The sequence below is a fragment of the Coptis chinensis genome, chromosome 7 (assembly GCF_015680905.1).
Source record: "Coptis chinensis isolate HL-2020 chromosome 7, ASM1568090v1, whole genome shotgun sequence".
Lineage (NCBI taxonomy): Eukaryota > Viridiplantae > Streptophyta > Magnoliopsida > Ranunculales > Ranunculaceae > Coptis > Coptis chinensis.
Genome location: NC_141462.1, coordinates 80,793,677 through 80,865,765, shown reverse-complemented (window position 1 = coordinate 80,865,765; position 72,089 = coordinate 80,793,677). Strand labels below are relative to the sequence as shown.

Below are 72,089 nucleotides of genomic sequence, written 5' to 3'. Positions count from 1 at the left end.
GCTCTTTGCATCTATCCCATCTTAGTTTAAAGTTGAGTCCAATGAGCCACTGATTATATGATTATATGATTCAAATACAACTTGTAATACAATATTCATTTTACTTCAGAAAATTAGCGAGCAGAATTCAAGTAATCGGCAAAAGCTCTCAACAAACCATTGTGCTGGTTCAAAGTCATTTCTACATTTCTTTGAGGAATCGGTACTATTTTTTATTTACATAATTTATGTTGCTTTGGAGTTATGTACTATTATTTAAAATAAATTATCGTTTTCAAATATTTTTCGGTCGACTCTCAAAACCCAACAAAAACGTGGGAAAGATTGAATTCTACCGTCGAACCCAATTTTAGTAGTAAGGGATGGACTAGTCCTGTAGCTCAAGAAAATTATGTAAGTTAAATGACTCTTACTTGCTTTTACCATTGCACTTTAATTTCATATATTTATCCCTAGTTTAAACTTACGAACCGGATGCAACAACTTAAAGTTGAGTCCGGGCGGAAGGTGGTGAGCCAAAGGCGAGGATGAAATTTTTAATACAAGATATTGGGTGTAAGATCTGGATATTATAAAGGCCTTGGGCATGGTGTCATGCCACCATCAGCTAGAAGGATGAGATCCATTCACTTAGAGGAGGAAGTGCAAAGGAGCAAAGGTCTTTGAAGATGAAGTACAAAGGACTCGGGCCGAGGAAGTTGAAAACGAATGACGAGCTCACTGCTGAAATGGTATCCCAAAGAACTAAATTGGAAGAGGTTTTGGCCGTTCAAGCTAGGATGGAGGCTTGGATGCTATAGTTCAGTGGAGGTTCTCAATGGTACGTAGTTTGAAAACTTTAAGCAAGTAAGAAATATTGGTATCTTATCTTCTGTTAATGATGTATTGGGGTTTTTTTTTTCTTTTTTCACACAATTAGGGATATATGATTGACAATTAGGTGTACACATCGAGGCATTGATAATTCCTTGAAAGCTTGGTTTGTCTGAACCTTTAAGGCGACCGGATAACCAAAGACTAATTCCTACACTTGATCGGTCTCATATGTTACCTTAAAAGAGCTGGTTCAACATGCATGGCTTAAACGCTATTCTAGAGCCCAGCCCTTCCCTCGAGCATTTTTGTTGATGGCTGAGCTTCCAACCTTCCCCGATCCTAGCCTATCCATCTCACCCTTGTTTCTTTCGCGGTAGTGCTTGTTTTTTGAGCTTAGGTTCTTTCCCCGAGCCCCCCTATTAAATAGTAGCAAAGGATAGAAGGAATAGCCGAAGGATAAAGGTTAGGACAAAGGATAAAGGTTAGGCGTATTTCTGTTTTTTAGTGTTAGCATTGCTGCTTCAAAGAAAAGCTTGTCTTTGCCTCTGCATCGTGACCCCCCCTCTCCTTCCTTTGCAGCCTTTTCAGCTTCAGCCATAATCCCACTCTCCACTGACCACAACAATAATAATTTATTTAGAATAAGGATAAAAACATTACAAGTTCAAGGGGATAAGAGCAGAATCTATGACCCATACATTTATTGGCCTAAACCATACTAGAAAAAGAAAAAGCAATCTTGTTATAAGTCCTAAAAACTTCTCTTTCACAGTCTGTAGTAATTATTACTGCATGACCAGAACATAGATTTGATACAGAGGTTGTTTTCTTGGGTTTGAGTTACTAAGAGAAAAAAAAATGTCAAGTGGACTTGTTCATGGTGGTGGTGGTAATAGCAGTTGTAGTAGTATAGTATGGTTTAGAAGAGATCTTAGAATTGAAGATAACCCTGCACTTGTTGTTGGTGTAAGAGCAGTCTTTGCGGGTTGCTGCTATTTTATTTGGGCATCCAAGAGGAAGGTTATTATTATCCAGGGAGAGTTTCTAGGTGGTGGTTGGTGATAATCATCCAATTAGGTAACTAGTGTTGTGGATCTGCTAGATTTTTCGATTTTAAAGGCACCCATAGTTGATCAATAAGATGTAGACTTCTACTATTGATCACAAGCTAAAAAAGATTTGCAAGATGTTTTGCAGTTCTAGTCCACCAATAGTGCATCTAGGGATGTTCAGTGGCTGATCATAACTATTAAGGACTGCTATCTTTGCATTTTCAAAGATACACACTTTCAATTTTAAAATTTGTTTGAACAGATAGCTCCTTTTCATGTTATCGATCCAATCTGCCACCTTATGATGAGAACAATAAGTATATTTTTGGTGGAGATACTGCGAGAGGATTTGGCCGATATGAGGGATTGACTTAGGCGTAATAGCCTGTTTGAATAGAATCGTAAACTAAACCCGCTCTATCGCTACACTGCGTTTGCCCGCTACACCTGATCTGTTTACTTACTCTTACGCCGCTAACTCGCCCCTTTGTCAAACAGGAAACTTTTTATCTACTTCTGGCGGGTTGGTTGCTCACTTCCAAAGCCCTAAGCAACAGGTCCCATACTGTCCTGAACTAGAAAAGCTAACTCGGACTCAGGGGACACTTCTAACTTGTTAGCTGCAGGTACGAACATAGAGAGTTTGTTAGGTCCCATCTGGCCTACAAAAATAGAACTAGAACGCGAACTACTGGCTTTAGCTACAGGGACAGTTTCACCGACCTAACAGCTAATAAACTACGGCTGGAATCATCCTATTTATTTCCACTTCCTTATAGGCACCTCTAGAAAGCTTTGGTACGGACTCCAAGGATGACTCCCATAGCCCCAAAAAGGCGAAGGGAGTAATCCATTGAGAGTCATTGAATGAGTAAAAGAATGTATGTAGCTCCGGATTGTTCTTGTTCTCTCCGGACTGTCTGTCCTGTCGGACAAATAGGTTTACTTTGAGTACAGGTTCCACACAAGCCTAGGTTAGGGCAAGAAAAGGATAAGTCAACCCCTAAGGGATATTCTATCTTAACTTGCCAGTCTAGGGGTATGGGTTTAACTTCACAGTACACAGCAGTGATATCTTGGCTTCGATGCTCGTCGAGGAGTGCCACCGTATCCGCAGGCTATAGCCAAGAGTTAAAGGGAATATGTAGTACATGTGTTGGAACTGCTTTTTGTAGTTGAGCTTGTTTGCTTGATTTACTTGATGTTTAGCCTTACTTATTTTATTGTTTCAGATCTGCTTCCTTTGCAGCCTCTATACAGGTAGTTAGCCCATTCTCGATTAGCATGTGAAAACGGCCAGATTCTCCCCAGAGCCGAATTACTTCGATCTGACGTAGGAGAAAGTAGACACGCCTTATCCCACACGGGATAACCAGTCCCAAAGCGCTAGTTATAAAACCGAAAAGGAGAACAACCATATTCTGTTATCCGTATAAAACGGGTTGCGACTAGTTCTCACCGAGGAAGTGGTCCACACTGGAGACCAGCGAAAGCCGAAACGCATCGACATCTAAAATCCATCTATTCTATTATCTTATGCAGGACATACCGTTCAACAAGCTCAACACACTTCGACCGAAGCCTAGCCTATAGTATAGAAGTAAGAGGGTGTATATATGGGCATAAACGACCGGCGAGGTGGAGCATCCTTTTCCTGGTTCGCCTCTAGAGTTGGGTCATACTCAACTCGATCCTGGTCTGGTCGACCTAACCTTGATGAAGGAGTGGATAACACGACCCCAGAGAGTTTGAAGTGAGGAGCCAAAGGAGTGAATGTCTAATTTCTATTAGAGTTTAGATAGATAAAATAGGGGAGATGGGAGTCAAATCCATAGGTAGCAAAGAATAAGCAAACGGGAGTAGATCGATCGGCTTCTAATTAGACATATTTATTGCGGTCGTTTTCTCAAATTTATCACCGGTTACTATGCCAGCCGGTGATATTTGTTCGGTTTCCCGTTTAAAGGCGAGGAAGGTGGTTAAGTCACCAATCAAGTAAAAGTACATCATTTGGTGATCAATTGCCCCGGCTTAAAAGGCTCAAGGACTTGTTTTCCGAAGTTCGGAGAGTGGCACGCGTGTCCTCCGATTTGCATTTATCATCTCCTTTGGCTTCTACCCCGTGGCCCTCAAAGAACCTTACTTTGGCCAAGGTTATGCTAGTTTAGTTTGACCACAGCCGGGTTATGGATATGAGCAATTTGATTTTGGAAATCGTCCGGCTATGGCTCACGATTATCTGTGCATGACCACCTCGAGCCAAGGCAGACTGAATCGCCAATAGGTGTAAGACTAAGTGGAACTCCACAACAACAACTGCATCAGGCACGTCCTACTCAAGTCCAAGCATTAGGAATGGCACATGCGTCCTCCGGTTTGCATTTATCATATCCTTTGGCTCCTACACTTGGCCCTCACCACCTTTACTTTCGCCAAGGCTATTCGGGATTTAGTTCCACTAGAGCTGCAGGTTGTGGCTATGAGCAACAATTCGTGTTTGGAAATTTTCCAGCTATGGCTTTAAAGTATATGATGCCAGACCACCTCTGGAGTGAAGGGCAGCCTGGACTTTTAGTAGGTGTAAATCGCAGTGGAATTCCACAACCGCGAATCGCCGGATGTGAGAGTCGATATATCCTCTCGGCTTTGTAGTGACTTGAACATGATTTTCTTTGGTGCAATGGCGAGAAGAAGCGCGTAGATGGACCGGTCACCGGATGTAATGAAGAAGTACGTAGGTGAAGCCATGATTGGCCAGTTGGCTTTTAATGGGAGAAATTTTTTGCTAAGAAAGTTGATTTATGTGTTTATAGCTTCTATTATAGAATAGAATACTAATGGAGAACAATATCATTAGTTTAATCAAGGCCATGGTGTTTGGCAAGATCTGAGCTACGTATGGATCTCGGTCATATCACTATTAGTTGTATAATGAGTGTGCGTTTTCTGGAAAAAAAAAATTGCCCTATCTTAAGCTTATGAATAGTATGATTTTGTTTACACTGTTTACGCAGCTCTCGCATCGAAAGAAGAGGAAGACTACGAACATCATAACAGTGATTTCTTTTAATACGCTTCGACATGAGATCGACCATCAAGGGCTTTTGTGCCTCGGGTGGAGTTGGGAATAATTCAATTGGAACACCATAGAGGGCACGCATGACCAAGAAGGTTTTGAAGTGAAAATATACCACACCTCCCTCTTATTTTGTGCCTGGAGTTGGAAATGAGCTACTATGCCCACAGCTCTTATTCGAGTCCTTTTATTTTGAGTATACATGAAGCATCCCACGCCCGATACCTTTACATCTGACTCTGCCATCTGTTGGAACTGCTTTTTGTAGTTGAGCTTGTTTGCTTGATTTACTTGATGTTTAGCCTTGCTTATTTTATTGTTTCATTGGTGTTAACTTTATGACACGAGGTTTTTTAATGGTTTGGCATTTACACGTACAATTTAGTTCAAAATCTATTAGCTTTTGGCTATTTTTGTCTTCTTATTTGATCTATACCTTCATGAATGTGATCGAGTTATAACTTTGATAAGTTCTTTCTAAGCTTTTGGCCATGGGCATCAATTTACGCATATAGGAGGTGCATAGTTTCACATGCATTGCCAACTTGTGTATATTAGGTTTATTAATGTTTCTAATAAATTTACTAAAGTGATTTTTTTTTTTTTTTAATTTGTTGTGCAAGATTGGTCGCCAGAAGTAGTAGAATAAAAAAGAAGCTCCGAGTGGATGCTGCTCAAATTAGCATGCTATAGACATTATTTGTGGAATTTTAGTTTTGAATAATTCGTCTAAATTTAGTTGAACGTGGTTAAGATTATGTGAGACGATGTTTTTTCGCAAAAAATAGTTATGTGAATTCTTTAAAATCTTTTGTATTGAATGATTTAGTAATGAAATTCATTTTGTTATGATTTGTGGTGAATTGTTGTTATAGGGTTACTGTGTTCTATAAAAATTGTTTTGGGCAGGATTATGTAAATGAAAATGTACATGTATATGTATGAATTGCACCATTTGTAATGCTAAATACGTCCCAAATAAAGCGTGTGCTTTTCTGAAATTTATATCATTCGCAACAATTTTGGTGTAGCTAAAAGCTTTGATTCTACCGTAACGTAGACACCTTTTGCCACACTTGGTGTGTCGCTAAATTTATGGACATCTTTTGCCACGCCAAATGTACAGCTAAAAATTCAAACTTTCCGAACTATGTAGCCAAATATTTAAACTTTCCGCAACGGAAATAGTGTAGCAAAAGGTTGCCTTTTGCGACGCCTAGTTGTGTAGCTAAAGGTATCACTTTTGCAACGCCATCCTAGTTGTTACAAGCTCTCTTTTGCGACGCCAAGCGTTGCAAATAGTTTGAAATAAATTTGCAATTAATTTAATTTTCATAAATAAAGTAGCAACGGAATTAGTGTTTTAGCAACACCCATAGGTGTCGCAACAAACTAGGAACATTTGCCACGCCACTTTTGGTGTTGCATTTGAGTATTTGAGATGCACTTTTTAGCCACGCCTTTGCAACGCCATCTGGTGTGTTGCGACAGATCTTTTGCCATGCTCAAAAGCACTTTTAGCGATGGGGTATGGCGCTGCTAAAAACATGTTAGTGTGAGATGACCTCGTGATCGTGGCATTCGGTGTCTTCACTAGATTCATGAGTTTGGACCCTGCATCAGCCCATCCTTCAAAACCCTTTCTAGCAGGGAAACACATTGTTCTGGGTCTGTTATCGCTGGATCTAGAGATGAAAAGCATGTTGATATACTCACCTCTACTATTCTTGCGAATCGTACCGATGAGCTTTATGTTGCCATCCTAGAAACTGAACGGTGATCCATGGTTACTTAAGCTTAAAGAACACTTACATAGAAAGCTTCCAAGACATTTTTCACCTTTTACTGAGGTTGCGCATTGAAAGACTCCTTTGCTTCCTCTCTCAATTAGACTTACCTCGTCTCCACTAGAGGCATTTCTCCACCATTCAAACTCAAATGATTTACCCTCAACTATTGTGAAGCTTCTCGTTCGACCACTGTGAGCTCTCGACATTCTTCAAATAGCAGTATTAACTCTAGTACGACAATCCCAGTCCAGCTCTTACCCACTATAAAAGAAAGGATCTAACTAATGACCTCAACTTCGCTAGAAGAAGAGAATCATAGCAGAAAATCAAACTTTCACAGAGAGGGAGGTGGCGTATTCTCACTAGAAACCGAAATTTTTAAACTTGACTCACAATAATCAAGTAAAACCAACAATTTTTTGGGAGAAGACGTTCATACCAAAGTTACCATTGGGTCTGTATGGCTTCTTGATTATTTTGGAAATGTTTCCCTTATGCTCCTCTCGAATACACGTCGAAAATGTTGAGTTCATATATTACTTCTTCTTAGTCGTCTATTTCCATACCAAAGTTCATCTCAGTTCTAGAAGCTTGCCCTTTTTGGAGCATGCCGCCGACTTATGACACTAGTATGCATGTTGAAGATCTTCATTTCATTTTTTTTTCTGCAAAACAAAAACAATGATGACTTAAAGCATTCGGTTTCTAGGGTTTAGGGTTTAGTGGTTTGAATAAGAACTTTATGTTGATAGCATTACTCTTATTTACTGGAAATGTTCAAAGACAAAGTGATAATGAGATTGTGGGACCGTAATATTATTGGTTTTGTTTTGAATAGTTTTTACTATCTGGTGGAGTTACTACCCGTGGTCGAGAATGTCATTGCAGTAAGTGGCGGAGTCAGAATTTTCCTCCACGAGGGCCTACCGCAAAGTGACCAGTGACGACAACAAATTAATAAAAAAAACAACCATAACAAAATATATAATCAACATATTAGTATATGTCGTAGCATTCTGGTATATGTTGTTGTTTACATTAGTAGGATTTATTTTGGTTTTAAAAATGTAATTTTGAGTAGATAAATAGAATGGCCAATGGAGATGCTCGTGATCTTGCTCAATTCAAGGAGTTAGATGTGGTTATGATGTCTCCTGGTCACAAAGTGTGGTATGTGGGCTAAACTATTCTATGTTAGTTCTTGTTGGCATGGCTAGTGAGGTTGTGCTTTTTGCTAGTGTTATAGATTTGATTCTCTAACTTGACAAAGTGCGAAAACAAATAATTTTCCTTACTCACGATATTCGTGTGTATAGCTTTGAGTAGGGATTTCGAACCATCCTAAGTCTAAGACAAGTTACAACTTGTTTTTGCTCTTTTAGGAAACTAGTGAGTAAGTTTAAACTATGGATGAATTAATACTAACTACTTGGTCTCTTTTAATGCAAAAACTGAAAACTTTAAGTTACGTAAACATGAAACTTCTAAAAAGATAAAAATTTACTTCTAGATAGGTGTGGAGAGTTAGTTCTCCTCATGTGAAGATAACCTCTATTGTATGATTTTAGGTTATTGCATCTTAACCTTCCTAGAACTCATAGACTAGTCCTAATAAAGATTAACTTGATCCCTAACACTATAACTCATCTCTAAGATCATATTGCTAGCATGTAAAACCAAAGCAATGACTTAATTATCTCTAAGATCATCACATTGATTCCTAACTAGACTCTACACCAACTACCATTTTGGGATATGATGTAGGTCTAGTTGTTTTCCCTAAACAACTTACTAAAATCACATCACAAAGGTCATCCCTCACATGAGCATCATTAACCCCCTCACAAAGGGAAGGTTTTAGCTCATGATCCTAGAGATATAATGAAAGAAGCAAATAGATATGTAAAATGAGAAAGAAGAAGAAGAAGAGGAATAATAAAAGAACTCACTTGCATTAAGAAGTTTAGATTACATTTAGAACAAGAACACAAAAAGTTCTACCATTAAAACTATTACAAGCTTTTTTTCATAAAAAACTCAAAACTAAAACTAAAACTAAAAACGAACTTCTTCTCCTACTAAGGAGCTAAAACAAAATAATATATGATAAAAGAAAATAAGTCAAGGGAGTAAATGAAGTGCATCCCCCCTTGTTTTATTTTTTTCTTCCTTTCTAGAATTCTCCCCCTCATCCCACGTGAAAAACACACACACACATTTAATTCACTTTTATCCACCACATTAAAACAAAGTGACACCTTGCTTTTTTTTTCACTATTAACACCTAATTTTATTAATTACATGTAAGGTGTCAACTTTGCACCAATAATTTAGCACTTTTGTCTTGACATGCTCCATGATTGATGACTCATCTCTTCTTGTAGGCCCGAAAAGTAGGTCCATGCACTATGTTCATTGGTGGGTCCGGACGTCGATTTCTACAATTTTTGCCTAAGGTAGAGCTAGTCATGCTGATCATCTGGGCAGCTTACTTGCCGAAATTGGAGTCCAAGTTAACGAGAGATGAGCTCCGAAAGTTTACGCTTTCCTTTACATAGTCCCATTCTGACTCGATTCTATCATGTTTGAGTCCTTGGCTTTGATCCGTCTTTGTTTAGTTTCACATGGCTAATTTGGAAGAATTCATATATACATCATATCATTCCCCGTGCTTTAACGCAGGTTTAACCAATATTTTTATGTTTATTGAGAAGACCTACAAAAGAACGAAAATATATTTATTTCATGATTATTAAACACATAATTAACCAAATTCATATGTCTCAATGGGGTTTAATATTACAGTTTTGGGTGCTTATCACACTATCCCCAAACAACACTTTGTTTGTCCTCAAGCAAAGAAGAGACATTAAAATAGATAAGTGGCAAAAAATGTGTAGTCCTAACTAATTCTCTTTTCGCAGAGTGCGGTTGCATTGACCATATGCAACAAGGCCTTAAACCACTAGGAATTCCCTAGTGGACGAGTTATAGCCTCGTGAGAGTTTTCCAGAGAAGGTACTCACATACTTCACTTATACTACAATGACTCAGTGACAAAAACTCGTTTCCTAAATTAATCTCAGATATCCATACATCTCCTTAGCAGGGAACAAGGATTGATTTTTTTGAAACTCAAGTTAATATGCATTCAATAATTAAAACATCTACATATGATCATGCATATAGTGAACTCTTCATTGAAATATACAAGTAGGGCCATTTTTGGATCCTTTGGAGAACGTACCTAAATGGGTTCTCACAGGTATGTGTCAAAATACAAATTCACTCATAATTTTTCCATTTAGCTTTTGCTAACTCCAGTGTGCATTGGGCACACATTTTCTCACATACTCAATGACAGTCTGAGGAGCCGAAGTCGATCAATCACGTCTACTACTTATTCTCACACCTTCCTACTCCTAATTGAGTTAGAGGTCTTTATTAGGTATTATGGGGCTTAGGTGATGGTTTAGAAGAAAATAGAAATGGATAATCAAAATTTACGAGTATGAGATAATAGGGTCTTCAAGATATTTATACTAGAGAAATCATTGTTTTCTTTTCTGCTTCTAACTGAGTTTCCCAACCTTGCTCTTAAGCATTGTACTTATTTCACACTTTTTTTTTTTTTTTGGAAACAAGAAGCTTAAGAAACATAATTCTATTTTCCTTGGCTGAAGCAAGTAACTAACTTTTATTTAGGTCAAGTATTTCTTTTTACCTTTCTACATTTCATCTTATTTCTCAAACTCATCACTTAGGTAGGTTCTTCTATTTAGGGTTAATAGATGGGTAAGGAATTTTTGGTGAAAGTGAAAGATTTAACGAAAGGTTCAGTGGAGTGACTAGCGGTAAAATTTGTAACAGGTAAGAATTTTTAGCTATGTCGATCCAAAAAGGCCTAAATTCTCGCTTAGGGTTCGGGTGGTGATCAAGTAAGTAGACGCGTGATTTTCTCTATTCGGAAAAACTACTTTTCTATGTCATTACTCACATATCACACATATCGAGGTTTTTTTTGTTAGATTCTCACAGGATTGATCATTTAAGTAACTAACCGTGGGTTCCAGAAACTTACTGCTATGTACAATCGATGATACTCAGTGCATGAATGTTCATAAAAAGATGTATAAACTATTGCATATGTATTATCTTAAGTTTCTTAAAAACAAATCCTAATTTGGGTACTAATGTGAGATTTCTAGACAATTTTCATCATTGAAAAGGAAACAAGACTTTGTCACTAAGTACAATTATTAACAAGAAAATAAAAACTATATACATGCTACAATTTGCCTAATTTTTGCTACAAGTTTAAAGTACCCCCAAACTAAATGATGCTTAGTCCTCGAAGTATCAATAGATAAAGAAAGAAAGTACCTGAGAACCTTGAGCAAAATTAGGGCTGGATTGCTGGAACAGAAAGGTTGGAGAACATAATATATTATTCAGAAAGAAACAACGAAAAAGAATAGCACACGAAATATTATTATTTATAGCTAGATATATGTACAATGTCCTACAAAGTCACCATCCAGTAGGACTTGCTGGTCTGGAGTCTTCTTTAATGAAATGAATTTCTTTAGCATCACGCCAAAAGATAATTTGCTGCCAAATTTTTGCCCATCGTTGTTCTCCGGAGTTGTTCAAATGTGCCAACAATTTTTCGTCGTTCATGTAACAACGAACATGCCTCAGGTATCTAGCAGGACGTCTCCATTGCTGAAACCTCAATGAACGGATTATTTTGTTTGTCGGGCACATAGAATCAACCTTAACCCAATCATGAAATGTAGCTGAAAACTGCAGGAAATGTGTCAGCATAATTCGACAAACAGTTACTGGCAAAAGTATATACTGATCCTGAACCGTGCGTGCGTTCTTCAGATTGGAGATGACACGACCTGAAATATCAAATAGTGAATGACGCTGAGCAAGTGCATTGAATATTACGCAGGCAGCCTCATTGGCCGTAGAAAAATGTCAATCTCCCATGATGTTCAGGAGTATAAACAACATCACAGTCCCCATGTTCATGGTCATGCTTGCTAAGGGAATGGTGATGGCTCGCCATTGTATCGGTCCAGTTCCTACTTGTTTAATTTCAAGACCATCACCGTATGCTGCGCGAAAAGCTGGCCAATGAAAAGACATGTGAGAATTATGGAAGTTGTAATACCATGCTTCTGCTAGTTCGTGATAGGGAAGATCCAAAGTTAGGGCAAGCTGTTGTTTAGAAAAAAATATGACGCGCGCCACCAACTATGATTGTAAACCCATCTAAAAAAACGCCATGCACATGGTTGAAAACTGGTGTGTCTTCCATATTAGCATAAAAGTATGCAGTCAAACTTGGTGAATAAGTTTGGTCAGGTTGAAGAACTAAGGAAGACCACCCAATGTTAGTGATGTAGTCTCGAAAAAGATGGCCATAAAAATTGGAATCCATCATAGACTAATAGGATTGCTCAAGAATGAGTTTCGGAGGTGTAATGTTTGATGAAGATGCAATGTTTGATAAAAATGTCATGTTGGATGAAGTAAAGAAATGGGTAAGGATAATGGCAAACTGGATGGATAAATGAGTATGGAAGAAAATAGACCCTCCTGTAATGACATTGAAAATCACATGTTAAAATTGTTCTTGTCATAACGTGAATTATGACAATTCTAGTAGGCATTTCTTACAAAAGAAGACACAAAGATAACAACAAAATTCATAATACGACGAAAAACGTAATGATATATTCGATTATATATTTATTGACTTAGTATTATTATTTTATTTTTATTCAATAAGAAAATCATGGATTATTATGATGATTCTGGAGACGCAAATCGTGCACCACACTGTTTAGTTCTTCCATTTGTTGGCTTAGCTGCAGTTGAATGTTCCCTTGGCTGGCAGAGAGTGTAGTTTGATTCTCCATTAGGAAAGCGTGATATTGCAAGGACTGAGAATGATTTTCCAAGATTTCCTCCTGTTCAACATCATGCATTGCTTGGCGTTCTTGGAAATCCTTAAGAGTTTTAATGATTATTTCCTGACGAGCGTGTAGTTCCCACATGACTTGATGAATAAATTGAATGCCTTCCATGGGATTAAAAATGTTTAGTATAACATGTTCATCAAAGAAATGTTCAGAGTTTAAGCTTGGGTCGTTCTATTCATCTGTCAGACTATCAGGAGTCCAATAACCAACGGAGTAGTCTATGTGGAATGCACTAATATTTACTCTTTGAAGGGGTGTCTCTGGAGAAATTACTGGATAAATGCATCATAATTTTCATGACTAAAGTAGGTAGAGGTGCTAACCTTCTCGTTTTCCTGGTGATCGCGTTCCAGAGATGTTGGATTAGACAAAAATCATCCATTTGAGTCTGCAAAATCCAAAGTAGGTGAAGTTGAGGCTTTGTGACTTCTGATTGGTGTGATATACCTATCACATTATGTCCTAACCAGTGGAGTATAGCTCGTTGATTTTGTTTCAAAGAGTGTTGAAAAACAACGTGATGTCTATTTCCAACTTCACCACGAGATACGGTAGCTCATAGTAAAGTTTTGACGGAATCAAATGTTGACTCTGGAAAAAGGAACTCATGTGTATTCATTGGAATTTGAAGTATGTCGGAGATAATTTCCCTAGTCAATTCAAATAGTTGTCTATAGGCATTGAAGTAGAATTTTCCATCTTCAAGACCGCTAAATTGGTAGAACATCAAAACCAATTCTCGAATAATAAAATTTCTTTGAATGATATAGAAGAAGCATCCATCCTCGACGTACAATTTCTGTGTCAAAATAAGGAGAAAACCGGCCATCATCAAACATTTTCTAGTAATCTTTCTCAGGTATTATTTTTCTTGGGTGATCCATTTGGAAATATTGCGGAGGGAAGGATAGTGAAGAATGCTTGAAATGAGAATGGCTGAAAAGAAGAGATTTATAGCCAATCTATGAGTCTGTACCAATCCGGATTCCAAGTGTAGTTAAATCCGGAATTACTATGTAAAAACACAAGTGACTCATGTGTTGTTTTGACACATACATTTATGAACAGCAAATATGGGTATCCATAGTAAGTCTTTTCATGCTAGGTTTCCAAAAACAATTAATGAAATGTTTCATTGTTAGAAAATACGGATGAAGGTTTAACAGTGCTGTTAGACCTACATGTAATTTCTGAATTGTTGATCATACCTCAGTAATGGAAGATGAAAAGAATAATCGAGCAGCGTGCTCGATGGTTTTTAGGTGAATCGTGTAGCGTGTGCGATCTTCTATGAACACCATGAGTTGAGATTGAATTATTTTGGTGAGTTATTAATATATTTTTTTTAAATACAACTAATACACATAAATATAAAATAGGGAACTTCTCCATTTAATACGTAAACCGTACAAATGTGTGAGAATAATTTAACACACATACTAATATACAAAACGACATGGGGAAAGAGAGATGTCGGTTACATAGATCTAGATATTCTGGAGCATGTTATGCATGAGCGACAGTAGAACAATGATAAACACTGTTATTACGAATAATGTGATAGCCCATTCGTGTTGCTCCATTTCCAATCGCTCGATTGAATTCATTATGTTGAAGAAAATGAGAATTTGTGAAGATGAATTTGATGAGAGTGAGAGAAGGGGATGAGTGAAGGTTGAAGTGGACAGTTGGATTTATAATGGAAAATCTTACTGTTGGGTATCTAACCGTTTGGATTAGTCCGTTGGGTATTGACCATTGGACTTAGAGAGTAGGCCCAATGCATCAAGGAACAAGCTACCATTTTAGGAAAGACAATAATCGCATAACATAAATAATTTCTCATTCAAATCGGATGGAGATACAAAATTATGAGAAATCAAACGATATATAATTTTTCATCACTAGGAAAATAAAAATGCAGTGCATAAAGAAAATAAATGACAGAGTCATTTTTAGACTAAGAGGAACAAGCTGCTACTGTGAATCCTCAGGGTTAGCTAATGATGAACCAGGGTTCCAACGACGACGAGTACTACGAACTCCTGGTTGAGATAAATGTTCATGTATAGTTGCAAAAGACCTAACCACCTGTTCTTGAAACTGTTGTTGATTAGCCATCATCATGCGCTGGAAATGGCCATGACGATCACGTAATTTCTGTTGAAACTTATCCTGGCAGACAAACATGCTACACATTCCCGAGTTTATGTGTCTCAAAGCTTCCATGGGAGTACTGATTTGGCGCATGGTATCCTCATTAAAACAGTTGGGTGGTGAAGGAGGAGGAGGTGGTACCGTTATCACGCTCAATATCATCTCTCGCTATAGGTTCCCAGTGGTCCATGACACAAGTCTCGAAAATCGCAAAATTTTCGAAAGACCTTGTTTGAATGAATTAATGGACTAGCGGACTGGAACCCTAAATTTATCATAATCTGTGTAACAAGTACAACAAGAGGAGCTGACCTGTCAGAAGCAGTCGTAATAAGTACATGGCCAAGGAAATGGACCATGCAGAAAGTTTCCTTCTTCTCCTGAAGTATCCAGAGCAGATGCAAGAACGTCTTGTTGACGTCAAACATCTTCGATGTACCGATGACGTTGTAGGCCAGCCATTTCGTGACTGCCAGTTGGTTCCGTCGGAGGGAATGTTGGTACACGCATCTCGAGCCATCATTGTATTTGCCCTAGAGAAGTGTGTCAAATATCAACTCCATTGTATTCGGATACTCCGATATCAGCAATGTCAAACTATCGGAGTTGATTGGAATATTCGTCATAGTCGATATCAACTCCCAACGTGAGTTCACGTTCCAACCCATCCGCAGTAATCCAAAATTCATCACCCCGGAAACCACCATTGTTGTAAAACTTTAAAACTAAATCTTCCGAGTAATTAGCTGGCACTTTATGCAACAGATACTCCCACTCCTTATTCGCAATTTCTTCGTCAAAAAAGGGATGAAACATGCCCAAATCGAATAGATTTTTAAAATTCCTCTCGACTGTGATTCGTCAACGTGCTGCCATAGAGAGGCTGAGATGCTATTATGAGGGTTTAAATTGCTTGTAGTGATGGAGTAGATGGTGCTGGAGCAAAGGGCTTTGAATTGGTGGTGATTAGCCCACGTGCGCGGGTCCAAATTAGGCTTGCTAAGCTGCGTTTGCAAGTCTAGTGTGAGGGGAACCAAGATCCGTAATTTAAGGGGGAAGAAATAAGGGAGGTTGATCGTGGTATGCCTCGCGTGATGTTTTTTTGTGACCAGATGCGTGATTTGGGTCAAGTCAAATTTTTGGCCCAAGCCCATATGAAATCCGGAAATTACCCTTATGTCCCGAAATTTCAAACGTAGAATTTCAATTCGTTTTAACTCCAAATTGAATGAACGATATGTCAAAACGATCGGCATTAAAAATGTCATCCAATTGAATATGGCTAAGGCACATCCAATCCTTTTTTATATTTATTTTTAATTGTTGGGGGGTTGAATTTGTAAAAGCGTAACGCCCTTTTTTTTTTTTTTTTTTTAAGAAGTTTATTTATTTACAAATTTTATATACAAATGTACAAGGGGAGATGAACGTGTCAACAACACCGGACTTCAAGAAGAAAATCATTACTGTAAAATCAGGCAACTGTCATGTTGGCTCTGGGGCGAACCTAATCCAGCCAGACTGTGGCTTAACCTTTATGTTTTGGGGGCCTAGGGTTCAGGACAGTACCATCCCTGACCAATGTGCAATGGTCTAATAATAATATGACCATCAGTACATATGGTATAGCTTCAAACCACCCCGAACTGTCATCAAATAGAAAACTATTCGGGGTTGGCCTGGTGAAATCCATTGCCCATGCGAACGAGAGATCATCCGATGTTGCACATCACGACTCTCTTTGTGCACAACGCTTAGTGCAAAGGTGAAAATAAAAGACACGAGTATATACATTTTGAATCTTTTAACGTCAAATCTTCAAGACGAATGTGAGTCTTTTAACGTCAGATCCTCAAGACGAATCCCAACCTGTGGGAGCAACGGGACGACGACGAAGTTTGTCCTGCTGAGCTGGTGTCGGACAATAATATACCTTATACCGGCTCCGGCTCATATCGGATAGTAATTCAAGACCTGGACAGAAAGGTGTTTGACAATTCATACACTACCCCATCATTCGTGCACGTCGCTTTCGAGCAAAAGTACTACGACCATTACCTATTCGAGATGGGTGAGACTTACACCAAATGATTAGCTGAAGTTCGCGAGGAAGAGAATAGAAAAGGGAAGAGAAGGAAGGAGTGAAAATTTTGGGTACCCATTGTTTACCATAAGGCACGTTTGCTCGATTAACAGAAGACATTTATACTCAGTTCTTATTAGAGTTTTTGTGGACTAAGGTTCCGGCGCTTCCAACCACACTCTAGGGATTTTTAGAAAAGAAAATAGAAGAGGGATGTTGTGCTTTTTGCTAGTGTTAGAGATTTGATTCTCTAACTTGACAAAGTGCGAAAACAAATAATTTTCCTTACTCACGATATTCGTGTGTATAGCTTTGAGTCGGGATTTCGAACCATCCTAAGTCTAAGACAACTTACAACTTGTTTTTGCTCTTTTAGGAAACTAGTGAGTAAGTTTAAACTATGGATGAATTAATACTAACTACTTGGTTTCTTTTAATGCAAAAACTGAAAAATTTAAGTTACGTAAACATGAAGCTTCTAAAAAGATAAAAATTTACTTCTAGATAGGTGTGGAGAGTTAGTTTTCCTCATGTGAAGATAACCTCTATTATATGATTTTAGGTTCTTACATCTTAACCTTCCTAGAACTCATAGACAAGTCCTAATAAAGATTAACTTGATCCCTAACACTATAACTCATCTCTAAGATCATATTGCTAGCATGTAGAACTAAAGCAATGACTTATCTCTAAGATCATCACCTTGATTCCTAACTAAACTCTACACCAACTACCATTTTGGGATAGGATGTAGGTCTAGTTGTTCTCCCTAAACAACTTACTAAAATCACATCACAAAGGTCATCCCTCACATGAGCATCATTAACCCCAAAGGGAAGGTTTTAGCTCATGATCCTAGGGATATAATGAAAGAAGCAAATAGATATGTAAAATGAGAAAGAAGAAGAAGAAGAGGAATAATAAAAGAACTCACTTGTATTAAAAAGTTTATATTACATTTAGAACCACTACCAAAAAAATGACTTTACCCGACAGACTCAAGAAAGATTACCCGGACAGTTTCGGTCGTAGGGATATCCCCCGCAAATAATACTTATTATTTTGCCATCATCTTTAGTCCTTTCAGCACTTCACGTGTTTTGGTTATAACCGACGGTTGTGTGAGAGCTTTTATCCGACAGTTATTTTGACGGTTGTAAACCATCATTTCTTTCCGACTGTTGATTAAATTTTTGTTGTACTCATTAACTGTCCGGTTTGTTCTTGCGAGTTCAGTTGTTGGCATACCTATTCCAATTATCAGGGCACCACACCAATTTTAGTTCCCACTCTAAATTTTCTGAAAAAATCAAAAAATAAAGAGAACCCTAACTATTATCCCTCTCACTCAAGCTTGTTCTGCTGCCTTCCCTCACTCACTCTCACTCACGTTTCAAGAAGGTAACACCTTCTCAAATCCCTCACTCACTCTCTCTCTCACCCACATTCAATTCAATGTAAAATCAAGTTTTAATTGCATGAATACTAATAAATTTAATTTTGATTAAAATTTAATCAATACTAATAAATAAGCCTTCAAGGTAATAAATTTGATTATTTTGATTAAAATTTTATTTTTTTTCCTTTTGCATTCTCTTTTCTCAGAATGTTGATCTGGTTTGTTCCTGCGTTTTTGCTCTCTCTTCTAAAGCTCCACATTACAAAACTGCAGACAATAAGCTCCAACATCCAATTTCAAAGGGAGCAAGTACAATTCAGGAAAAAGTATGTTCTTGAGACTTTATTGACTTTGAAGCATGGTGCAAGTCTCTTTACTAGCTTGCTTTACAACATGAATTACAGGAACGTCCAGACAATTGGCGAGATGATGTACATAGTTCCTGGATAGAATGCCTTTGTAAGAGTAGAAACTGCTATATGGAAGTTTGAACATGTGACTATGTGCACATCTGCAGCTCAGGTTCATAAAATTACTTATGGTGTCTTACATTATCTATCATTTTATAGTGAGACTAACTACTACTAAGCTTTTGTGTTGTATAGTGGTCTAATGCACGTAGTAAGATACCAGAAAATATCAAAGTAGTGGAGATGAGTATGAATGATTCGTGGTTTTGTGATATTGGACCAACTGTGAGTTTTCTCTACTCTTGCTTACAATTTAAATGTGCTTAATTATTAGAACATTGTTGGAATATCCCAACTGATTTGGTGGATAGTTTGTTGTACATGACAAGGCACTGAGTTTAGGAGACCCAAAGCATAAGGTTGCAGGAATAGATTGGAACTTCAATAGCTGGGGTGGTAAGACTCTATACTCTGCAAACATTCTATCTATTTAGACATGTTGCAGTATGTTCTTGTGTGGATGTTTTGCTCTAGATCTATACTATTGCGGACAAATATATACCTCTTTTGTGTGTGTAGTAAACTGAGAAGCTGGTTTTGAAAATATTATTTGTTCATAGCAATTTGCTCACAAATGTTTCTCTGTGTGGCGTAGGTGGTGACGATGGCTGTTACAGAGACTAGAGTCTTGATCTTCTTGTCTCAAGGAAGGTTGGCAATAAAATTTATGTGTATTGATTTCATATTGGTAGCTGGTACTCCTGGTATTATTAGTTTAATCTCCCTTGCCAAGTTGTAATATTGTGTTCTAGCACTCCATTGAAGATTTGAAACCTTGAATTTTTTTTTCATGTTAGATTTTGGATATCGAGAAGCTTCTAGATTTCCAGTCTCTCATTCTTGAGGGTGGAAGTATCCATGTAGATGGAGAAGGTAGCTTACTGTTATGTGTAAAAGTACTTGACGTTACATGCATACTTCTTTTTCCTAATTTTGCATGTTAAAACTATTCATTGAACATCTCAAGTTTTTGCAAGAAAAGAATTCTGATTGTCTAAGAGTTTATATAATGACATCAATGCAAAGTTAAAATGGCCCAATGCTGCCTGAAGACTCTGCCTAACAGATTTACCTTTTTATGCGTTATTAGCACGATGCCCTAACATATATGAACTGACACTGGGATAGATTTAATTGAATATAGAGACGAAACATGAAAAGAGAACACAAACATACCGCTATATATATATATAGCAATGTCTATAGCTAAGTCAAATTGACACGAACACACGCTAACAAATATGAAATGTCTCTCTTTGATGCATTAAAATTTAAAAGACCTCGCAAGTGATCATGGTTAGACCATTTAGCTGTTGGGTATGGGCCAACTATAGGTAACCTGGGTTTTGTATTGATGCAATAGCAATATTGTCTATCGAATTATCAAATTATCGATATAATTAAGTTGTACTTACAAAAGAAAGAAGATCTTGGTTAGAGGTGTGTAAGTTGTTACAGAGAAGAGATAATGAGATCAATTGCTACAGAGAAAAGGACATGGGTAGCATGAGAACTACTAGTCCCCATATAGGTTTTCCTCTTACCATAAAGCAACGATAATCATTCTTAGGTGCATATTTTACATCTTAATATCTTAATTGATATCATTTTTATGTCCCTCTAGAAGACATTGATGGTAAGCTTTTAAAATTAGATTGAATAGATAATATCAATCAAAGGACTTGTCTTCCTCTGGTCGAAAGTGTGGGAGGAGCGTAAGTATATACCATTTTCTTACTTCCTTTTCAGATGGGAGAAAAGCATACAAGTAGAAGTACAATAATGTTCCAAATAAAGTTCTTAAAGGAGACGAACATATAATTACAGAAGTACTATCCAAATGAAGTTTCAATCTCCACATTTTTTATAAACATATATTGGTTTTGCAGGATAGAGAATGGAGAGTGATCATTGATTCAGATGAGGAAATTGATGGAGGATTTTCCTGCTTGTTTGAAGAAAGGAAAAAGGTACTAATCTGACAAATTGTGTAATGTCTCATATGTTTTTTCTTTTGAAGAACCATAATATGTCTTCCTTGTTAAAATGGTGATTTACTTGGTCAATATAGCCTTGCCTTGAGTATTTAATATTTTACGTCTTTAAATGGTAAAGGCATCAATTCTGGACCTACTGGCTATTTGACCATCACTCCTCGTATTAATACAGGTATTGGAGGTGGTTTGTTAGACGATGTAAAGGGAGAGACTGATAGAATTTTGAGAAAAGCAAGACAGAGAAAGAGAAAGTACTACCATACCATAATTTTAAACTGAAGGTATGATGACATTATTGTCTCTCAATTATGGTTCTTGGTCACACATCATTTGCTAATTTGAGTTTTGAGCCTACAAACTGAATTTAGGTTTCTCGAATCCTATAGATATGCCCCTCCTGCTCAAGATCCTAACATGTATGCTTATGGTGGAGCCTATCCTGGATATGGAAATTACCCACAACAACAGATGTGTTTTTATGTGTCTCTCTTGTAGAATTGTTTCATTAATAAATTGAACTTAGAGAGATACTTCCATAGATCCCAAGTATGCTATTAATTTAAGTGTATTATAACTTGAGATATACATTACTGAGCATATTCTATATTGATTTGGTATTAGGGATACTTGAGAGGGCATTCAACATTCAAGTTTGATACCAAGTGTGGCTTTTGGGATTATTTGAAGAGGTTTTTTTTGTAATAATTGTGATGTTGGGATGGATTATTTGAAGCGGCTTCTTTTGTAATTTTGTAATAATTGTGATGTTTAGGATACCTGAAATATTTTTTTTTTAAAAATAATAAATATTTTTTTTAATAAAAAAACTAATATCCGACGGATAAAGGCTATCGAGTAGAAGCAATACCCGACAATCTTTATCAGTAGTAATATCCGACGGTCATTGACAGTTGTTATACCCGACGGTCTATGACAGCAGTAATATCCGACGGTTCGTGGCTGCAGCAATACCTGACGGTCTATGACAGCTACAATATCCGTCGGCATAGATACTTATATCCGATGGCCAGTTTTGACTATTTTTAACCGTCGAAAGCCTATGCCCCGACTAAGCATTTTCCGTCGGTCGTGCGACAGTTTTTGGCTGTCGGTAATACCTTTGGCGATAGTTATCGTCTGTCGGATAAAGTCGTTCTTTTTGTAGTGAACAAGAACACAAAAAGTTATACCATTAAAACTATTACAAGCTTTTTTTCATAAAAAACTCAAAACTAAAACTAAAACTAAAAACAAACTTCTTCTCCTACTAAGGAGCTAAAACAAAATAATACATGATAAAAGAAAAAAAGTCAAGGGAGTAAATAAGGTGCATCCCCCCTTGTTTTGTTTTTTTTTCTTCATTTCTAGAATTCTCTCCCTCATCCCACGTGAAAACACACACACACACATTTAATTCACTTTTATCCACCACATTAAAACAAAGTGACACCTTGTTTTTTTTTAACTATTAACACCTAATTTTATTAATTACATGCAAGGTGTCAACTTTGCACTAATAATTTGACACTTTTGTCTTGACATGCTCCATGATTGATGACTCATCTCTTCTTGTGGGCATGAAAGGTGGGTCCATGCGCTATGTCCATTGGTGGGTCCGGACATCAATTTCTGCAATTTCTGACCTTAGGTAGAGCTAGTCATGTTGATCATCTTGGCAACTTACTTGCCAACATCGGAGTCCAGGTTAATGAGATATGAGCTCCAAAAGTTTACGCTTTCCTTTACATAGTCCCATTCTGACTCGATTCTATCATGTTTGAGTCCCCGGCCTTGATCCGTCTTTGTTTAGCTTCACATGGCTGATTTGGAAGAATTCATATATACATCATTCCTCGTGCTTTAACGCAGGTTTAACCAATATTTTCATGTTTACTGCGACGACGTGCAAAAGTACAAAAATATACTTATTTCATGATTATTAAACACATAATTAACCAAATTCATATGTCTCAATAGAGTTTAATATTACAGTTTTTGGTGCTTATCACCTAGCTCAGTAGAAGATATTAGATAATTTAAATTTAGATTCATAGAGGCAGGGTTACTTATTAAGGGGTGGTTTATTACTTAGAGATTGACTTCAAGGCTATAGTTTGAAATGGTGATGAGGTCAAAGGTCTACCTCCTACATACAACATTACATGCTAACTTGACTTCAATCTACTAACAATTTGATTGACCATTTGCAAGTTTGGAAGATTCACGTCAAAATGTTCTAAAATATATGCACATTGTCATGACTCTCGAGCAATTCATGGAGCATCTATAGACACACAATGAATGAAGAATGAGTGTCTATTCATACAGATTATATGTTAACTTGCTAATTTGACTTAGTTGTTACTTTTTGCCTCGCTATATGTTATGAACATATATAAGAGGCTAACAACAAGATCTCCCCTAAAAAAAAATTAAACAAAAGCAAAAATAACATATGTAGAAGATCCAAATAAAATATGCAAAGTAATGTGTATTCCTTTCCAATGGAGCTGGTTGTAACCATTTTTATTGCCTAGGTTCATCCTTGGGGGTGTTTTAAGTTGATTTATGTGTTTTTAGGTAAGTTAAATGTGTTTAGTTGATCTATTATATATGTTATAGTTTTGTGACTTTGCTTCACAGTTATGTGTTGTTCTTAAAGGGACAAATGACTATTTGGGTGTGTTAATGGTTCAAGACAACAATGGTATGACTTATATGATTGAATTTGAGCTTCCTAAGTTCCATGAGTGTATGTACTTTCTCTCTCCCTCTATATTTTCCAATTCCTTGTCATTTTTTCTCTCTCTCGATAACTTATTAGTTCATTTTCCTTTATTATTATTATTGTTTTAATTTAATTTTCCTGATATCAAAAAAGGAATCATATTGTCCCCATTTTTATTTCCATTTTGTTTTAATGTAAAAAGGAAAAAGAATGAAATGGAACATATAAGTCGACGCCGTCAGAGTCATTGCCTCATTGGTTAGTATTAAAAGAGCGGACTAGAGAAAAAAATGGTTCGTTCAATATATTGATTAATTCATATATAATATTTCCTTTTTCTCTAACTCACCCAATCTTCATTTATCTCCTCCACCATTTCTTTCTCATCCAATACGACACACAACACACAATAAACAGTGAGGATGAATAACACAAAATTAATTGATTTCTAACAATTCCATAGAATGTGGAGATTTTATACTAAAATGTTATTCAATTATGTTAAATTTCATCGCAACTCGGTCGACTATTAATCGTTGCAAGGTAGCTTAGAGTCAGTGCCAACAATCTTTCAAATGTCAATTTGACCTCGCAAATCACAGAGATGGACAAGACAACATTTAAAAGATGGCAAAGTATTCACAATATCTACAACATCTCCATGAGTTGTCGTAGTGGCGATAGTGAAGGTACATCATTATAATGTTTTCTATAATTAGAGTATTTTTTTTAATTATTAGTAAAACTTTAATGGATATTTAATTAATTATATTAATATCATCGAATATTTTATTTGTTCGTATCCTAAACATGCACCATACATCTATATGTTATAATTCGAATTATATCCAATCACCTCTTTCTATATTAAAGTAGAGTACATCTTATGGGGACAGTCTCTTTCCTAGGTGGCGCATTCTTGAGACATAGGTATGCCACGTGGATACTTTTAATTAATCATAAGAAATTTCCTAATACAACATAAGCTCTTAATTTTAAGAAGTTTTCTAGTAACATTACAACTCTAATAAGTCAATCGACATCTGACAAGAAAATTTTATGACTCCAATAAGAAAACATTACTAAATCAACTCCAAAAACTTATATTAATAATTATTAGTCGTTGAATTCCTCACAAAATTTTTAGAAATGATTCCGGCCATATAGTCGGGTCTAAAACCTTGTTAAATCTTAAAGACACGACAATGATTTTCATGGTTCCAAAACACACCGTTATTAAGCCTGCAACTACCGCCATGTAAATAAGAGTTTGCATCACAAAGGTTTGTACGGAAAAGTAAACACCTTTTGATGCAAATCAAAGCGTGCAATAAAGTTTTTGATTTTTTTATAAATCAAATTTTGTAACTACTAAGTCATCTTACTACAAAATAGGGTGGGCATGGAAAAGAAAAGAAAAAGAAATTTAATCGAGATATTGGTGAAGGTAGGGCTATCAATGGGTTTCAATAACCCGATAACCGATCTGAACTAAAAATGGTTTGGGGTTTGGTAATTTAGCTTGCCCTCCATCGACCCGAAACCGAATCGAACCGATAAAATATTGGTTTGGTTTCGGGTTTGTCCTCCACCGAACCGATAAGATGACATTTTAGTAATATTTATGATTAATTTTGTATATGGTTATCAATTGTATTGCTAAAATTAATTGATTTAATTTAAAATTTAATTAATTTTATATTTTTCGGTTCGGATCGGTTTGGTTTCGGTTTGTAATATATCTTATCGGATCAGTTTGATTCCGGGTTCTCAATTTTCTTATCGGTTCGGTTTCGGTTTCCAATTTTCTTATCGGTAAAGTGTGAATATGGTGAAGTAGTGAAGTATGAACCCTGGTGCTGATATATCGTGAGAAAACATCAGTTTTCCCAAAATATTTCCCATCAGCTGAATCAGATATCTCGACACCCCTGTGAAACGATCACAAGAAAAAGAAAAAAGAAAAAGAAAGCTTGTTTCTTTCTTTGATCTCTCCTTTTATATTCTTTTCTGATAATAAACCCCACTCCACACTCATTCCACATCTTTACACAAATTCAACAAACAAACAAACAGGTTCTTTCTTTTCCTTCTGTTCAATCAATTTTAGAAACCACACTTTATGAATTTGATCTGTTGTAATTGTAGAAAAAGTTTTTATTTTTTTTTATAATTTTTTGTATGTGGGGACGTTGAATTATGCTTAATACATTCATATTGTTTGATGATTTGTCTTAAAGATTGGTTTTTGGGAGTTGGGTGTTGATGAAATTGTGTGATTGAGTTATGTTTCTGATCAATTTTCGTGATTTATTGAGGCAATTTAGGAAATTTATGGGGAATCATCTCACTTAAGTGAATTACTTGTGCAATTAAGCTAAATCGAATGAATAGATGTTGGCACGGCGCTGTGAACGTCGGAAGTGAGGATAATGGGAAGTTAAATTTTGATTGTTGTTCCCTTGGTAACACGTGTCATGTGACTAGTTTAGAGGAAAGGTTAGCTGAAGAATGCTTTATAATCTTCTGAACCTGATAGGAAAATACAACTAAAAATTATATGTATCAACCTGTTAAAGACCACTTCTACTTTGAAACCTTGAGCTGATTGAAAGATGCACAACAATGTATATCAAGATGATCACATATCTAACATCAGGCAAATACATGCTTAACAAGTACTTCCAAAGGGAACGAGTACCGTATTAAATTGACATTGTAACTTCTATGGCTTCCCTGTCATTGGGTCCACGATCTTCTACGATTCAAATGGCCTCTGTTATGAGTTCTTTGTTTTAAATTTTCAACTAGGAGCCTTCTGTTCATTCTTCTTGTTGTCTTAGCATTTTATATATATTGGTTAGTTTGGTGAAAGGTGTCACATGGTTAGTGAGTTGACAGCACAGTAAAAGCATGAACAGTAATACTACTGTAATAGAATGGATTATCTAGATTGATTTCATCTACTTAGTCGAAAGGATTTATGAATGATAATCACATTTTTTGGCACATTTCCTCTAACAAAATTTTGGAGCAAATATCATATTCCTTTATCTTTTGTTCATATTTTATCATTGCTTTTGTAATTATACGGATTGTTGGAATTTGCAGTGGTCCCTTTACGAACTGCATGGCTGTACTGGATGATGTGGCATAAATGGAAACGGAAGATTGTGCACGTTCTCTCAAAATACATCGGATCCATCCAGGGGATTGACACTACAACCTTCAATGGTTGGGAGAAACGCCCTTCATTCTCCAACCATTATTTACAGGCCTATACGGCCCTCTGACCTTGAAGTTCTTGAACAAATTCATTGTGATCTATTTCCTATTAGGTAAAGTTTACTTACATTTTTGCTCGCCAATCTTTTTCATATCCTCATGTATTATATCAGCCTCTTTAATTATGGTCATGTTTCAGGTATGAGTCTGAGTTCTTCCTAAATGTTGTCCATGGACGTGGCATTGTATCTTGGGGGGCTGTTGATTGTAGTCGACCTGGTAATCAAAGTGATGAACTTATTGGGTTTGTCACCGCACGGATGGTTGCATCAGAAGAAAGCGAGGTTAGCATATTCCGTATGTTATGTATAAAAATTTAGCTTTAAATTGATGTAATCAAACTTACCAATTTGTTTGACTGGCCTGACAGATAGGGGATATGCTTCCGTATGATTCTTCAGGGGCTGATCGTACTCTACTTTATATTCTGACACTGGGTGTCATACAATCTTATAGAAACCAGGGAATAGGTAAGAGTTTTCTGTTATTTTAATTTCGTTAAGTAAGGAAATCTATGACACTTTAAATGACTTCAATAATGTTGAAATTGCAGCGAGTTCACTTACGCAGGAAGTCGTCAAATATGCTTCAAGTCTTCTTTCTTGTCGTGCAGTTTACTTGCACGTAATTGCTTATAACAATTCTGCGATCTGTTTCTACCAGAAAATGTCATTCCAGTGTGTTAGAAGATTGGCGAGTTTTTATTACATTAATGGACAGCATTATGATTCGTACTTGTTCGTGTACTACGTAAATGGCGGTCGATCTCCTTGCTCCCCACTGTAAGCAAAAGAATTTAGGTTTTATTTACTTCTAATTTAGAGGATGGATGTCAGACAAAGTTGGGAAATGAGTTCTGAAATTCTTGACTTAGGAATTAGAAATTAACTCAGCTATTGATTCCTTTCATGACATGAACCAGTAGTGGAATATTTTTAAACGTTTAGCGAAGTTAGAACTTAGAACTGGAAAAATAGTGTTTGACATAAACTCCTTTTCCGAGAAGGCATTATCACTGCTAGGGGTGTGCATTGGTCGGTTCGGGTCGGTTTTGGTCCATAACCGACAACTGAACCGACCCTATCGGTTATCAAAAACAAAGAACCGTAACCGAACCGGGTCCAGTTATAACCGAACTGCAACTGATCCGCTAGTTCGGTTCGGATTGGTCGGTTTGTCAGTTCTAGGGCAGAAAACCATACACCAGTACACCACTTTGATTTCAGCCTTGAAAAGTAACAATTCTAAGGAAAATTAACAAAAAAAAACTCATTCTTGAGTCGATTTTAGTTGACAGTGAATGTTTTTGATTTCAAAACACCCATTAAAAAAAATGGAGAAGAAGAAGAATTTGACATTTCATTGTTTGTTGTTCAAAGCACCCATTAATATTAAAGAAGAAGAAGATAGGGGGTGAAATTTTCATGTGTTTTGATTAAAATCAATGAAGCACCCATTAATCTAAATAAAATGGAGAAGTGTGAGGAAAGAGTGGAAAATGGGAGTGGCGACTTGTGCAATGAAAAGGATGAAAAAATGTCTTAGAAAATAGGGTAGGGTTTTGGTATCTTTTAACTCAAGATCTAATGGCTATGGTTAGATCTTATTAATCTAATGGTTAAAAACTATTGATATTATATGACATAAATATTATCTGGGTTGGTTCAGTTTCGGGCGGTTTAATAATTTGAAAACCACTGACCGAACCGAACCTAGCAGTTTTCAGTATTTCTTGAACCGGCTAGATTTGCAAAACCGACCAAAACTGTTCGGTTCGTCGGTTCTATCGGTTCTTTGCACACCCCTAATCACTGCATATATGTCTTGTCTCATTTTCTTTTATATTTTATCTTTCGTTTTATCCTTTTTTTTGTTCTCGAAGAGTTGGGACGAAGCCTTTTCGCGAGTGGCGTGATCATTGGTTTACATCATTAAACTTAAGTGGGCACCTTTTGTACCTTATCTCGAAACTTCTTCTGTTGGGAGCTTAAAGTAAGTCCAAGGATATTTGAATTAAGGTGATTGAGAAGGTGAAAAATAAATTGTTGGGGTGCAAAATTAAATGTCTTTATATTAAGGGTAGGTGCATTTTGCTGAAGGCCACTCTCTAGGGTTGAGGGAGGAAGGGAAGAGTAAGATGTACTTGATAAGTGATTGTAGGCTTTTTTACCAAGGGAGAAGATGGTTTGGTGTGTAAATATAATGGATAAAGCTTTGTTGGCAAAACGGTTACGGAGTATGTACGTATTGTGAAGAGGAGGATCATTTGTGGCGGAGAGTAGTGGTGGATAAGTATGAACAAGGAGGGGATGTCTTTTCTATAAACTGAAAAATCCTTTTGGGAGGGTATAAGCGTGTGTGTGACAAGTTACAAAATGAGTTGTTTTTTTGACCTTTTCACCCGGTACCAGTGAGACCATATTCTTTTTGGGAGGATGTTTGGTTGGGGGTCTGGGGAGAATTTAAGGAGCAACTTGGCCAGCAAGGATTTCCTTTTGATTTATATATGTAGAGGTGACGATGGGTGGAGTGGAATTTTCCATTAAGAAGAGGTGTAAATGATTGGGAGATTGAGAGCTTTGAGGCTGTCTTAGCATTAATTTATCAAATGGGGAATACATCTCTTGGAGTTGGGTTTCAGGAGGTGAATTGTACTCTGACTACTGGTGTTTGAAATTTATTCTTTGGTTCCACTATCTAATGTTAGAGACGCTTTAGCGAGGAGATGATAGGGCAACCACTCTAGCAAAGCCAAGTGGCTTGCAAAACATATTCCCATTCGATAATGCGGACATTATGTAAGGAAACAAAATCTGGGGTATTTAAGCACGAGGAGAGGGTTGTACACAAGATATTGGAAGAGATCAGCAGACTTTGTTTGGTTCTGCTAGTGCTTGCTGAAGTTTTCAGAGGGTGATTTTTGTTGACTTCATGTATTAATTTAGGCGACAATTTATTAAAATAAATAACAAAGAAAGTTATTTTTTTAGGGGGTGCCTTGTAATGGTCTTGCAGTATTTTGCTACCTATGAACGTCATTGACTGTTTGTATTGTAACTTGAAATTGATGGAATGGATGAATGTTACCAACAAAAACAAAAAGATGCGGCTAAGGTAGGAAATAGAAAATGGGCTGGTCTCTTGGTTCAGTAGCATATTTTGTTTACAATGGAAACTGTGAACATAGAATCAATATTAGCATACCTTATCATAAGTGTTGTTCCTTTTTATTTTATTTTATTCTGGGATTGATACCATTTTCTTGATTAGTTTCGTTAGTTGTGAAGTCCTTCTCAAATATTATGTATTATGTTGTTTCTGTTCTGCAGAGATATTGTTGCAGCAGTAACCACATACATGAGGAGCTTATGCAAAATGCTAATCGGAAGGCTATGGAAGAATGAGGAGAAGAGAGTCCTGAAATGGCCCAAATGTAAAGAAACCAGTTGCCTTCTAGTGAACCAAAACAGGAAAAATATCTCAACCGAGAATGGCTGTCAGTGTGTTTAGCTGGTTGTTACTGCAGAAGATCATCATCATGCATGTTTATTTATCATCTATTCATCTGTAATAGCTCTTTTCCATATTTTTCGCTTCTTCAAATTGTAACATTGTCACTAAATTAAGATGTTCCCTTTTCATGGAACTTTGTATTGTAAAACGATAAAATCCACTGTTAATAATAAGAATAATAATAGCACAGGTTATTGATCCCATTTATTACTAAGGTCAGTGTGGAAGGGTAAATTAAATGTGGCCGAGTAACGTTATTCACGAAGGAGTTTTAAATTTGAAGACAACCATGGGCTTGGGTGGGGAAACAAGAGACAAAACATCTTTCTTTACACAAAACATTTTTGAAAGATAATTAGTTTTCGAACCCGTTCTACGAACGGGTGCAGTTATATATATTAAATTATTCTAAAAAATATTAGTAACTATTTATAGTTATGAGATATGGAAATTATATTAATCACTTGTTCAAAATTTCTTGCACTACTCTCTATCAAAAGAAAGCACCAAATCTTGGTAAAACTCATCGATTTATTTTTGTTGTTATGTTTAATAATAGAAGTTTGATTGAAATTTTGTGAGAAAATCACTTGTTCAAAATTTCTTGCACCACTCTCTATCAAAAGAAAGCACCAAATCTTGGTAAAACTCATCGATTTATTTTTGTTGTTATGTTTAATAATAGAAGTTTGATTTAAATTTTGTGAGAAAATCACTTGTTCAAAATTTCTTGCACCACTCTCTATAAAAAAAAAGCACAAAATCTTGGTAAAACTCATCGATTTATTTTTGTTGTTATGTTTAATAATAGAAGTTTGATTGAAATTTTGTGAAAATGCCCAATGTAGCAAAAATGATATTGAAGCTACTTAAATAGTGTAATGGAAATGGAAGTTATGACAAGTATGAATTGGATATTACTACAGAGTTAATTGGTTAAAATATAGGATGAGACATACTATCCATAGGCAAGTAATTAAGTGTAAAAGCCAATAAAAAAAGTTTTCTTCCTTTGCCTAATTATTGTACTTTGAGATCAATGATTGTTAGGGGGGCTACAATATATAATAATTTTATGTTATCCGTGCCGAAGTGACGTGGCATACCAGTATTACAATTAGCAAACGTGGATTGGAAGATGAGGTTGGGCACATGTACACCTAAAATCTGACGTGTCAAAAAACGACATTATCTCTGCCCATTGTTTTGTGTGCAGTGTCCCAGCAATGATAAAACAAAAGCGAATATATATATATACTAGTTAATGCCCGTGCCTTCGGCACGGATTCCATAAAATTATTATATATTGTAGCCCCCCTAACAATCATTGATCTCAAAGTACAATAATTAGGCAAAGGAAGAAAACTTTTTTTATTGGCTTTTACACTTAATTACTTGCCTATGGATAGACTTCAACTTTGCAACAACATTTAAGAGCTACACCTCTTCCTCCGAACACGATAGTAATTAACTATTGAAAATAATTTAAAAAATTGAATCAGCAAATACTTGAACATCACTGAGAACTCTTGACTCTTCACAAAATACTATGTTGTATAGCGGTATGTGAAAGACCATTATCTTCTTTAGTTTAGTTACTTGTTTGCATCTTAATCAAGAACTCTTGGTGATTTTCCAAGTAATTCTTTGATTTTATATACTTGTAAGTTATGTTTATTTATGTCTAAATGGTAAAATCCAAGCTAAATATTGTATAGTGATGAATTTGTGCGTAAGTCCCCAACTGACTACAATGAATATCATTAGTGGTTGCTAGATGTTAGTAATTGGAGAAGTGTAAATACTCTCCATTGTTCCAATGGTTGGTGCGTGTAATGGTAAAATCTGATAGCATGTAACAATTCAATTGCTCGACAACTTTTCACGGATCTGACGATACATTCGGATCTTACCAAAGCAAAAATAAAATAAAATAAAAATAAAAAAAAAAAACCACGAATCACGATTATTGAAAGCACAAATCACACTTGATCTCACTCACTAAACACACATTTTACTATTAAGATTGTGCTAGCAAGTATCTATATATATTACACTTTTTCTCACATTGTCAATCGTACTTTTATTCTATAAATCAATTTCAAAGAGGAAGCAGATTTTCGGATAGCAACGCGATTAAGACCCCAACACCAACACTACTTCCAATGCCGATTCCAATACCTCCATCGTCGCCAACGGCAAAGTGAGAGGTGTAACAATCCGATGAATATATTTGATAATAGTATGCCAAAGTACCAAAGTACCAAAGTACCAAGTCGAACCAACGACCACCAAAATAAAAATAGGCGACTCCTAAACATACGCATAATAAATGCATCATTTTAGACTATTAGATGAAAACAATATATGCACTAAGTAGTAGTCAAAGGTGTAACACATATCAATTTATTAAGCGTGCCTATATTGCTAGTAGCATAGCCATCGAGAATCGGAAACAAATGCAACAAAATATAAGTTACTTGGTCAAAAGGTTTTATTTACAAATCATGTAAAGTTTGATGACTTGCACTTCATCGTAATCGTGGATATAGGGATGTCACTTTTTCCAAGTACCATCTCTATGAGATCTATAGCGATTTGGAAGAATGGCCATTCTTTGTACATTGCTTGCAAATCTTCGGTATATCCCCTTTCAGATGCACCCTTTAGGCCGGCACCAACACCAAGCCAAGCGGGAGAACAAATATTGTCCGCGGTCCATGCAAATACCCATGGTATTGCACCTAAGATGTCCGATTCTGTTGAATTCTTGCTTCGTCTTCGGTCCGCTTCCTATGTTGAGGAAACCAAGCTCGACTTGTGGCGTAACCTAGTTAAAGTAGGCAAGAAAGTCTGGGTTGTCATATACAATACTCCGATAATTGTTGCAACTGAATTTGGAAATTTCTTCCATAAGGTTACACCAATTTTCTTCTCTAGGGGGGATTGGAGGCTATAACCGAGTCAGACAAAAAGATATGTTTAAACAAAGGTTCAAATTTCTAATTGAACGTGTTCTAATGAAGAGTGTAACGTTCAGTGGAAAAACCATTTGACGATTACTATAGACTTTTATATATAGATTCAAGAGGATGAAATAACCATGAACAGAAGCGATTTTGAAAAAGGTAAGACCTGTGCTATTACTGAACGTTAGCTAGCAAAAGAATTATCTAGTAGTATCCAAGTTCTCGCGAACCGCATGATGGACCTACTACCATTCTGTAACCGGTGGTTGGGACTGAATGGCAAGATACGATGGGTCCACCACCACGTCCAATACTTCCTCCCGTCCATGGAATAGTGTTACTTTGATGCCATACTCATTGCAGGTAGCCACAACATCCTCTTGGGCTTTGTACAGTTCCCATCGCCGCAGAGTGAAGCGGTCAACATCTTTTCGAATCCGAAAGTACCCAACCATTACCGGCCCACAATAACCCGATTGGAGTCTGAAGTTTCATATGGCCTAGACAAAATTATCCCATTTATTTATGATCGCGTTACCTCTTGTTGTCCATTGTGGTTTTTATGATGTGCTCCGATAACAATCAATTGCTAACAACTTTCGATCACCGAACCAGCTCCCTCAAGTCCTCGACGGTTTCAAATAGAGGGACCACTCTCAACCTATAAGCAACCAAAGGGGTCGGGGTACCGGATAGAGCTGGTTGGTCTCCCTTTCCCTGAATAGAGCTACTTGCCCGGCCGAGCCAAAACGACTCCATAGCTAACCGCCCGGATAGAAGAGTCGAGACCTTGGCTGGTTCGATGTTCTTGTAGCTAGAAAAGGCAACGGTTGATCCGAGATGTGATCTTTCTCGCGGAGGAAGCACTCAATTCGCAGGCCTTGCCTAAGAAGCTAACTTTGCATGCGACGAGCATCGGGCTTGTTGGCATCCGCCGTCGATTTCAACCGCCCATCATCACCCAGAAAAGTTCAAATCTGTTGTAGGTTGAGGGCGTATGACCTTGTGATGTGTTGCTTGAAAGTCAGTGTTAGGGGGTGGAATTATACATTCCTGAATTTTTTGCTGAGCAACCTTGTTAGCTGTCGGACCCAGACCTTCCACAAATTGCAACAGGCTCTCCTTGTATCCATAGCATCCATCCTTCCTTTGTCAATCTGTAGAGTCTCAAGAATGTAATCACCATAAACTTTTAGGAACTAAATTTTTTTCACAGTGATAAAGAAGACTTACGCGCACAATAGATTTGGAGCAAGTGGCTTCCTTTGAAATTAATCACTTTCGGTTTCATTTAGGAAAGATTTAAAAGGCCTCAGAACTTGAACGCGGTTGTCCTTCTCTAGTTCTGGAAAAAGTAAAGGAAAAGAATAGAAAATAGAAAATCCCATGGTCAAATTTATATAACAAATCTAACGGCATTTTAGTATATTACATTGATTACATAAAACAAAAAGGTATTTTTACATTTGATATAATATCGGTTGGATGGTTCAACTTGCACCCTACATACTAATTACTATACATACTTTTTCTCTAGGAGTCTACTGAGGGCAGATGCTGATAGTCATAGAGTGACACAAAAAAAAGTACGTTGTGCCAAAATTTTAGCAGCAAGTCTTCTATACAAATATAACTTTGAGTTAGTAAACAGTATATAAGACGTACTTGAAGTGTTGCGTGGATAAATTTTAAGCATATGCATGGATGAAATTTGAATCACCATATCAAGAATGTGGCTTACCGTTTGATGCGACATTGGAAGTCATTCTACTCAGTCTACCTACTGTATTAAGCTCAGGTTGCAATGTAGAATTTAAACTTCTGGTTTCAAACTTGGGCTTTCTGCCATGTCTTTTTTTCGTCAAGAATTCGTACTCAAGGTTTCCAGGCTTCGTTCTGAGGGTTCGAACCACCTGCTTAGCCAGTTCGTCTATAGTTTGAGCCTGAAAAACTCATCGCATGTTTTCGTAATAAAGGTAAGCAGGTATTTTAGGCAACATTCTTTGTCAAAAATGACTAAGAACTGTTGAGACTAAATAGTAAAGCAAGCACTGATGATTTGAAGAAAAGATGGTGTTTTGAGCATTGAAAAGCATCGCATTCTCAAATATCAAGAAAACGTCATGCTATAAGTATTCAAATAATTAATCAATCACAGTCCAACTATGCTCCCATAAACTCAAATATGGAAACTGAGTCATGTTTCACTAATTAGATATCACAGGATTCGACTAATAATCGAGGCATAGGGTAAAGATCTTGGAATTTATGTTAACCCGACCGAAAGTGGACTACTAAGACACTGATTCTAAGAGATTTGTAAGCTCCTTGCTTTGTTTTTTTTTTCTTTCATAGTCATGAAATCCATTGGCTCTTTAATAATCTCATAGTATCCCTCAACCTTCCAAAGCAAGAAGTCCGCTATAAATATTATTGAACTTTGACATTGGGGAAAATAAATCAAGTACAAACCTCTCTGGGGATCAACTGGTACAAATGAAGATCTCACGTGTCTTTCCCAAAAAAGAATCCAAGAAGTAGAATACTCTCATGAGCGAGCTATGCCCAAGTATTACCTTGAGTTTCATTAATCAAGGATTTATGTTCATAAATACTAACCTCTGCAGTATCTCAAGAACAACGCGCAACGTTCTTTTCTCTGGCATCTGAGGTGTCGGTCGCTCTGTTGATGGTTGACCTGATACAGAAAAACTACGTTTTACATAGAGACTCATTGTTACAAAACATTAGCATAGAACGTGTAGAATTTTACATATTTATGGCAAAACAGAAGCTCACCATTGTTGCCCAAGGGATTTTCATTCTCTACCCTTTGGAGTTCCTGCAATAGCAAATGAGACTCTGAGCAAAACCTCACCGAGGACATTGGATTGTTAACGCGTCTAATTGACCTTTCTGGCCAAAGAGCAAGTGAGCTGTTCAAGGATCTAGGTCTATAGGACAAAATTTGAAATACTTAATAAAGCATTGGTAAGATCTGCTTGCAATAGGTAGAAGCCATGCTTGAAGTACAAAAAGTAGAGAGAGAGAGAGAGAGAGAGAGAGAGAGTACCTGAGTGCAATGTGAGAAAGAAAGGTAGAGAGTGCACCAATGACCTGTTTAATAACAATATGCAATAAAACTCATAGAAAACAATACAAAATAGACAAACTCCTGAAAAAATTCCTATTTGAAAACATCATTTTGAAATCGAAAGAATGAAAATATATTAATTTAAACAGTTAAAAACATCTCAATATCTCAATCTTCAGATTATGGCAAAAAAAATATGATGCCATGAGAATATAATTGAAAGCGCAGAGAGAGATGGAGATTACCTGAGAAAGAAGTAGCGATATGGGGATCGGAGAGAGGAGTTCTGGTATATACCTGAGATGGTCGAAGCACTGAGAGGTGGAAGGAGAACCCAAAAGGTTGTGAAGCTTTTCACAATTAAATTCTAATCTCGGAGAACGAAAGGTTTGGATACGAAGGGTTTTCACATTTAAGAATTTGATTTATATCCCTAATCTCACGTGGAGGCAATTGTGACCCTCGATTTATACCCCCTGAAAACGAATCCTTGCCGCAAGTCAGGAGTTGTGTTCATTGTCAAATAAAATTTAATTATAAAAATAATAATAATAATAAAAGAAAGAAAGAAAGATAAGACGTCCAACCACAAAGCCTTTACATCTCTTATCAAATGTTGTAGAATGACTATAAATGGAGAAGCATATTTGAAAGAAACAACATGATCAACAAACCGAAAAGAATCAATTGTAGGCATATTATCACTCACATTATGTGTCTTTGTGACACGATTTTTTTTTTTTTGAAATAGTAATTGATGGTATTGGTATAAATGAATCCTCATAAAATCTGTAGGGGAGAACGATAGCTACAAATAGAATAAATTAATGAGTTTACCATAGTTCATAGTTAAGAAGGTGGTTAATCGATTTCCTACAAACTAAAGAAAGAGTGTACAAACCAACTCACACGCTTTGGTGGCACTATTGTAACCCTTGATTTATACCCCTGAAATTGAATCCCGGCCCATGAAGTCGCGAGTCAGGAAAGTGAGTTGTTTTGTTAAGTCGGCATCCCTAACTTTCGGAATAATTAGGATATGAGTGGGAGCTTGGGGATTTATATTATTGAATGCAAAGATCTGTTGGAAGAAAATCGATCAAGAAAGCAAATGACAATAAGAATGCTAGTAATACCATAAAGAGAGAGGGTGGGCATTTTACACATATATTAGTTCCACCAAAATTATCAAAGGAATATATATATACAACTTAAGCGGTCATTAAGCATAGGAGGAATATATAATATAGTAAAGGGTGCATCATACACAAATCATCTATCATGGATAATAACATTTTTCAAACTCTAATACTGAAAAAAGAAACATGTAAGAATATGTTATGAGGAATTTCATTAAGAAATCAACAATTTAAAAAGAACAACATTATTCAGATAAACTCAAATTCCCCTTAAGTCTTGTTAACTTGTAACATCCGGTGGTCTTATGAGGATAAAACTTTATTCACAGTTATCTTGTATCTACATTGGCATGTTCATTGCAAATGAGAGCCGTGAAAAATATTTGAAGCATGGGAGAAGTCGAAACCACAGTGCTATTATGAAAGCGTTATGCACAATTACCATACATAAATGTGAAGTTACCATACAATTACCATTAAGTTTTAGGTTCTTCCTTTTAGATGTGAAGTTTTACGAACATGGTGTAATTGATAATTTTCTGTTTGTCTTTTCTGTTATGGTTCTGTGTTAAACATAGACCTTTATAAAAGATAGATAACTGGAGTTGTTGTTCTGATTAATGTATATATGAAATACAAAGATGTTTGAGTTGGATAAAGAGTTCCAATTGAATGAGTATGTTACTGTCTTGCCAAAGTTTGACATGCTTTTCATATCCCGATCCACCACTTTTAATGGCGGATTCGAACAGCCTTCGTTGCATTGATTGCATTCATGCCCACAAATCCAAATGGTGCCTTGGGCTCACTGGATTACAAGAAAGAAGAAAGTATTTGTTTGGTAATTAAATCGGCGGGGGGGCAGCACCAAAATTTGGAACGTCTGAGCGCGCCAAAGACTAATTGATGAGGTATGTTTAAATTCTATACTTGAATCCCCATAAACATCTTTTATAAGTTGTGACACGTGTGCTTTTAACTTACTAGGCGCTTGCAGATTCACCAAGATTCTTTGAAAGCGAGTGCCCCAGTTCCTCAACTTGCTCGCACAAGAGTCATCGATGAACACCCAACCAATGCGAGAAGGTGAAGCACATTTGCTCCTCTCGGATGGTGATAACATAGCCACTCGACGACGAAAGCAGCCAAACCCCGGGTGAAGACGGGATTGACGCGTTCGAGAGGTCCATGCCAATGCAGGTCCTTTGAGTGTCGGGTTCGCGATGCGATGAATGTATCAAGGCGTGTCCCAAAGAACGAGCATGGTGAACGGCCGCCAAAGGCCGAGGTCGAGTTTCAAAATAGTCGGATGATCACTGTTCACATGGGCTGCGATAGGGCTCACAGTTGCAAGAAGACCTGGCATATAGTTCATTTGTTGTTGAGTAGATCATCAGGCATGTGTCTCACCGCTTGGAATCTCTTGCACTTCGTCTAACCAGCCACAGTTCAAAGGTAAGATCCCTTGATCGACCACCTAATTTAATTTATTAAGTTCCTTCACTTCAGTGCATTTCTTTTATTTCTCTACTTACATTGTTTCCCCTAAACTTTTCATGATTATTTTTCTAATTATTTGCTTATATTGTTGCGTCGAATAGGAATTTAGGCCACTCTTTGTTACATAAAAGTTGTGGATTCGGCATTAATTAATTAAAGAGCTTAATTGTGAAATTAAGGAACCCTTCGATTAAGTTCTCCAAAGCTTTAATCGTGAAAATGAACAAAAGAACCCTTCATTCTCCAAAGCTCACAAAAACCCTTCGTTCTCCAAAGCTCGAAGTTCTCAATGAAGGGAAAAAAAAAGGCGCATGATACAACGGTGGCTTTTGCAGGTCAACAAGTGATTTCTCTAGAAGGGCTTCATCAATAGTGGTATTTCTTTTTATTTTCAATTCCCAGACAATTGTTTATATCTTCGTACTTATTTTTCTCTCATCAATCAATTCCTCTAAATTAGCCATCTCCTAATCACTTGCAGAGACCATTATATCTTCATCAGTTCTCCTCCTCTCCAGTTGCAAGAAGGAAAACTACATCGGGTATGGTCTCTCTCATATTCTATCATTTTTACCCTTTCTTTTTTTGTTATTGTTTCTATGCAGTCAATTTATTCTATTGAGAAGATTGGAAACCAAACCTTGATCATCTTGCTTTTTATGAAACTTTTTTTTTTCTCCTCTCATCAATTTTGGGTTAACCTCATGTAGTTTTGACATTCTGAGATCAAATCAGAGTTTTTAATTAAAGTTAAGGTCTATTTGCATATGTAGTTTGATATTAGATATTTGCATTGGCTATTGTTTTAGGACACCGTACCACACCATGCAAAAACAACTGCATACCCTACTTTAACTAGACAACAAAAAGTATTATACTATTTTTTTTTTCTCTATTCTTTTTCAAACCCCATCTTCTTAGATGTCCTTTTCATTTAATTTATGTGCTACTTAAGGGCTTTGGTCAATTTTTTTTATCTTTCTTCCTTCGTTCTTATTTTTTTTTTCTCTTATCATTTTTTTTTTGGTTCCTTGGCGTTCATTCTTATTTTGTGACTCCTCATAGATGTATCTTTGGATCGATTGGAAGCGCATAATCGTCATAAAAGTCTAGGTGTCCCTTTAAGTGTGTTTTTCTCCCTAGATTTGTTTGTGTGTTCGACAACTTTTGTGCATTAGCGTGTTTTACGGTTGTCATTACATTTTTCTGTTGAGTGCAGTGATATAGGGCACAAGATTCTTGAAATCGAGGTATACCGTGAGGCGATGTAATTTTTTTTTCCCCTTACTTTGTTATTAGTTTTAACAAATCAATCCTTTTCATGTGACATTGATGCCATCGGAGATTCTTTTCTTCTTGGTTGGTGGTTACTACAAATCGGTTTCTTCGCCCTTTTATTGTTGATGTTTGGTCCTTCGTCTGGTGACACCACGCGTTTTTCTGTTTGTTTTTACCATATTTCTAACTTTGTGGACAAATTCTTTTACATTACGTTTCGATTCTATTAAAACTTTAGGGTAGCTATGGTTTCTTTCTCTTTACCTTTTAAGTCTAGGTGTCCCTTTGAGTGTGTTTTTTCCTCCTAGATTTGTTGTGTGTTTAGACAACTTTGTGCGTTAGCGTGTTTTCACGGTTGTCATTACATTTTTCTGTTTACTACTCACGTTGAAGGGCACAAGATTCTTGAAATTGAGGTATACCGTAGACGGTGGAATTTTTTTTCCCTTGCTTTGTTATTAGTTTGAACAATTCAATCCTTTTCATGTGACATTGATGCCACAATGGATTCTTTTCTTCTTGGTTGGTGGTTACTACAAATCGGTTTCTTCTGCCTTTTTTTTTTATGTTTGGTCCTTGGTGATGGTGATACCACATTTTCTGTTTGTTTTTACCACATTTCTAACTTTGTGGACAAATTCTTTGTTAATGACATTTCGCGTAGTTGTTTTGGGACCTCCCCTTGGTATTTGGTAATGAAAGACAGTTTTTTAGCCTCTCAAATGTACTTATGATATTTCAAAAAAAAAAAAGGTCCATTTACAAATTATTAAAAAGGCTATCTAGAATAATTATTGCATACTGTTCTTTAACAGGTTTTTGGCGCAAGCAACACCCATAAGGATGTTGATATGCTTCCAACATTTATGCCATTGAAATGTAACAACCCAACATGTTGATTATTTTGTCATTTCTTAACGACCCTTTCAATTAGTCGGCTAAACACCGTTTCTGAGTGTGTAGTCCATACAAAATAGGCTACAAAGCTTAATAATTGGTAGATTTGTTTGGGTTTTGCTTGGTGGTATTTTCTAATTGAATTTCATCTAAATCTTCTCAAGATTTTCTTGGTAATTATACTAATATTGTATATACATTCCTGTTGAATTGAAATATTCTCCAACTACCCATGTCTACCACTTTGTTCTCTTTTAGCTTTTGATACCTTCCCCTCCTAAAAAAGAAAATTGTTAATCCATGTTGTTCCCTGGACTCTGTAATAAACTTAATTTCTTACTGCATAATTGTGTGTGTTAAGATTTAGCCCAATTTGGTAAATTTTTTTGGACCAATGAAAATCCCCTTCAAATATATGGATACACCCCTTTCTAAATTTGTTCCTTTTTTTTTATGAAGTTGATGATTGACTGAGGTTATTGTGTATTTATATGTGAAGTGTTGAGAAGGATTGGTAAAGTAGGATGCATTTTTTTTTTTTTTTTTTTAAAGCATTTTGTTAGTTGGTCAAGTATTGAACTTCCTCGAGTTGGAATAAGCTAAGATAAATGATTAATACATTCACAAAATATTTAACGTATCATTTTTAGTCGTCTTTTCTTTTCTTTTTTCTTCAAGATTGTTCTTCATAAAGCAGTTTTTTGGAGTTAACCGTACCACCATTGAAAGTGGCATTTTTTGGTAAGATTTGGGTTCTTCTTTTTTGGTCAAACTCATGTGTGCATATGATGTTGTCGTTTATACAAATGAAAATTAATTGGAAAGTATTTCTCAGCCCAATAGCCTCAATGTAATTTAATTGTTATATTTCTTTGAACTGTGTTTCCAAGGTTTCCCAAGAAGGAAGAAGATAGGTTGATTTTATGAGCAAATAATTCAACGTGTGGAGGGTCTTTGCTGGTGTGTATGTTCTTTCGCCGATGCTATGACTAATGTTATTCATTGCCAACATATTTGTTATAGTTTTAGTACTCATAGTGATGCATATTTCAACTAATATTTTGAGTGTGTACTGCCACTAGAAATATATCACACCAGTCTAGACACACCTTTTGATAACAACTTAAGGTCAATGTTGCTCTTCTTTGATAGATTAATTTTATTGATTAAGGATTTAAGGTTAAATGCTAAAATTAAGTTTACTGTTTTCTAATATGTGAAGCTTAGACGCGTTCAAAGTTCTTAATGTTGTTCATATACTTATTAACATGACTTAGTACCATATATTTGAAGTATTAAATCTGTGATGCACATTAAAGAAAGAGTTCCTTGATTAAGAGTTGAACCTTCAAGACCTACTTGATCTGCCAGATTTTGAAAATGTCCAAATCCTACAGAGGCAATAGCTAGACGCTATTATCCTGACTAACTTGACTTAGAATATGTGCTTTAAGCTAATTCAATTTAGAATGTTAATTTACAATTAACCTAGGTGCCTAGCTTATGATACATTTCCCAGATAGGTTTCAAAGTAGATACTCTAAATAGCATTCATGTGAACTTTTTTGACCTAACACTATAGGTCACATCAATTAGTATTTTATATCAACTTAACAAAACAGCTCGGTTTATGACTCGCGTCTAGGATTCAATTTGAGGGGGTATAAATTGAGGGTTACCATGCCGCCACGTTGGATTATGAATTAATTAAATGTCTTAATTGTGAAAACCCTTTGTGTGCAAACCCTTGGTTATTTCCGGTCTTAATTATGGAAACCGATCAAAGATAAATCTTTTGGTCTTCACAATCAACGAATTGGAAATAAAATAAACCCCCGTTCCCTTCAAACCCTTTAAGAGTAGAGTTAGGGTTATAAGCAATCATTTGTCTTTTTCTTCTTCTTCTTCACCAATGGCTTCTGAAGAAGAAGCTGCCGCAGCTACTTCACTTCCTGCTGAGAATACTCCCACAGTGTAAGCTTTTTTCTTTTTCTTTTTCTTATACTGTGATGTTCAATGTTATTGCTAACGTTAGATGTATCTAATAATTGTATCAAGAATAACATTTTACCATAACTCTAGCATATGCTATAAAGTAAAATAATTCTCATACATTATATGTAGATTTGACAAAATTATGAGGAAAGAGATTCCTGCTAATGTGGTATCATTTCAATTTTCTTCTCGACACACTTTCTTACTAAAGATTTCTGCCTGTGTATGGTAATTGTGCATAACGCTTTCATAATAGCACTGTGGTTTCGACTTCTCCCATGCTTCAAATATTTTTCACGGCTCTCATTTGCAATGAACATGCCAATGTAGATACAAGATAACTGTGAATAAAGTTTTATCCTCATAAGACCACCGGATGTTACAAGTTAACAAGACTTAAGGGGAATTTGAGTTTATCTGAATAATGTTGTTCTTTTTAAATTGTTGATTTCTTAATGAAATTCCTCATAACATATTCTTACATGTTTCTTTTTCAGTATTAGAGTTTGAAAAATGTTATTATCCATGATAGATGATTTGTGTATGATGCACCCTTTACTATATTATATATTCCTCCTATGCTTAATGACCCGGCTTAAGTTGTATATATATATTCCTTTGATAATTTTGGTGGAACTAATATATGTGTAAAATGCCCACCCCTCTCTTTATGGTATTACTAGCATTCTTATTGTCATTTGCTTTCTTGATCGATTTTCTTCCAACAGATCTTTGCATTCAATAATATAAATCCCCAAGCTCCCACTCATATCCTAATTATTCGAAAGTTAGGGATGCCGACTTAACAAAACAACTCACTTTCCTGACTCGCGGCTGGGATTCAATTTCAGGGGTATAAATCAAGGGTTACAATAGTGCCACCAAAGCGTGTGAGTTGGTTTGTACACTCTTTTCTTTAGTTTGTAGGAAATCGATTAACCACCTTCTTAACTATGAACTATGGTAAACTCATTAATTTATTCTATTTGTAGCTATCGTTCTCCCTACAGATTTTATGAGGATTCATTTATACCAATACCATCAATTACTATTTCAAAAAAAAAAAAAAAAAAAAAAATGTCACAGCACACATACGTAGTGATAATATGCCTACAATTGATTCTTTCAGTTTGTTGATCATGTTGTTTCTTTCAGCGTGCTTCTCCATTTATAGTCATTCTACAACATTTGATAAGAGATGTAAAGGCTTTGTGGTTGGACGTCTTATCTTTCTTTCTTTCTTTTATTATTATTATTATTTTTATAATTAAATTTTATTTGACAATGAACACAACTCCTGACTTGCGGCAAGGATTCGCTTTTTGGGGTATAAATCGAGGGTCACAATTGCCTCCACGTGAGATTAGGGATATAAATCAAATTCTTAAATGTGAAAAACCCTTCAGATCCAAACCTTTCGTTTCTCGAGATTAGAATTTAATTGTGAAAAGCTTCACAACCTTTTGGGTTCTCCTTCCACCTCTCAGTGCTTCGACCATCTCAGGTATATACCAGAACTCCTCTCTCCGATCCCCATATCGCTACTTCTTTCTCAGGTAATCTCCATCTCTCTCTGCGCTTTCAATTATATTCTCATGGCATCATATTTTTTTTGCCATAATCTGAAGATTGAGATATTGAGATGTTTTTAACTGTTTAAATTAATATATTTTCATTCGGCGTTTCAGTGCAAATGATGTTTTCAAATAGGAATTTTTTCAGGAGTTTGTCTATTTTGTATTGTTTTCTATGAGTTTTATTGCATATTGTTATTAAACAGGTCATTGGTGCACTCTCTACCTTTCTTTCTCACATTGCACTCAGGTACTCTCTCTCTCTCTCTCTCTCTCTCTCTCTACTTTTTGTACTTCAAGCATGGCTTCTACCTATTGCAAGCAGATCTTACCAATGCTTTATTAAGTATTTCAAATTTTGTCCTATAGACCTAGATCCTTGAACAGCTCACTTGCTCTTTGGCCAGAAAGGTCAATTAGACGCGTTAACAATCCAATGTCCTCGGTGAGGTTTTGCTCAGAGTCTCATTTGCTATTGCGGGGAACTCCAAAGGGTAGAGAATGAAAATCCCTTTGGGCAACAATGGTGAGCTTCGTTTTGCCATAAATATGTAAAATTCTACACGTTCTATGCTAATGTTTTGTAACAATGAGTCTCTATGTAAAACGTAGTTTTTGCTGTATCAGGTCAACCATCAACAGAGCGACCGACACCTCAGATGCCAGAGAAAAGAACGTTGCGCGTTGTTCTTGAGATACTGCAGAGGTTAGTATTTATGAACATAAATCCTTGATTAATGAAACTCAAGGTAATACTTGGGCATAGCTCGCTCATGAGAGTATTCTGCTTCTTGGATTCTTTTTCGGGAAAGACACGTGAGATCTTCGCTGTACCAGTTGATCCTGTAGAGGTTTGTACTTGATTTATTTTCCCCCAATGTCAAAGTTCAATAATATTTATAGCGGACTTCTTGCTTTGGAAGGTTGAGGGATACTATGAGATTATTAAAGAGCCAATGGATTTCATGACTATGAAAGAAAAAAACAAAGCAAGGAGCTTACAAATCTCTTAGAATCAGTGTCTTAGTAGTCCACTCAGTGCGGTTAACATAAATTCCAAGATCTTTACCCTATGCCTCGATTATTAGTCGAATCCTGTGATATCTAATTAGTGAAACATGACTCAGTTTCCATATTTGAGTTTATGGGAGCATAGTTGGACTGTGATTGATTAATTATTTGAATACTTATAGCATGACGTTTTCTTGATATTTGAGAATGCGATGCTTTTCAATGCTCAAAACACCATCTTTTCTTCAAATCATCAGTGCTTGCTTTACTATTTAGTCTCAACAGTTCTTAGTCATTTTTGACAAAGAATGTTGCCTAAAATACCTGCTTACCTAAAATACCTGCTTACCTTTATTACGAAAACATGCGATGAGTTTTGGGGCTCAAACTATAGACTAACCGGCTAGCGGTGGTTCGAACCCTCGAAGCGAAGCCCGGAAACCTTGAGTAACTAATTTTGACGAAAAAAGACATGGCAGAAAGCCCAAGTTTGAAACCAGAAGTTTAAATTCTACATTGCAACCTGAGCTTAATACAGTAGGTAGACTGAGTAGAATGACTTCCAATGTCGCATCAAACGGTAAGCCACATTCTTGATATGGTGATTCAAATTTCATCCATGCATATGCTTAAAATTTATCCACGCAACACTTCAAGTACGTCTTATATACTGTTTACTAACTCAAAGTTATATTTGTATAGAAGACTTGCTGCTAAAATTTTGGCACAACGTACTTTTTTTTGTGTCACTCTATGACTATCAAAGCATCTGCCCTCAGTAGACTCCTAGAGAAAAAGTATGTATAGTAATTAGTATGTAGGGTGCAAGTTGAACCATCCAACTGATATTATATCAAATGTAAAAATACCTTTTTTGTTTTTATGTAATCAATGTAATATACTAAAATGCCGTTAGATTTGTTATATAAATTTGACCATGGGATTTTCTATTTTCTATTCTTTTCCTTTACTTTTTTCCAGGAACTAGAGAAGGACAACCGCGTTCAAGTTACAGGCCTTTTAAATCTTTCCTAAATGAAACCGAGTGATTAATTTCAAAGGAAGCCACTTGCTCCAAATCTATTGTGCGCGTAAGTCTTCTTTATCACTGTGAAAAAAATTTAGTTCCTAAAAGTTTATGGTGATTACATTCTTGAGACTCTACAGATTGACAAAGGAAGGATGGGCGGCTATGGATACAAGGAGAGCCTGTTGCAATTTGTGGAAGGTCTGGGTCCGACAGCTAACAAGGTTGCTCAGCAAAAAATTCAGGAATGTATAATTCCACCCCCTAACACTGACTTTCAAGCAACACATCACAAGGTCATGCATACTCAACCTACAACAGATTTGAACTTTCGGGTGATGATGGGCGGTTGGAATCGACGACGGATGCCAACAAGCCCGATGCTCGTATCGCATGCAAAGTTAGCTTCTTAGGCAAGGCCTCACGGAATTGAGTGCTTCCTCCGCGAGAGAAGATCACATCTCTGGATCAACTTCGTTGCCTTTTCTAGCTACAAGAACATCGAGTACCAGCCAAGGTCTCAGCTCTTCTATCCAGGCCAGTAGCTATGGAGTCGTTTTGGCTCAGCAGGCAAGTAGCTCTATTCAGGAAAGGGAGACCAACCAGCTCTATCCAGGTACCCTGACCCCTTTGGTTGCTTATAGGTTGAGAGTGGTCCCTCTATTTGAAACCGTCGAGGACTTGAGAGGAGCTGGTTCAGTGATCAGAAAGTTGTTAGCAATTGATTGTTATCGGGAGCACATCATAAAAAACCACAATGGACAACAAGAGGTACGCATCATAAATAAATGGGATAATTTTGTCTAGGCCATATGAAACTTCAGAACTCCATCGGGTTATTGTGGGCCGGGTAATGGTTGGGTACTCAGATTCGGAAAAGATGTTGACCGCTTCATCTTGGCGTGGGAACCGTACAAAGCCCAAGAGGACGTTGTGGCTACCGCGCAATGAGTATGGCATCAAAGTAACACTATTCCATGGACGGGAGGAAGTATTGGGCGTGGTGGTGGACCCACGTATCTTGCCATTCAGTCCCAACCACGGTTCTCAGAATGGTAGTAGGTCCATCATGCAGTTTGCGTAACTTGGATACTACTAGATAATTCTTTTGCTAGCTAACGCTCAAGAATAGCATGTGTCTTACCTTTTCAAAATCGCCTCGTTCATGGTTATTTCATCCTCTTGAATCTATATATAAAAGTCTATAGTAATCGTCAAATGGTTTTTCCACTGAACGTTACACTCTTCATTAGAACACGTTCAATTAGAAATTCTGTAACCTTTGTTTAAACATATCTTTTTGTCTGACTCGGTTATAGCCTCCAATCCCCCCTAGAGAAGAAAATTGGTGTAACCTTATGGAAGAAATTTCCAAATTCAGTTGCAACAATTATCGGAGTATTGTATATGACAACCCAGACTTTCTTGCCTACTTTAACTAGGTTACGCCACAAGCTGAGCTTGGTTTCCTCAACATAGGAAGCAGACCAGCACGAAGCAAGAATTCAACAGGAATCGGACATCTTCGTGCAATACCATGGGTATTTGCATGGACACAGACAATATTTGTTCTCCCTGCTTGGCTTGGTGTTGGTGCTGGCCTAAAGGGTGCATGCGAGCAGGGATATACCGAAGATTTGCAAGCAATGTACAAAGAATGGCCATTCTTCCAGTCCGCTATAGATCTCATAGAGATGGTACTTGGAAAAAGTGACATCCCTATATCCACGCATTACGATGAAGTGCAAGCTGTCAAACTTTACATGATTTGTAAATAAAACTGCTTGACCAAGTAACTTATATTTTGTTGCATTTGTTTCCGATTCTCGATGGCTATGCTACTAGCAATATAGGCACAGTTAATAAATTGATATGTGTTACACCTTTGACTACTACTTAGTGCATATATTGTTTTCATCTAATAGTCTAAAATGATGCATTTATTGCGTATGTTTAGGAGTCGTCTATTTTTATTTTGGTGGTCGTTGGTTCTGACTTCGGTACTTTGGTACTTTGGTACTTTGGCATACTATTATCAAATATATTCACTGGATTGTTACACCTCTCACTTTGCCGTTGACGATGGAGGTATTGGAATCGGCATTGGAAGTAGTGTTGGTGTTGGGGCTGGTACTGCCGTTGCTATCTGAAAATCTGCTTCCTCTTTGAAATTGATTTATAGAATAAAAGTACGATTGACAATGTGAGAAAAAGTGTAATATATATAGATACTGCTAGCACAATCTTAATAGTAAAAATGTGTGTTAGTGAGTGAGATCAAGTGTGATTTGTGCTTTCGGCCGCTAATCAGTGATTCTCGTGGTTTTATTTTTTATTTTTATTTTTATTTTATTTTTGCTTTGGTAAGATCTGAATGTATCTGTAGTCTGTGAAAAGTTGTCGAGCAATTGAATTGTTACATGCTACTGTATTTTACCATTACACAGACCAACTGTTGGAACAATGGAGAGTATTTACACTTCTCCAGTACTAACATCTAGCAACCACTAATGATATTCATTGTAGTTTGTTGGGGACTTCGCGACAAATTCATCACTATACAATATTTAGCTGGATTTTACCATTTAGACATAAATAAACATAACTTACAAGTATATAAAATCAAAGAATTACTTGGAAAATCACCAAGAGTTACTGATTAAGATGCAAACAAGTAACGAAACTAAAGAAGATAATGGTCTTTCACATACTGCTATACAACATAGTATTTTGTGAAGAGTCTGAGAGTTCAGTGATGTTCAAGTATTTGCTGATTCAATTTTTTAAATTATTTTCAATAGTTAATTACTATCGTGTTCGGAGGAAGAGGTGTAGCTCTTAAATGTTGTTGCAAAGTTGAAGTCTATCCATAGGCAAGTAATTAAGTGTAAAAGCCAATAAAAAAAGTTTTCTTCCTTTGCCTAATTATTGTACTTTGAGATCAATGATTGTTAGGGGGGCTACAATATATAATAATTTTATGGAATCCGTGCCGAACTTTTGTTTTTATGGTACATAGAGTATCCATGCACGGATTTCATAGAGTGGCATTCCAGTCAAAAGTACATATGTATTAGTGTAATGGAAATGGAGATTTGAGAAGTAGGTAACTCGAAAAGTATAATGCGTTAATAAATAACAACTTATTTAGTAATGAGCAGTTTTATTTTAAAAATTGTGTCACTAATTTACTGAAAGCATTTGGGAAATAGGTGAATATAACGTATAACATTTTTAGTAAGGAAAAAACGGGTAATTGGATAACATAAAAAAAAATTAAAATGTCTTGAAAAGTAGTTCGTTGTTGGCAAACTATTCATCAAGTTGAAGTCGATGTAATAAGGTTATTTGGTTAAACGGCTTAATAAAGAAATGTATAATTGAGGATTGAGATGAACTTCATCCATATAAGGTTACGGTTGTGAAATGGTAGAAGTACTATGAAATCCATAAAGCACTTTGAAATGAGGCAAATTGCAGAGCTTATATCAACTATCAAGTAGGTCAGTGCCTCCGATTATTTCTCTAAATACAGAAGCTCTATGTTTTCTAAAATTTCCATCAATGCACTTCTAGAAGCTTGGATGTGATGGAGATACCAAGAACATTATTGTTGGCTTATTATAATTTATTTGTATACACAAATCTCTTGGAATTTGAATACACTAAGTTTTGTAATGTTAATATGATCTGCTGCTATCATACTAAAATCTAAACCTTTCAACTACATTAAGTACAATATATCTAGCATCTCGACCATTACAAAAAGATAAAGTCAGTCTTTCTATTGTTTTTCCTTAATAAGAACTCCACGCCCAATTCTATTCATAATCATTTAACAATTCTACATTCAACTTCCGAGTTTCTTCAAGCAATCTGACCCAATTGCATGAAATATTGGGTGTCTCAATATGCTTCAATTGTATATATACTAACCCAGTCATCCTATTATGTCCCTTGTTTGTCAAAGTTCCAGGTATCTCCTTTAGAGCTTTATGGACTTTCATCTTCTAAAGAGTATTAGAACACGTAGTTGTAGCACATTCTAAATGTTGTACACGATAGCACATACCAATGCCCTAATCATGTCAGATTTTGCATTATTGTTTTTGGTACTCATAATCCAATACCGGACCATCCTAAGTTAAGACAATAAGTAAAATAGGCCAAGAGCAATCATTTACTAAAATAAAATGAGAGGGAGAAAAAAAAATAGCAAAGAAAGATGTGCATGCAAACACTTCATTTCCAAAATAAGATCATTTTTAAAAAATGGCATTGTGCATAGAAATAAGATCATTAAAAAAAGGCATTGTGCATAATGAATGGCATGGCATTTCCAAAAAAAGGCAGCTCAATGAAAGGAATGTAATATCTTAGTGCATTTTGGGTGGTAAACATTGTGCAAAAATATCTTAGTGCACTTGTAAGTTGTTAACATATTTTGATGTAGAAAGGTTATTTGTTATTGAATTGTGTTGATTGTTTAAATCAACCAATAGTGTGTGTGTGCTTGTGATAGTATGAACTGTAGGACAGTCTGCCTATATGGTACGATTGACGCATGGCTAGTGGAGCAATTCTTTTTTTTTGCGCATCGAAGTTCTTATAAGTTTTTTTGATTGGTGGAGTAGGGTGGGATTCAACTGGTTATAACTTGTGTTCTGTGTTAATGATGCGTTTGAGTAAGTGTAATAAACCCATCATACAACTCGTGCTAACGGGAAAATGGTGAATAATAGCTCCAGCGCCAATCCACAGGTTTCTTAGCCGTACAATATAAGTCCGTGTGTCTAACTCACAAACTCTATAACTAAATGACCTAATTGTTTGATTTCAAGGGAGAAAAACACCAACAGTATACCAATCCAAAGGAACCTTAGAATATTATTTAAAAAAAAAAGGGAACCTAAGAATCGAGTGCAACTCTCACAGCAATCAGATTTGAAACTTTGAATATAACGAAAAAACCAGGGCAACTAAGTTAGTACATAACTGTTGTTCATAACAACTTTAAATAGAAACATGGTATACCAAATCTCAAAATCTCCGTATCTTTTTCACACAGCCAAACTCCAAATTGTTTTTTGGTAACTGGTATTCTGCTAAGTGGTAACATCATTTGATATATCAAGCAACACGCAAGCAAAGATCGGCGATTAAGAAGAACAACAACAGCGAGCCGAAGAATGATCGGTAGCAGCAGAAGCATCTGTGATCGGTGATCGCGGCAAAGAAGATCAAGATCAGCAAGATGACAGATTCGCATTAGCGAAGAAGCGACATAAAGCATCGGATCGCGCAAACATCGGCATCGGCATTAGCATCATCAAGAAGAGCAAGCAGAAGATCCGCAATGCAAGTAAATAAGAACAACATCACCGCAGTAGCGGCGTAATTCGACATCTGCAGGAGGTAGCATGCATGAGGCAGCAGCAGCAGACATCAATCCACACACACCAAACACTACACGACTGCACCAGCAGCACCTACACCACTACATAGTAGACACATCACCACTTACCAGCACCACCTACACCAAATAGTAGACACCAGCACCACTACACCACCTCCCACCGCACATGACCACCACACACACAAAAACCAACCAACACACACTCACCACACTACTACCACCTGCCAACACCACCACACTACCACCACCTGCCACCTGCAGCACACACGCAACACCACAGTTACACACCAGCCAGCACAAACACATAACACCACCAGCACATTCACACACACCTAACAATAAAACATCATCTTCGGTAAACCTTCAGTTTAACTTCCATAGCATTTCAAGATATTACAAACACAACTCAAATCTATAGTTATCAACCCAAAAGTTATCAAATTCAGCTCAAATTAACACGATTTTACTATAAAAGGAAACAAATTAACTTGCAATGAAAAATTAGTGCCACCACCTCAAACGCCACTTCAATTCAAGCACATCAAAGTAGAAGAAACGTAGGGTGTTGCCTTCAATTGAATCCTACGCCAAGCACATCAAAGTAGAAGATCTCCACCACTTCAAATCCACTTCAATTCAATCAATGTAAATGTGTGTGTGTGTGTGGGGACGGAAACGTAGAAGCATCAATGAGCAGAACCCATATGCACATCAAAGTAAAGTACACACCGAAAAAGGAACCCTTCGCTAGAAATATTTAAGCAATCATCATTCATTCCCGTGTTCAAGTTAAATGAATAATGCCAACACCATATTCAAATAAGAAAGTTCTAAAACACACAGAAAACAGAAAGTTCAAAGCTCTCAACCTGCAAATTGTGGAGCAAAGATTAACACTACACGTGTTGAAGTAAAAAATTCAGTTGTTGAAGTAATAAGTGCAACCACGAAAAACTCTCAAGTGAAAAAAAACATGAGACCGGCGAAGGGTTTTGCAAGTTTGGAAAAGCGAAAGGTTCTTTTTTGGGTTTAATTTCACTAATTAATACCTAATCGCGTTTTAGAAGATAGAGAACTGAGGGGTATATGGGGAAAAAACATGGTTTATTGTTCCCACACGTGTTGATGAGGGTGATCAAAAGCTAGTTGTTGATGAGATAGAACACAATCTATTATATCGCCATCAAGACTCTACAGCAACAACAAACTGATCAACTATCTAGAGTAACTGAGGGTGATCAAAATCTAATTTGGATATATTCTACAGTTTTTGCCTACCTAGTGTCCTTTTATTTTGTACATTTAAGTGTCGAGAAAACAAATTGGTGTCGAAAGGTTGTGAAGCCATTGTTCACTGTGGCGTGTATGTAACTATATTTGCACTTATGCAAAGCAGAGATGCGCTTGCGGTGCTTAGCCTGTTAGACTCTGGCCATTCGCCAGCCAAAAGTTGTGTCACCTTAAAAGAAATTGTTCACACATCTAAATAACTCTATTAGGCTAAATAGAATGGCAGAAAGCGAACTACAAACTCGTTCTTTGGCTTCTATTTGTATACATTGGATTACTTTCACAGATAACAAAAATGGCTTACTTAGCTGATGAATATTCAAAAGTTACATTAGGCAATCCTTCTTCTCTGGGCTTTACTGCCTGCATAAAAAACCAAAGTTTATTTGGTTAAGCTCTTCTATCCTCAGCCACCCTTCAGTCGAATATCAACAAATATCAAATTAATCTAAAATTAATAACTAAAGAAATCAATATTGAGATATTTAATTTGTTTCTATGGTCAGCGCCTCAGCCCAAGGACGTAATTGATGGCATGAAGTATGAAACATGTCGAACATAAGCTAAAAATGTTTGTCTTCCTGTGTAGTGATCTAACAAAGTTTTTTGAGCAGATTAACCTATTATATACAGATTTTTTTTAAAAAAAATGATTAGCTTCCAGTAAAATAAAGAAAGCAATGCACCGTGGATTCCTAGTGCCCAGCTCTAATATATCCGCAGGTGGATCGAAAGCGTTTGGCAAACAGCAAATTATATGCAACAGTTGCCTAAAATGAGCATGAAGAGTTAGCAATCATAAATGCAAAAACCAAAAGAAAAATCTACAATAATCGGGATTATAGATACCTCGTTTTGTACTCTGTTATGAAGAGAGTCAATGAAGTGGTTTCTGTCAAATCCCATCTAAATCACTTTCTGAAGAATTTCGTCGTCACCCTGTAAAACCAATAGGGATAGTTAGCTACTATGAATGCGCAAGCCATGACTGGAAATGAAATTCTCACAGACTCCAATTCTGAGTCATATGCTATCAATCAAGAAGAAGAAGAAGTGAAACTTTGTAAATATATATATATATATATATTTAAAAAAAAAAAAAAAATGAAAAATTGAGAAACTTACATGTGAGTTGCGAGAGTACCGAGCGCGCAAGGAGAAAAGTGTTTTTTTTAAGATGAAGTTGTAGAGAGAGAACGAAGAGAACCACGGTCTAATTAATTGTGGTTTAAGTCTGGAGAAACGAAGGGTTTTAACCCTTACGGTATATAGTAACATTGAACAATAGGGAACTTAGGTCTTATTGAAATTCTAAACTGATACGGATATGGGACATTCACTAAGGTGTACACAGTAATTGCAAAGTAAATGAAAGAATTGGAAATGCAAAACAGTTTCAAACCAAGATAGCTTATAGTTCTAATGTGGGTGCATTCAATGAAATTGCAAACTCCTAGAAGCTAGACTAAAGATACAAAAGATCAAAATTATATGTCTGCGAAATTGCTTATGTCATGATGGTCGCTCCACCTAATTTGTATACAACATGATGAGAATATGTACATAGTTGAATCTTAAACTCCATCTATTACTTCAAGTATGTAGCCTGAAAATCTTTTCAAATCTTAAGTGCAGAAATAATGATATATGTATTTAGCTCATTAACAGGTTAATACTTAATAACATAGCAATTAGCAACATAGCATATTTGTGCAATGTATTAATTCTTACCAAAGGTACTACGACTCTTCTAACAAAGCGATAAATCCTAAATGGCAGAGGCAACACGTGCATACATTGCTTAGGCTGGCTGTGACTCTAGTTCATATATGGTTGATCTTCCAATTACACATGGTAACAACAATTTTTAAATTTAGTATTACTATTTAGTTATTGGGTCCTACAAATATCAAAGTAATATTCAAAAAAATATACTTCATTTTCCTTTTTTGCGCATACATTGACCAATACAAATACAATATGTAATCTACACAAATCCACCAAACAAACATTAAAAACTTGCAACCATTTAGAGAAAAAAGGTTAAATATCCATGGAATTTTTCATGAGAGGGATGAACTAAATCAAGGGAATAAACAACATGTCGTGCATAAAAGTTTCAAAACAGCATAATAAAAAATTGCAATACATGCATAAGAAAAAAAATAAGTAGATTGTCTAGCAAGATTATTTGAATACATGTAAACCTCTAGATTGTCTTTGTGTCTCATCTCCTTTGGATATCCAATTAACTCCCTCTAAGAAAAAAAGACCTGCGACAAAAGAGTCAATGAAAACTACTTATGAAGAAGGATAAAACACAAAAAATTGAAAATCAGAGTGATTCAAATACACAATAACAGACACTTACACAATTGGATATAAGTTAATAAAGATCTAAAGTTCTTGTGAACCCTTTTTGTGAGGTAAGCCTGATGAAAAGAGAGGCATAAGAGCCACAAAGGCACATGAAGATTGACATAAAACACATGAAGATAAAGGCACATGAAGATTGGCATAAGTGATTATAACCAAATCCAACTTGAGAATTGCAAGAGCGATAAATGAACCCATAAGGTTTGCAAAGACAAACACGTACAAATTTTATAAGCGAATTATAAAGTGCTAATTAACCAATTAGCCCATAATTGACATAAAACATGAGATGGTAATTAACAACAAAATAAGATGTATGAACAAACCTTCGTTTTTCTCTTCAAAAAGCAAGAACTCTACGTACGGTATAAGATTGAAGACTTTCGCATCCTTTTTCCTGAAAATGTAAAAAAGAAATATAGAAATTGAAACTTTTAGTGGCCGAGAGAGAATTCAGCGAAAGTACCGAAAGCAATGAGTGGGTTTTCTTAATCTTCTCAAGAAAGTTCTTTTGCATCTTCACGTCGGGGTTTTGATAGTGTGTGAGATTGTCATAGGCTGAGAAAAAGGAGAACTGGTGGAATTGTTTTTCCAAATCTTCATGTGCTGAACTTATTCAACTTTCTATTTCAAACAATTAAAGGAACCCAAAATTGATGAGAGAAAAATAAGAATGAAGAAAGAAACAATTTGAAGGAAATTGAAAATAAAAATAATAACCTCAATTGATGAATACCTCGTTCAGAATGCAAAATCCGGCCACCATTGTATCATGCAATATTTTAATGGGGGAGAAGTAAGCTTTTCTTTTTTTTTGCATTGAGAACTTGAAGGTGAAGAACTGTGGAGAACGAAGGGACGTTTCCAAATAGTTTTTTTTTTCGGCATATAATTTTCTCCTTGTCCAACTGAGAATGAGAACGAAGGGTTTGCCCTTTATTTTCACAATTAAGACCTCTAATTAACTGCTAATATGAGTGGCATGGTGACCCTCGATTTATACCCAGTTAGATTGAATCCCAGCCATTCGTCATAAAGCAACCCTGTCACAAAATAAGAATTAATGAATAAGGTATACCTCTACTTCAATCACCTTGTAGGCTTCAACTTGGTACAACATACTTTTCCGAGGAATCACAATATAAGAATTAACTTCAACCAACCAAAAAGTGAAGAACTTAAATAAAAAGGAAAGAAGAAAGAAACGAACTAAATTTGGCCAAAAGTCTTTAATAGAACTGAAATTCAATGAAAAGGAATTTTCCACAAAGTTAAAAATGGGGTTTCATCATCAAACGAAGGACCAAGCATCAACAAAGAGGGGTAGAAGAAATCGAGTTTCAATAACCAAAAAGAAAAGATTCGCAGGTGGCATCAATGTAACATGAAATGTCATCAATGTAAATACGGACGAAATGAATAAAATTGTTTCAAAAAAACTCACGGTCTGCAAAAGCTAAAACAGACCCAACAACAAAAAAGAGTTGATTACAATTATTTTTCTCAACTTGACCATTTGAGTTTGAATGCGACTGAAATTGGGAATTTTTCAAGTAGTAATTCTCTAGAGACAAATAGATACATCATTGTCGCCACCTTCAAAACCCTTGGCCAATCCATACCCGGCGTAATTAATGAACCCCTTAGAGTACCGCATTATAGAAGAAGTAAACTATAGATTAAAGATGTGTGGAGTTAAGCTGACTACTAAGCAATTATTTTCTAGCATGTGTGGTGCTAAGGCGTGGAGCTTAAAGTTCTAGCATTGTAGAACTCCTATATCCACAGTGATTACACCAAGCCCGACCAAATCTAACAATATAAGAGAAAATGTACTACACTACTGAACCGAAAAATGAATTTAAGCGGGACAAAACAGGTGGCTACTTTAATAATTCTCTTTCTAGATATTGATCTAGGAGAAAAAATAGAATGACCATGGAGTAATCATTCCATATTGATCTTAAGCAATCCATATAAATCATTACAACACGAAATTTACGACGTCAATGATAGCAGTGGAGTAGTAGTGTAGTACCGTAACTGGAGCCTGGAGATCTCTTTGGTAAAGATTTGCAACACTTCAAAAACTTTTTGCAAAGTGATGTGTTGGACTTCGCCACACCAAGAGAGCCACCTTTCACAGATTTACAATGACCTTGGCTTGAAAGAGGGAAGAAAAGAGAGTGACTAAATGATAGGTAGACACTGCTAAACCAATTAACCCAAATACCGAAACAATGAGAATACCTTGGAAATTTAGAATTAAAGAATTGATGTTGAAAAAGTGGTATTGATTGATTGACCTAATATAATAACAATAAAAGAAATGAGATGAAGACGTTTCTTAACACTTAAACACCAACAGATTCTATCTCAAGTTCTCAACAATCAACATGTTCTTCAATGGGGTTTACACCCCTCACATTTCCCAACTACATCTCTATATGATCTAGAGCAAATCTAAATCAGCTATGTGATTGACAAATTTACATATACAAATATCGTATGATTCTATCTCATTTGAAAAACTCTTGACACATACAAATGGTGAATGAACTAAAAAAAATGAACAATCGGATAACACTATCTTCACAACCCCACTTATTTCTACTGGACTAAATGAAAGGGGGAGCTAAGGCGATGCTTTATCTAAATACAGAAAGAATCAACGAAATATGCCCAATCCAATTGAAGGCAAACACAAATACAAACGCATAGATAGATAACTCAAACCACTGCTGCAAACAAAATATATCTTGTGTGTTTGAATGCGATGTACAGGTTGTTGAATGACTTACTCAAAAAATTCCCAAGTGAGCTTATTAGCAGGGGTCGTCGTGGCATCAGAGGTTGATGGGTATGGTATCAATGGTGGAGCAGGATCAAATGCTTCCCACTTTGTAGTCACCACTACTCCCCCCGACGTAGATTATTACGACAGCGACAACGGCTTTGCTGTTGGTGTTGGTGGCCTTTGGATTTCTACCGGCTGAATTCCTCTCGGTCGACGGGGGTTTGAGGACCCCATTGCTACTTTGGCATGAAATTCGAATCTTGAGCAAGTCAAGTGTTTCTACATACTTCTGCACTCTCTTAACCGCAATATCCACAATAGTCTAATTATCATTTAGGTTGTAACAAAAGTATATAATATATTATAAGAACAAACCAAAGTTTGATTCCATGGGTTTATAGGCATTTAAAATACCTGCATTCTCCTCCGGAAGTTTCACATCTCCATCGACCATTATTGCATCCAATTTAACCAATTGGTTCATCAACAATTCAATCAGATTCTAAAGATGGAGTCTCTTTGACTTTACCCCCTTGGTGATCACAGATTCCAAAATTTCCACCCAATCGTATCCAAAAATTTACAGACAATACACACTTAATAGTTGTAAGAAAAATGGTAATATAAATATACCTGGCCGCCAAGTTTTATCAACTTCCAAACTAATTTCTAAAACAGACTTAGCCGCTTTTTCCATCTTTGCCGTCTTAAGCATTTCGAGATACTATATATATAACAATCGTCCAATCTTGATAGTTGAATTGAGAGAGAACGCAAGAGAATTTAAGCTATGAAGTTTGTTGAGAATAGCGGATGACCCCGCTTGTCCTCGGTGAGAATGAAGAGTGAACACCTCTTTTTCTTTCTCAATTCAAAACATGCTATCATGTCGGGGGAGAGAGAACGAAAGGTTTTTTCCAAGGTTTCCACCGATTAATATCTCATTTAATTGAATTTCCACCGCTGGGAATTGTAATTAATGGCGAGAGTGAGAACCAAGGGTTTGCACATGAATTTCACAATTAAGACTTTTAATTAACTAATTAATTCCGAATCCAACATGGCGGCATTAAGACCTTTTCCACGTGTCTTGAGTCTTGACCCTCGATTTATATCCCCTAAAAGATTTATTATACAAATTCAATTGATAATGACATACTAAAACAACCAAATACTCCTCAACCCCACCGACCATGTGGAAGCAATGCTGCCTTTTTGACTATGTTGGCCAATTACTCTTGGTCTAAGCCTTCCAACATTAGTATTATTGTCATTGCATTTGTTCCAAGCACAATATTTACTCTTAATATACGACTTTCATCTGACCTTAGCTCCTTCATCTCCAATGCGATTCCCAAAAAGATTGAGTGTCTTCAATACAATATTTGATTGAAGAACACCATCAAAGGCTTTTAATCCAGCTGCAGTTATATTATTAGCAGAAAAATCCACTTCTTCTGCAATCTGAAGCAATTCAAAAAAGAAAAAAAAAATTAGAAAAAGAACATTGACAAACCTCTGACATAGCAATCAGAAAATGAAAATGGGCAAACTATCAAGAAGAGAATCAGATGAGTAGATTCTTTGAGCACATAGAAGAAGTAACCTGGTTGTAGACTAAGCTCTCAGCGAGAAAGAACAGTCCATCATCCCCAAATTTTAGACCTATCAAAAGCATGTTTTTGGTGAACAGAGAGTATAATTGTACATAAATTCAATAAAACTTCAATAAAACTGGTCCATAATCCAAAAGGAGCTATCTATCATAGAAATTAATACTAAGATATTTGACCCTCCTTGTAGGGTCTACCCAACTCAACTTATACCTTCCCATAATAAAACAAAATCAATGAAGAAAGAAAGAAAGAAAAATTAAAGATGAGTCAAAATAAAATTTGGTTAGTGTTAAATGTTTGTTTACTTTAACTATTTGGTCAGTGTGTATGCACTATCTTATCATTGGAATCAGGCCATCTGCCTATCTGCTAGAAACTTGAGCACCATAACAGCATTCCACTTTTCAGCCGATAATGCAACTCTAATTAGTATGAGTATATCCAGTTACGCCTTTTAACATTACAAATAAGCGTGTAAAGCTTCAATGCCATCACCTCTAATCTACAACCAAATTGTTCAAACCTCAATGCCTACCTCAGGTCAAACGCCACTTAGACATATTGCAGGAAGTCTCTGCTGCACCAGCTGGAATGGATTGAGGAAAGTATGGTGGCCTCCTATATGCCCCGGTAACATCTCTGTAACAACCTTTCCGATCTTTGTCTCCGAATGCTTCTGCTGCGTGCAACTAAGACCTCATCAGAATCTAGCAACCTCAGTTCCTATCTAAACCGAAAAGTTTAATGGAACCATGCTAAACATGCTGAAATCGGTGTACATCTACAATGAGTAGCTCCCCTTGAGCTAAACCGGGTTGTTCTCATGACGAACCACGTGGCGCCACTATCTGACCAACCTAGATCAAAATGGTGCCGGTACATGGAGATCAATTTCAGTGACGTCCATATTTAATCCTTTTTAAAACACAATAGTTCAATTGAATCAAAACCGAAGCAAAAGAAGAAAAGATGATAGAAACTTTACCTTGTAAATGCATCAATTGGCTTTGGTGAAGAAGACATCGACATTGGTAATAGCCGGGAGAGAGATCTGTAGAAGTTTGGTGAATTGGAGAAAAGAGAATGACTATTCGGTCAAACTTTTAATTATATGGAGATTGTGGTCAAAAAGATTTTCTCTTTGTTTCGGTTTCAAGCCGAAAGTGAGAACCAAGGGTTTTGCAACCAAGGGTTTTCAGAATTAAAACTCTAATTAATTCCTAATCCACGTGGGAGAACCGCGTGGCCCTCGATTTATACCCTCTCAAATGGAATCCCAGCCATGAGTCAGAAAGCGAGTTTTGTTTTGTTTGTTGATATATTATTTGTTTGATAGTTCAATGGAGAATATGAATTTCTTGTGCAACAAACTGGTCACAGATATTCTAACTCATCCCTAACTTTCGGAATAATTAGGATATGAGTGGGAGCTTGGGGATTTATATTATTGAATGCAAAGGCCTGTTAAAAGAAAATCGATCAAGAAAGCAAATGACAATAAGAATGCCAATAATACCATAAAGAGAGAGGGCGGGCATTTTACACATATAATAGAACGCATAAATTTCATTTCCACCAAAATTATCAAAGGAATATATATACAACTTAAACCGGTCATTAAGCATAGGAGGAATATATAATAGAGTAAGGGGGCCATACGTAAATCATCTATCATGGATAATTACATTTTTCAAACTCTAATACTAAAAAAGAAACATGTAAGAATATGTTATGAGGAATTTCATTACGAAATCAACAATTTAAAAAGAACAGCATTATTCAGATAAACTCATCATAATTTTCCCCTCAAGTCTTGGTAACTTGTAATGTCCGGTGATCTTATGAGGACAAAATTTTATTCACAATTATCTTACATCTACAGTGGCATGTTCGTTGCAAATGAGAGCCGCGAAAAATATTTGAAGCATGGGAGAAGTCGATCCTTCATCTACCGGAAGAATGTCGAGACAACATATATCGGTTTATTCACACTCTATTCACAAATTTATTATGTAGAGCCTGTGGAAGTGTTAAATAATACTTTCGTTTTAAAATCTATATATCGGTTTCATTAAAAGTAGGATTGGTTTCATTGATAGTTTCATGTATATAATAACTTAAGTAAGCATGAACCTAAGAAAACTTAAATGAGTAACAAACTAATGTTGATGGTCTTCCAAAGCATCTCCTTTGTCCGATCAGCACATCCAACCACCGACATAAGAAATTGGGCAATATTTTTCGCATCATTGAACCTAGGTCATTTACAAATGAAGTAGAACCTTCTCCAATAGGTTGTCCATTATGATTAAAATAACTCATCTTCTTTTGCTTCGTGAACCTTATATACAAAAAATTTTAAAGTCAATAAGATATTCAAAAAAACAGAGGCATCACAATATATTTTCCAATCTAGATACTTGAAATATATTGGAACCCAAAAAATAAAATTAATGACGACTCTTATCTTGCCAAATTTGGTGCATAGGGTTTAATAACTAACTAAAATCAGTTGAATAGTACTTAATTTTGCACGATCAGATCTAATCGCTAGTTGAAAACTGTGACTTCGTTTCATTGCAATGAGAATGGAAACCACAATGTTTGGTGAGCATAAATTAAAGGCACTAATGTAGGCATGTAGCACATAAACACCATACATCATGAAACAATATCAAACATCCAATGCGCATTAAGGGTCTTTACTTGCACCACCCTTTGCTCATCCACCCCCACCCCCAAACACACACACACAAAACAGTCACCCACACACCGCATAACTCGATCACCGATGGCAAAGGATCCTCACACTTTAATTCAATCCAATATAACTGGATCCTCGGCTCTCTTTCAATTCACTACTTGGTATTATTTCAATTCACTTTAATTTGACTGGTATTATTTCACTACTTGGTGTTTGCTATAGTTTATGCAAAATGGTGCTCTCATAAAAAGTATTTGTAATTTCACAGCACAACAATTGTTTATTGCCATTGCCTATTACTATGGTAGATTGCAATGAATGTAAAACTTGCACTCATTGACCTATTCCTATCTTTGCTTGCCAATCTCACCCAATCAAAACCACAATGCTCTTATGAAACGGCTATGCACAATTACCATACACATGCGTAAACCTTTAGTAAGAAAGTATGTTGAGAAGAAAATGGAAATGATACCTTATCATCCTCAAAACCACATTAGCAGAATCTCTTTTCCTCATAATTTTGTCAAATCTGCATATATGAGAATCATTTTACTTTATCGCGATATGCTAGAGTTATGGTAAATTGTTATTCTAGCTACAATTATTAGATACATCTAACGTTAGCAATAACATTGAACATCGCAGATATGAAAAAAAAAGAAAAAGAAGAAAGCTTACATAATCGGGAGTATTCTCAATAGAAGTGAAGCAGTCATGCGGGCCTTCTTCTTCTTCGAAGCCATTGTGAAGAAGAAGAAGAAGACAAATGATTTGCTTATAACCCTAACTCTAATCTTAAAGGGTTTTGAAGGAAGGGGGTTTATTTTTTTCCAATTGGTTGATTGTGAAGACCAAAAGATTTCTCTTTGTTCGTTTCCATAATCAAGGGTTTGAACACGAAGGGTTTTGACAATTAAAACTCTAATTAATTCCCAATCCACATGGCAGCATAGTAACCCTCGATTTATCCACCCTTAGATTCAATCCCAACCGCGAGTCAGGAAAGCGAGCTGTTTTGTTAAGTTGATAGAAGTTTGATTGAAATTTTGTGAGAAAATCACTTGTTCAAAATTTCTTGCACCACTCTCTATAAAAAAAAAGCACAAAATCTTGGTAAAACTCATCGATTTATTTTTGTTGTTATGTTTAATAATAGAAGTTTGATTGAAATTTTGTGAAAATGCCCAATGTAGCAAAAATGATATTGAAGCTACTTAAATAGCAAGGCATTCCCAATCATAATAAAGTAATTGTAATAAACACTACTTAAAATGTAAAACTATACTTGTTGAGATATTATATTCTCCCTGTATATAATACAACTATGTTTCGAGGTTAGTTTAATGTATTTGCATCAAGTTTCCGATTTTACATTAATTATTTTTTGAGGCTAGTTCAATATAGTTGGATCTAGTTTCCGATTTTCCATTGATTATTCTTTGAGGTTAATTCAATGTAGTTGTATCAAGTTTCTGATTTTCCGTTAATTATTATTTGAGGTTAGTTCAATGCAGTTGCACCAAGTTTACGATTTTCCGTTAGTTATTCATTAAGGTTAATTCAGTGTAGTTCCATCTAGTTTTAAATGTTTCGTTAATTACTCTTTGAGATTAGTTAATTGCATTTGCATTAAGGTTCCAATTTCCCGTTAATTATTCATTGAGGTTAGTTTAATACATCTGCATCCAGTTTCTGATTTTTCGTTAATTATTTTTCGAAGTTAGTTTGCATCTAGCTTCAAATTTCCGGTTATTTATGTTTTGAGGGTAGTTCGATGTAGTTACATCTAGTTTCCGATTTATAGTTAACTATTATTTGAGATTATTTCAATGCATTTGCATCCAGTTTCTGATTTTTCGTTAAATATTCATCAAGGATATTGCATCCAATTTATGATTTCCCGGCTTGTTAGTTAATATATGATTTTAGTTTAATACAGTTGCATCCAGTTTTCGATTTTCCATTAATTATTTTTGAGGTTAGTTCAATGCAGTTGCATCCAATTTTCGATTTCCCGTTAATTGTTATTTGAGGTTAGTTGTTTAATGCATTTGCAGCAAGTTTTCGATTTCCCATTAAATTTTTTTTAGGTTTGTCCAACACAATTGCATCAAATTTATGATATCCCGTTAATTATTCATTGAGGTTAGTTTAATGCATTTGCATCCATTTTTTTTTTTTTATGTTTCTATATCCGTTAATTAGTTTTTAGATTAGTTGATTGCATTTGCATCCAGCTTCCGATTTTTCATTAATAACTCTTTGAGGTTAGTTAAAGAAATCTGCATCTAGTTTATGATTTATGATTATTTATGCTTTGAGGTTAATTCGATGCAGTTTCATCCGGTTTCTGATTTCCCATTAACTATTTTTTAGATTATTTCAATACATTTGCATATAGTTTATGATTTCCCGTCAATTATTCTATGAGGTTAGTTCAATGCAGTTGTATTTGGTTTTTTATTTTCTATTAATTATATTTTGAGGTTAGTTCAATGCATTTGCATCCAGTTTCTGATTCACAGTTAATTATTATTTGAGGTTTGTTTGATGCATTTTTGCATACCATTTCCGATTTCCCGTTAAATATTTTTCAAGAATTTGCATCCAATTTCTAATTTCCCATTAGTTATTCTCTGACGTTAGTTTAATGCAGTTGCATCAAATTTCCGATTTATAGTCAATTATTTTTAGTTTAGTTTATTGCATTTGCATAAAGTTTATGATTTCTCATTAATTACTCTTTGAGCTCAGTTCAATGTATTTAAATATAGTTTTCGATTTTATTTTAATTATCCAATGTGGTGTGTAATATCAACTTTCTACCTATCTATTTGTAGTGTCCTTGCAAACATGACATAAAAATAAATCATGTTTGATATACTATATGGGATCATCAAAGATTATTCAGTTCCCAATTTCCCATTAATTATTTTTTAAATTATATACCTGACTCACTATGTGGGATCTTCAAATATTATCTATGAACGGGTCCTGTCATATTAATTAATAGAGAGTGATCAATATAATATTTGTATATAATTGTTATGACGAGTTTTTTTTAATAGAGAGTACTCTCTATTAAAAAAAAACTCGCCATTGATAAAACCCTTCAACTTCATTTGTTGTTTAATAATAGAAGTTTGATTGAAGTTTTGTGAGATTGTTTAATAAGACGAAGTTCATATTAAAGTTACTTGAATAGCAAGGTGTCCCCAATTATACGAAAAAAGATAAGATAAACACCATTTTAAATGCAAAACTATACTTATCGGAACATTCCCATAATATATAACACAACTATATTTTTAGGTTAGTTCAATGCATTTGCATCCAATTTATGATTTTATGTTATTTATTTTTTAAGGTTAATTCAATGCAATTGCATCCAATTTATGATTTATTGTTAATTATTTTTTGCAATCAGTTTAATGCATTTGCATCTAATTTCCAATTTCATGCTAATTATTCTTTCGAGCTCAGTTCAATGCATTTGCATTCAATTTTCGATTTCCCGTTAATCATTTTATGAGATTAGTTTAATACATTTTCATCCAGTTTCTGATTTCTCGTCTATTATTCAATGAGGTTGCATTTGCATCTAGTTTCTGATTTCCCGTTAATTATTGTTTGAGGTTAGTTTAATGAATTTGCATCCAGTTTTCGATTTTTCGTTAATTATTTCTTGAGGTTAGTTCAGTGCATTGCATCAAATTTATTTTTTGAAATTAGTTCAGTGTAGTTGCATCCATTTTTCGTCAATTGATCTTTGACATTAGTTTAAGTATTATATATATTTTAAAATATTTGTCATTATTGGGTTTTTTTTTTTTTTTTCTCATTTGTTATTATATATTTTGTGATGTTATTTTTTGTATAATTTAATTTTCCACATGTAATTTGTTTTGGTTTGGTATATAATTTATTTAAGCCCAACGTCCACTTTAACTAAATCAATAGTTATATGATTTATTTAAGCCAACGTCCGTTTTAACTGAATCCGGTTATTCCGCTAAAATTAGAAATTATAAAATTCATAAATTTAATAAGAATATGTCATAATTATTGTGGCCTATGATTTTTGAAATCCTTAACTATGACTAAATGTCTAAATCCCACAGTGGATGACACCTCAAATTGATCCAACTTTATTTGTTAGGGCCATATATATAGTGCATACAATACAATTTTATTGTTTTGGGTATACACTATTACTTATTTTGTGATTAGTTTATTTTTTTTTTTTTTTTTTCCCAGTCACATGTGTGGTTAACAAATGCATAAAGTAAATGTTCAAGTAACTCAATTCATTTTTTCCTTTGTTCTTTTATAGTTTAATTATCATTTTTAGAAATAAACTCTGTTATGTTAAACTTCACCTGAGATTAGTGTGGAAACTATTATTTTTGATGTAAGGATTTTAGGAAAATCATTTTTGGTTGAAAATAATGTTTTTTGCAATTTAGTATTTTTTTTTCGTAATTAGCTATATTGTTTAGGAAAAGATGGAGACTCTGTGAAACTTTAGATGGGATTGTTTATTTATTTATATCAAACTTTTTCATAAGTAGTAATAGAGTTTATAAAAAACTGGAGTCTCTGTGAGTGCTCCAAAAAATAGATTGATTGGTGAAAGTATAACTATAATATATATCTAAGGATTTTGAATTCATTTTTTTTTCGTAATTAGTATTAGAACTAGATTTTGGACCCGGGCATACGCTCGGGATCTATTAAATATTTTGTGTGCTTAAAAGGCTTTTACAAAATGTCACATACAAATTTTCGAATCGTAATATATTTTATTGAAAATAAACCAAAATACATTAATGAGCAATGATTATGGTGCATAAGTACTTGGGAACTAAGAGATCAAATTGAGATAGCCTCTTCACTTTGTGGTTTAGGATATTAATCCATAATTTTCAAAGAAAATTATCTCAAACTTGATCTAGCTTGTATAATAGTTTTTTCTTAGATTTATAGTAATTTAGTGGCAAATTTTCAATCGGAATAGATTTTTATTAAAAATAAACTAAATCGTTAATGAGCAGTGATTATGGTGCATAAGTACTTGGAAACTAAGGGATTGAATTGAGATAGCCTTTTCACTTTGTGGTTTAGGATATTAACTGTAATTTTCAAATAGAATTATCTTAAACTCGATCTAACTTGTATAATAGTTTTCTTAGATTTATGGTGAGTTAGCGACAAATTTTCGAATCAGATATATTTTTTATTGAAAATAAGTTTCTAAATAACGTAAATGAGCAGCGATTATGGTGTATAAGTACTTGGAAACTAAGGGATCAAATTGAGATAGCCTCTTCACTTTGTGGTTTAGGATATTAATCCGTAATTTTCAGATGAAATTATCTTAAACTCGATTTAGCTTGTATAATAGTTTTATTATATTTATGGTGATTTAGCGGTAAATCATCACTGCTCGGCTTACGTATTAATGTGTACAAATCTCTAAAACAGATTGATTGTTTCCATATCCTCAAAGAATACACTACTCCCACTTGAAAATATTTATCACATGAACGTGTCCTACGAACGGGTGTCGTTATATTAAATTATTCTAAAAATTATATTAATTACTCATTTAAATTTCTTGCACCACTTTCTATAAAAAGGAATCATCAAACCTTGATAAAATTCATCGACTTTTTTTTTATTGCTAGGTTTAACAATAGAAGTTTTGTGAGAATATCCATTGTATTAAGATAATATTGAAGTTTTACTTGAATAGCAAGACATTCCCAATCACAATAAAAGAATTAAGATAAACACTACTTAAAATGCAAAACTATATTTGTCGAGACATTTATTTCCCTACATATAATATAAATATGTTTTAGGGTTATTAGTTCAATACATTTGCATCAAGTTTTTTATTTTCCATTAATTATTCTTTGAGGTTAGTTTAATGTAATACGTTGCATCCAGTTTTCAATTTCTCATTAATTATTCTTTGAAGTTAATTCAATGCAGTTGCATCAAGTTTTCGATTTCCCGTTAATTATTATTTGAGGTTAGTTCAGTGCAATTGCATCCACTTTATAATTTTTCGTTAGTTATTCATTAAAGTTAATTTAGTACAGTTGCATCCAGTTTTCAATGTTTCGTTAATTAGTATTTGAGATTAGTTCATTGCATTTGCATCCAGGTTCCAATCTCCCGTTAATTACTCTTTAAGGTTAGTTCAATACATCTCAAGATCCGGCCGATTTTTGTCAATTATTTTTCTAGGTTAGTTCGATAGTTTACAATTTCTATATACGTTTTTGCATACATGTAAAGAGTCCATTTTTATAAACTCACATTCATTTTGGGTTCCTAATTACTCAGTATTTATGCTTTGTTTGGGTCACATGCGATAGATTACATCCGACTTCGATTTCGAGTTAACTATTTTTTGAGGTTATTTCAATGCATTTGCATCCAATTTTTGATTTCCCATTAGTTAATCTCTCGATTTTAGTTTAATGCGATTGCATTCAATTTTTGGTTTTCCGTTAATTATTTTTGAGGTTAGTTCAATGCAATTTCATCCAATTTCTGATTTTTTGTTAATTGTACTTTGAGGTTAGTTCAATGTATTTACATCAAGTTTTTGATTTCCATTAATTATTTTTTGTGGTTAGTTCAATGCGATTTACATCAAATTTATAATTTCTCGTTAATTATTCATTTAGGTTAGTTCAATGCATTTCATCCATTTTTCAATGTTTTGTTAATTAGTCTTTGAGATTAATTAGTTCATTACATTTGGGTCCATTTTCCGATTTCCCATTAATAACTCATTAAGGTTAGTTTAATACATATGCATCTAGTTTATGATTATTTATGATTTGAGGTCGTTTGATGCAATTATATTTGGTTTTCGATTTCCATTAATTATTTTTTTGAGATTATTTCAATGCATTTGCATTTAGTTTCGATTTCCCACCAATTATTCTATGAGGTTAGTTCAATGCAATTGCATTTGGTTTTGATGTTATGTTAATTATTTTTTGAGTTTAGTTCAATGCATTTGCATCTAGCTTTTCGATTTCTCATTAGTTATTATATGAGGTTTGTTTGATGTATTTTTGCATACCATTTGCATTTCCGTTAAATATTTTTTCAATAATTTCATCGATTTTCCGTTAGTTATCGACGTTAGTTTAATACAATTGCATCAAGTTTATGATTTTTAGTTAATTATTTTTGAGTTTAGTTTATTGCATTTGCATAAAGTTTTCGATTTTTCCATTAATTACTCTTTTGAGCTCAGTTATGTATTTGAATCTAGATTCCAATTTCATTTTAATTATCCAATGTGGTGTGTAATACCAACTTCTACTGATCTATCTGTGGTGCACAAACATGATATAAAAAGTAAATTATGCTTGATTTACTATGTGAGATCATCAAAGATTATCCAGTTCTCGATTTCCCATTAATTATTATTTAAATTATGCATAACTTACTATGTGGAATCTTCAAAGATTATCTACGAACGGGTGTTGTTATATTAATTATTCTAAAAAAATATTTGCAAATATGCATAACTATTATATATTAATATTATATTGATCACTATACCAAATTTCTTATAACGTGAAAACCTCACTCTCCATTAAAAAAAAAAACACACTTTTGATAAACCTTTCAACTTCATTTTTTGTTTTATAATTAATAAAATAAGTTTGATTGAAGTTTTTTGAGATTGTTTAATAAGGTGAAATTTATATATATTGAAGTTACTTGAATAGCAAGGAGTTCTCAATCATAACGGAAAGAGATAAGATAAACACCATTTTAAATGCAAAACTATACTTATTGAAACATTCCCACAACATATAACCCAACTATGTTTTGAGGTTAGTTCAATGCATTTGCATTTGCATTTTATGTTTTTATTTTTTGAGATTAGTTAAAATAAATTGCATCCGGTTTATGATTTCCTATTAATTATTTTTTAAGATTAGTCCCACGCATTTGTATCATATTTCCAATTTATAATTAATTATTCTTTGAGGTTAGTTCAATGCATTTTGCATCCAGTTTTCGATTTTTCGTTAATTTAATCTTTGAGGGTTAGTTCAATGTATTTGCATCCAGTTTCGATTTTTCAATTTTTTGCATTTTTTTTTTTATGTTAGTTTGATATATTTGCATCCAAGTTTTGATTTTCCTTTAATTATTATTTGAGGTTAGTTTAATGCAGTTGTATCCATATTCTAATTTTCTATTAATTACTTTTACATTAGTTTAGTTTATATATTTTAAAATATTTGCATCAAATTCTCATTTGTTATTAAATATTATTTGAGGTTAGTTAATTTATTTACATTAATTTGTTTTGGTTTGGTATTAATTTATTTGTTTTTTGACGTTAGTTTAATTCAATAATTATATATTTTTTAAAAATATTTATATTTGTCATTATTGCTTTGTCGCTTTTTTTTTTTTTAAAATTTTCTATTATATATTTTGTGATGTTATTTTTTGTATAATTGTTTTTAACTATGTTTTGAGACTATGTTAAGGATATATTTGAAATAAGTTGTTGTTTTATTATATCATAGACACTAAAATTGTATGATTTGTAATAGGAATTTTTTTCTACAAATCACATATTTTTTTAACAATTTTTTATTTGATTAAATATATATTATCATTTTTAGAAATAAACTAAAAATGTTTGATTCAGTAATAGGAAATTAACTTTTACAAATCACCTATTTTTTAGCAATTTTTTTTATTTTATCAATTATATATAAAATTAGAAATTTTTTTCAAACTCTCCAAATATAAGAATTAGAAATATACTCAAACTCTCCAAACTCCAAAGATAGGATTGTTTATTTATTTATATCAAACTTATTAAAAAGATTATCTTTCATATTATAAAGTTTATAAAAATAGAGAGAGAAAAAAACTAACTCTCAAAATAGATTGATTGGAGAGAGAAAAATCCTCCATATCTAAGGATTTTGAATTCATTTTTTTTTAAGATATAGATAGTAGATTTACAAAAAGTTGGAGAC

The 72,089-nt window shown here is 35.1% G+C and overlaps 1 protein-coding gene, 5 long non-coding RNA genes and 1 pseudogene across 10 annotated transcripts; 5 read left to right on the top strand and 2 right to left on the bottom strand.

Annotated features, from left to right (window-relative positions):
- The first annotated feature begins 18,554 nt into the window (after positions 1-18,554).
- LOC147489252 (uncharacterized) lies at positions 18,555-21,306 on the top strand. Of its 3 annotated transcripts, XR_015201578.1 has the most exons (8): positions 18,555-18,872; positions 18,975-19,064; positions 19,151-19,235; positions 19,435-19,490; positions 19,637-19,712; positions 20,729-20,809; positions 21,009-21,117; positions 21,223-21,306. It is a non-coding gene; the product is annotated as an uncharacterized LOC147489252 (long non-coding RNA). The 3 variants fall into 3 exon arrangements; XR_015201579.1 differs by having other exon boundaries at positions 18,555-19,064; positions 21,205-21,304; XR_015201577.1 differs by having other exon boundaries at positions 18,556-19,064.
- A 4,104-nt stretch (positions 21,307-25,410) lies between these two features.
- On the top strand, positions 25,411-30,563 carry LOC147489251 (histone acetyltransferase MCC1-like). Its single transcript, XM_086571949.1, has 6 exons — positions 25,411-25,640; positions 26,676-26,902; positions 26,989-27,133; positions 27,220-27,319; positions 27,403-27,631; positions 30,179-30,563. The coding sequence occupies exons 2-6, from the start codon at positions 26,796-26,798 to the stop codon at positions 30,357-30,359; spliced, it is 762 nt and encodes a 253-aa protein (XP_086428075.1). The 5' UTR covers positions 25,411-25,640; positions 26,676-26,795; the 3' UTR covers positions 30,360-30,563.
- Positions 30,564-35,835: 5,272 nt separating this feature from the next.
- Positions 35,836-37,048, bottom strand: LOC147489250 (uncharacterized). The gene is made up of 4 exons (XR_015202108.1): positions 36,671-37,048; positions 36,405-36,448; positions 36,131-36,173; positions 35,836-36,029 (listed from the first exon to the last, which is right to left on the bottom strand). It is a non-coding gene; the product is annotated as an uncharacterized LOC147489250 (long non-coding RNA).
- A 1,845-nt stretch (positions 37,049-38,893) lies between these two features.
- LOC147489249 (uncharacterized) lies at positions 38,894-39,693 on the top strand. Its single transcript, XR_015200852.1, has 3 exons — positions 38,894-39,019; positions 39,166-39,439; positions 39,546-39,693. It is a non-coding gene; the product is annotated as an uncharacterized LOC147489249 (long non-coding RNA).
- Positions 39,694-46,282: 6,589 nt separating this feature from the next.
- Positions 46,283-47,176, top strand: LOC147489248 (uncharacterized). The gene is made up of 3 exons (XR_015203247.1): positions 46,283-46,399; positions 46,801-46,910; positions 46,987-47,176. It is a non-coding gene; the product is annotated as an uncharacterized LOC147489248 (long non-coding RNA).
- Positions 47,177-47,393: 217 nt separating this feature from the next.
- On the top strand, positions 47,394-48,624 carry LOC147489247 (phosphoenolpyruvate carboxylase 4 pseudogene; annotated as a pseudogene).
- A 3,631-nt stretch (positions 48,625-52,255) lies between these two features.
- Positions 52,256-54,607, bottom strand: LOC147489246 (uncharacterized). 3 transcript variants are annotated; one of them, XR_015201662.1, is made up of 5 exons: positions 54,402-54,607; positions 54,239-54,322; positions 53,857-53,915; positions 52,755-52,844; positions 52,256-52,517 (listed from the first exon to the last, which is right to left on the bottom strand). It is a non-coding gene; the product is annotated as an uncharacterized LOC147489246 (long non-coding RNA). The 3 variants fall into 3 exon arrangements; XR_015201663.1 differs by lacking the exons at positions 52,256-52,517; positions 52,755-52,844 and adding an exon at positions 52,934-53,131; XR_015201661.1 differs by lacking the exons at positions 52,256-52,517; positions 52,755-52,844 and having other exon boundaries at positions 53,271-53,915.
- Between the last annotated feature and the right edge of the window lie 17,482 nt (positions 54,608-72,089).

Bases quoted from the DNA above. Each gene is read 5' to 3' on its own strand.
- LOC147489251 (XM_086571949.1), top strand. From the start codon at position 26,796: ATGGTTGGGAGAAACGCCCTTCATTCTCCAACCATTATTTACAGGCCT. The intron at 27,134-27,219 runs GTTAGCATATTC...CTGGCCTGACAG, and splicing joins TTGCATCAGAAGAAAGCGAG to ATAGGGGATATGCTTCCGTA. The intron at 27,320-27,402 runs GTAAGAGTTTTC...TTGAAATTGCAG, and splicing joins TTATAGAAACCAGGGAATAG to CGAGTTCACTTACGCAGGAA.